A 67,309-nucleotide genomic window follows, 5' to 3' on the forward strand; every position below is an offset into this window, starting at 1 on the left:
AAGAAAAAGTCAGGACATAACACAGTTTAACATCTCAATTTCACATGCTGTCTCCATTAAAATCTCACTGGTAACATTGTGGATTGCTTACCCCACCCCTGATCACCTGTGTTCATAAATTAGTTTTCCTTCTTCTAAGCACCTATTTCTTGTAGTTTTCAAGTCGAGATGCAACTATTTCTCAAAAATGGTGAACTGCCTGTCTGTTAGGTTGAGGAAAAACGAACAGGGAGTTTAGTTTGAGAAATGGCAAATTTAGTTGGTTGGCTTTCGGAAACTACTGAATCAACGTATCACGTTGAAGCGATGAGGAACCCAGAGAAAGAGCAGTGGACATTCTCTGCAGCAAAGACGCCATTGGCCTCATCGTCAGGGATCTGGACGTAAACTGTATCCTGCTCATCGAGCGAGAGGACAGCACTACCAGACATCTGGTCAAGGAAACCCTTGTTGTACTCATCATAAGTGAACATAACAGGCTGGCCATTCTTGTACAGAGCCACCAGGGCATGAGCTCCATTGACATGAATGCTATAAGAGAAGAAGTACACTCCAGGAACCTGGCAAGTGAAAATGCCTGACTCAGGGTCATAGTGATTCTCAGCATTATACACTATGTGGTCAAATTTAATGGGGCTGCCAGCAGGAGGGTAGGGGGTGGTCAGAGCTGCAGTGAAAGCAGACATGGGGGACTTCACCATAATCTCGCTCACACCCATGCCCTTGCCCTTCTCAAATACAACCTCACCTGGAGGGCCAGGGGGACCAGGAGGGCCAGCTGGGCCAGGTTCTCCATCAGAGCCGGGCTCACCAGGTTGACCAGGAGGACCCTCAGGTCCAGTGAGACCCTTAGCAGCCAAACCAGCGGGGCCAGGAGCACCAGGGAGACCTGGGTGTCCCTTGAGGCCTGGAGCACCAGCGGGACCTTGAGGCCCAGTAGGTCCTCTTGAACCTGGTGCACCATCTGATCCAGAGGGACCTTGCTCACCTGGGCGACCAGGGTGACCTTTGGGTCCAGCAGGGCCTGGGATACCTGGGGCTCCTGGGGTACCTGGGGCACCTCCATTTCCTTTTTCACCTGTGGGTCCAGTTTCCCCTCTGGCTCCAGCAGGACCAGCTGGTCCTGGGTAACCCTGCTTACCTTGGAAACCCTGTGCTCCCTGATCTCCCTTGTTTCCCTTAGGTCCCTGAGGACCAGTTGCTCCTGTGTCACCTTTAGGGCCAACAGCACCAGGTGCACCTGTGAAACCTCTTTCACCCTGAGGTCCAGTAGGACCAGTTGGGCCAGTTGCACCAGTAGCACCAGTATATCCAGTTGGACCTTGCTCACCCTTTGAGCCTGTAGCACCAGTGCTACCTGTAGCTCCCCTTTCTCCTTTCTCTCCATTTGCACCTGGCTTTCCATATCCAGGCACTCCAGGGGCACCAGTGGATCCAGTAGGTCCCTGGTTGCCTTTAGGGCCACTTGGACCAGGCAGACCGGGGGCACCATTCTCACCTGGTTTACCTGGAATACCAACACCTGGGGCACCGGTGTGTCCTTTAGGTCCCTGAGGTCCCATGGGACCAGGGGCACCATCGCTACCTGGGCTACCTGATTTTCCTGGCTCACCTGGGGAACCTGGTTTTCCTGGCTTTCCAACTCCAGATGAACCTGTAGCTCCAGGTGGACCCATAGGCCCTTCAGGTCCTGTCTCACCCTGAGGTCCAGGTGCTCCCACCCCTCTATCACCCTTAGAACCTGGCAGTCCAGGGATACCTGGATGTCCTTTCAGACCAGGCTCTCCTCTAGGTCCCATTGCTCCAGGAAGACCTGATGGTCCAGGCTTGCCAGTAGCAGAGAGGCCAGCAGGTCCAGGGCTTCCTGGTGATCCAGGGACTCCCCTAGGTCCTTGAGGGCCAGTGGCTCCAGTATCTCCCTTCTCACCAGAGTCTCCAGGCCTGCCAGGTTTGCCAGGACCACCTGGAGATCCAGGTTTACCAGCAATGGAGCGGCCAGGAGATCCAGGGGGTCCGGGAGGTCCTTGAGGTCCAGCATAGCCTACACCATTTTCACCTGGTGGGCCAGGAGGGCCAGAAGGTCCCTCGGGGCCTGGCTCACCTGGAGGACCAGGCTCACCTGCCACTGACACCACTGTGAAGAGTTAAAGAGAAACCATCATTAGTTCCATTAGCAAACAACAAAAAAACAAAAACAAAAAACAAAAATGGACACAAAGTAACAAAGTGAAAGAAATCTCTTTGTGTATGTTCAGGATACCTTAAGTCTGTGCATAAAATTCAACCACTTATTTCAAATTAGGGTCTGCTTAGGATGTTCAGTAACTCTGACTGCATCCCATTCAAGGGACAAGTGCTGGGTCATGGATGTTCTGGCCAGCTCTCAGTGCTTAGTGTGTTTGAGTGTGCATCAGTTTTGCAGCGTTCACAAGCAATATGACTTTCAGCAATCAAATATGAGCTGAATTTTAGCTTTTAAGAAAACCTCTCTACATAATGTTCTTCATTTTTTAAAATGGCTGAAACATGATCGACTAATTATCCAGAAGGCGGGGCATGTTTAACTCTAATGAAGCAATGGTCTAACTTGCGAGATACGCCCACATACAACTCACCTATTGATGTACAGATATTATAAGATGTTACATGCATATTTTATTTTGAAGCAACCCCTTATAAACAGATGCATGTTTAGTATTATTCTAATAATTAATTTTAATACAGAAAAAGCATAACGTAAAGAAATATGGCTGCATGTAACCTGCTGAATGACTATTTTTAATACAAAGTACAGGTTTCAGATTTTAATGAGAGCCTTATGATTTGTTTAGGAGCTACTCAAGCAAAATAAGAGGGAGCTCTTTTTTATTTGCTGCCTTAATGTGGTCACATGGGTTTGAGTGTAAAAGGCTCACTCCTTGGCTTATTCTGATTTAGTTTGGATAAAGCCAAACAGATGTTTCTACTTTTGCGTTAAACAGGCGCACCCAAACAAACCACACTGCTGGGTGACTGGACTTTAATTGTCAGTGTGAAACTAAAAATAACCCCATAACAGCTACTTTCTCAAATAGAAACAGCAATGAGCTGATGCCACAAAAGCGACACTTCACATTTTGCACTGCGTTTGGGAAATACACAACCTCTCTTTTTGTGTTTGGCAAAATAATAAAAAGAAAAGAAAATCAAACGTAACTCATGTTAACAATTAAATAAATCGCTTGCTTAACAAATAGAGCGAATAACTCTGCCAGATTGTAAACAGAATTAAAGTGCCGTCCTGTGAAACGTGCGCAAAATAGAATAAAATAAAGTAATAAAACTGTTGCTAATGTGAGTAACTCGGCTCACTTAGTCATAAGGGGTCGCCACAGAGAAAAGCTCCGCCTGTTCGATTCCCTTCTTAACAGGATTTTTTTTATCTCCTCCAGGGATCTTTTGCTTGTTTGGGGAATGTTTAAACCTCTACACTACGGAGCTAGCGCTTTGGGTGAATAAAAGGATACAAATATACAGGAAATGCTACAAAAACTACAGAGGGATATTTAATCTGGTGATTTAGAGGAAAACAAAAACCTGCAAGCTCTGCTTCGTGCAAATAACCTGCAATTTCCAGCCTCACTGCGTGATTGGAGAGGCATGCAACCTGTTGTAGCCAATCAGAGAGCAACACTGGCCCAGAGCAAGGTGGAGTTCAGCTTTCAAAGTAAAGTGCAGCTGTGCCTATCATCTGCCAGGCTGCTTACGGTACCTCTATTGGTCAAAACAGCTATCCCCCTCACTGAAGGTAAGGAAATCCTGCCATACAGTGTTGCTCAAATAAGACCAACTTTATGGAAGAAGATCTCCCATAAAGTTGATAGGCTGTTCGTGAAGCTCACAAACTGATTGAACACAGGGCGAAATGATGCGTATTCTTACCATGGCTCTTCACAGGCATCACCTTCCTCACTACGTAACCCTTTCCGTGGGCTGCTGCAGAGGCCACCACAAGGAGGAGGATGGTCGCTACACGTATGTCCATCTTGCAAGGTCAAACCTGCAATGGAGGAGGAGAAGAAGAAGAAAGTCAGTACATCTGTTTTCAAGGTATAAAAAGTGCCATCAAGCTTTAGTGTTTGTATTAGTGTGAATTTTAGAGAGCCTGAAAACTTTTCTGGTACAAGAACATGCTTTAATCTTTCTTACAGAAACAATACTAGACAACAAATAAGAACAGAAAGCACAATTTTCTATTTCCACACTTCAGGCTCATGTATTACAAATGAAGGTAAGAGGCAGCAGAAGTTGCTCTATTTTTCTCCAACCAGTCACAGGAATGACTGAAGGCCCACACAAAGCCTAGATGTTGACAGCACTCCTCTAGAGATAGAGAGGAAATTTCACATACCAGCATCCAATGAGAAGAACCAAACTCCTCAGCACCAGTGAGCTCCTGGTGCTGCTGTATATCCTTAGGGTAGGAGCACAACTGAGGATATGCTGCCCTCCAGTACAATGATGTGGGTATTTATACCATATCTACCCTGCGCATCATTAAAAAAAAAAAAAAAAGCCCCCACCACTCAAGTACCTCCCTCCTCCAGCTAGGCTGTAATTAGCAGAAAGATCTGCCCAAAGCGGGCATGTCACATCAGGGTTCCTCCATGTCTTGAATATCCAGACACATGATTATCACTTATTTCTGTCTTCTCCTGAACTATAAAACAATAAAAAAGTATACTTTTGCAATGGACAAAAACAATCTCAACGAGAGCAACAAGGACACCTTTCATTTTCATCTTGGTTACATGCATATGGCATTTTACAGGAGGCATTTAAAAATCTGCTCTGGACATGTTTATGTTAAAATTCCTCTTTCTAAATATGAAAATATCTTAAGGTAGTCAAAACAGACAGCTACTGTAGGTCTGTAACGGCACCTGTATAGCTTCACAAAGCGTGCACTATATGTCTCATCTCCAAATTTACATCTTGTCCAGCCGACTGGTGAAACTTGTCTTTACCTGTGCCGTCTGTCTGGACACCTCTATGCCTGCATGATAACATAAACAAGGGAAGTGGTGGGGAAAGCTTGCCTTCATGAACGGTACAGTAGCTTTTGTGGAGTTTGACTGAAATGAACTAAAAATATTTTTTTCACTGATGTGAAGGCGTCATTTAAGAGATTCGTATATTTAGTTCAGTACATTTCCTGGGTATTATTATTTGGTCAGCTTGTTATGTGACTAATAGAGGACAAAGTAGCTTTCATTTCAGCCTCTATTTCAAGATGAACACTTTTTCTTAACTTGGATATTTTTGTATGTGTTTCACCCTCAAAACAGCTAATAAATCTATATAAAGAGCCACTGGGAAAGGCATTTGGGCTTGTTTCTGTGCAGTCTTGTAAATGCACTCTAGTGTAGCAGTGTTTGCTACACTAGAGTGCACTACTCCTGTTTAAACACCAGAGGGCAGGTTTTACTGAGGTACAGCACCTATCCCAGGAGTGAGGTGCCGCTGCTGTAGAGAAGGGGCCATGCTCCTGTGGTCACTTGTTATTTTTGGCCGCCTCAGTGCATCATCAGAGGTTTCAGTCCTATGCCTACAATAAAAGCTAGTTCCTGTCAAAATGTTGTATTTCCTCACTCCTGTCCTCCAGTATTATCCTCCCTCGCCCTCACCCTCCACCTTGTGTTGCTTACTTTGAGATGTTCCAACTGTAATTTCTCAGTTTCACCCCAGCCACATAGGAAATGCATACACCCAAATAATCACATGTTCTCAAACACACAAGTAGCCATAAACGATGTGTAGGGTAGTCCATGGCCCATCCCAAAATCTCCTTGGTGAATGGCGCAGCCAGTTATGGCACATGTTCTTCCTGTGTTCTTATAATGTATATACATACTGCTGACAACATGTGTATATTTGCAGAAATGATGATGAACTGCGTGATTGAGGGCTTCAAAATGTTTCTACATAAGGCGTCTATACTACATGTGACCGTGACTGGCATTTTCCACCACATATATAATTAAAGATTCTACAACATGGGTTGTTGGAACCCCCTTTTTAGTAAATTAGACCAAATTATCTGCAATTTTCCAAAGTGCTACCTTCACCCGGCTCATATCACTTAATCACGTTTGGCAAGTATTGTTTAAGTTCACTCTTGCTGTCAAATAAAACGTAATATAATTTGCGATCTTCATTTTCAAATATTTGAAATTTTGCTCATGAAAGAGTTGGGAGTGATAGCTCGCGGCAAAGGTGTAGACTGACTACCAGAGGCAGTAAAATGATAGAGAGAAGTTACATTGCATTTACTTGAAGTGTGTCTCAGTTGGAAGGAGCAGAGCACTTAAGCCAGTTATCACTACTGGAAGTTTTCCTTTTGAATGTGCATGTTTAGTCTTGCTTCATCAGCTTTGGAAAATCAGGTTTCTCCTGCAAATATACAGCAGAAGGTTTCTATTTTGATGAAATTACTGGTGAATGCCACACCAACGCCACATCAGTGTGCCACCAGTTTTGTTCTATGTATTTTTTTTAAGTTATGCTCTATTATTTTAAAATCTCTTTATGCTTGTGCCCTAGGAGGAGGCCGAGGCTTTCCGGCTTTAGTCAGATTTAGATGAAAGAACAGAGCAAAGGAGGGTGGAGTTAGGATTTTGTATGTTTAGGTTCAGATCATTTCAGTTTATGTTTTTTCAAACAAGGCAAAGCCAATGCGAAAGAGGCTCTCTGTTTTTAGTCTGTTGTTCTGAAAACAATGATTCATCTCTTTATGCATGAAAAAAAACTCCCATCATGCATCTGCATGTGAAGCGACAGGAAGGCTCATGCTGCGCTTTGGAACCAGAGCTCATTTTGGCTTGAGGAAGAATTGAATTGACAGTGCAATTTTGATGTTGTTTATAACCTTGCAGCATATATTTTTTTTGCTTTTCTTAACACGCCACTGCACTTATTCGAGAAGGACGCAGTGTCCTTGTGCCTTCTAGCAGCTGAATTGAAGGCTGTGAAAAGTACATGGCAGAGCTCTATCTGCTCTTCTCATTACTTCGCCGCAGCAGCTTGATGTGGCTGGCAAGCCTCATTGTAATAACCATTAGGAATTAGGTTAACGGCCTTCAAACTTGAGGTAGTGACGTCGCTTCGTGCTTATATTCCTTGTGAGCCCCCCACTGTAAAACACACACATGCTTTCAGTTTGTGTCACTTTGTACCCTTGATATGTGACATCAAATATTTTTTTTACTGAATTTAGAAAACAGAGAAAACAGCTAATTATGCACACGCCCAAAGTCACTGGGAGCAAGTGAAAGCTGAATCGCTCCTTGTTTTAAGATCGCACAGATTTTATGGCTGTTTTTCATGTAGTTTAGTGACAGCAGTCATTTAAGGAGTCATTTGAGGTACTTCTTGAGTATTTGCTTTTTTGGTGCTTCACTATCCAATAATTATTGCAGTATTTATTTCACTATATTTGTCTCACAACTCTTGTTAGTAGCTTTGCAGTTTCAGATTATTAATGGAGTCATATGTCAATGCTTTTTTATTGCATAACACAGGGATTCATATATACTTTTTTTTATTGCTGCTAGTGTCCAATCAGAAACTCTTATTTTGGAGCATAACTCTTTGCAGATTCTTCATGTGCCCCACAAAACAAACATGGGCTGAAATAAGGATAAAAACAAGCATGGGAAGCCATGACAGGGCAAAGTTTCTTGCCTGACCCTTCTGCAGAGGACATGAACTGGCATTTTGAGGCCTTGCATGTTCTTCAGGCCTTCATCCGTATCTAACAACAGCCTGTGGATTTCACTAAAATCCCCAGAGAGTAGCTGGACAGCATTACTGGCAATGCTGGTGATGTTTGTGCCTGTACTCTGCAATGATAACAGTATTTGAGGGAAAGCTTTTCGCATTTTGTTTCTCTTTCTGTGCGCTCCACTGCCTAGGAATCGATGTTTTTGGTTTCTTCGACATTCTGGCCGAGGCTCAACCCACACCCAGCAGAGGCACATAATTGGCGGTTGATGTAAGGGGGCCCGGGCCGAGCACGTGAGTTAAAGGCTAAAGATACACCATCACTGCTGGGATACAAATTTAATGTTTCAATAAACTCCACGGACCACTAAAAACTACTTTAAACTTTATGAATGGCAGCCTTGACAGGGGCCTATGTGAGTGATTGGTGGGGAAATTATAGGGTCCTGAAAACAAACAGGGACCCAAATGGTGCCGGAAGCGTAAAAGTAACTGAAAAATGGCAGCGGTAGCTTTAGAGACGAGAGCTGGTGTCTGGGAGGTCACCAGTTTGAAATTCAGAAAGGCAGAAAAACTGGGGGGGTGAATGAGAAAGCGCCTGTTGGGTGTTCTTTGACAGATGCCAGGTGTAAACGCATGTAGCTGCGTGTTAACATGAAAGCTTTCCTCAGCCAGACACCGCATGGTAATCTAACGTAAATTCTTTTGACTTTAGGGTGTTTTACCCCCGTAAACACACTACATTTGCTGTGTAATTAAGCCGATAAGTTGGAAATAGTTTGAAATTTGTGCTCACTGCCTGCTTGTGAAGGTATCGCCGTTCTGGCTGTTGAAGCTGGTGCTAGACGCACTTCTGAAAATGAGGACTTGCTTATTGCCAGTGAAGCGAGTCGAATGCTACTTGATTTGATTGCTTCTGTTTCCATAGTTCAGTATGCTGTATATTTATTTATAGAAAGGTCTGACTCAGCTGTCATTTTCGGGCAGCTTTCTTTAGTTTTGCAGAGAAAATCAGGCCTTCAGAAGTGCAGCAGCCAGAAACTAATTGAATGAGTACTCAGCCAGACAGTTTATGGGGTGCTACAGGGCACCCAATTTACTTCAAAGGTAAAAAGGTCATAAGAACATACAGATATTTTTCGCATGCTTGTTGTGTTCTCAAGCGAGGAGGCGATCTTTGCTCGTTATCGTTTTTATCATCGTTTTTATATTTTGGGGGATTGAAACAAACAAACGGTGAAACAGAGGACAGACTGCTGAGACTATCTGTTTACTGTGGGATCATTTAAAGATATCAAAGCGAAATAAAACGACCTTAATGGGATTTTCAGGGCTTAAGCATAGGTGGCAGAGTCCTGTATTTAAGGATAATGACTAATCCGCTACATCGTGCCTGTGAAAATTTAGGGTTTCACCGTCTGTATCAGTGAATGCAAGAGAATCTGTTAGAGTGTGTGTGTGTGTGTGTAGGAAAGTGCTTGTGAAAGGCAGGAGGAGCAGAGGTGGATTTATTATTTGTTCATAATCACATCTGAGTTGAACGTGTGGTGGGGGAATGACACTTTGTGTGCTTCAAATCCAGAGTGACAACCAAGAACCATGTTTACACAACACAATGTCACCTCACTTGCTGGAGCAGATTGTTAGCACTGCGCCATAATGACCGCTGGAGAGACAAGACAAGTGTTGTTTCTGTACACTATATTTGGGAAGAGCCATGTCTGTCTCAAAATAAGTGTTGGGGCTAACCTGTGAGTTAGCACCCACACAATTCACAAACCTTATATAAAGACACGGCCACAGGAAGTTAGCTAGAGTTTAATGTACAGCGTGTCCAGAACAATGCCGGGGCCGTGGCTCCATCGCTGTGGTTTTGAGGTTTGTTTTGCTGGCTGATGAACTCTGTGTGGGTTGATACTTTGACTGGGCCTGAAACAGTAACCCTAACTGTGTCTAAATGGGAACGAGTCCACATTATAAAACACTAACAAACAATAGTGTGCTGTCTACTTTCTATAAAATATAGTTGCAGTAAAAATAATAGTGCACACAGAGTTTTCTCCTTATAAGGTTTAAGTTTGTTATTTGGTTTGGTTGATTCGTGATGAAGTATTGACCTGACACAGTGTCTGCAGGGATAGGTTTCAGCCTCATGGCGAACCTGAGTGATGTATGGATGGATTCGACTGTTCCCTTTAGAGGTCGCCACAGCAGGTCATCTGCTTCCATCTCACCCTATCCCAGCATCCTCCTCTATCACACAAGCTTCTCCTGTTCCTTCACTACATCCTTGAATGTTCTCTGTTCTTCCTCTTTTCCTTCTGTCTGGCAGCTCTATCGTCCCAACATTTAAAGTTTCTATTCTCACTAACATACTCCTACCTTTCCTTCCCTCATGCTGCCTTACAACATGCCTTCCCTTCTTCTCCTCCTCTGTATTCGGCCAACAGTAGCATAGTTTCCACCATCACCGTCTTGGCCAGCAGCACCATTTATCCTTGCTTGAGACCAGGACTAGGGGGCACACTGGATAGTGATTTGCAAATGAGTTTTATATCGTGCTGTACTGTAGGCTCAAACTGGTTATTCCAGTTTTTTTATACAGTCTTTTGTAACGGCTTCACCCCCTTAGTTGCTCTGAGTCAGTGCAACATTGGATCCGAGTTATGTCATTGTGCTTTGTTTATTTTATTGAGTTTTATTGTTTGTAATTGGAAAAGAAAAAAATAAAGTCCAATCACCAAACGGAAACTGACACATCAGAAAAACCAGTAATGAAAGACACACACTAACCTCTGCAAAATATTATAAAAACGACAAATATGCAGCTGGTTTGTAAACTGAACTCAGATGTGACCAAAAATCTGAAGCGTTGCCATAAAAAACCAATGTGAAAGTATTCAGTTGGCTGGCTATTTGAAAAACAGTTATTCAGACGAATGGCTCGCTGCAGATGTTTTGGAGTTTGTTGTTGGTAATCCACAAACACAAGAACATCCCAGAATAAGTCAGGAGGAGAACACACAAGCTGGCAGTTGGCGTCTCATTGTGTTTGTTTAAGGGGGTTTTTGGGACCAGACTTTATATTTGCAGAATATTTCGAAGAGACGGGCCAAAGGTGGATCCAAAAACATTTGTATTGAGTGAGTTTGTCCAGAGCTTTACATGGGCCGGGACTGTGGAAATGGAAAGCTGTCTGACACAGCAAGGGTCCGAGGTATTTCTTCTTCAGTGTATCGTTTGATCGCCTACTATAAAGGAAAATATAGTGCATTAAACTTGCCTAACCACAGGTCATGTGAGACTGTCCCTGACATTTAGACAAAACAAATCTGTAGTGAAACTGTAAGAGAACTTGTAGCCTAAAATAGACAATTCTGACTAAATGTCCACATTTAGTCAGAATTGTATGATGTAGTGCCCGTGTCTGCAGTTCTGCATGATGCTGTGAAATTACAAGCAATTTAAACTTTTTTTCCTGACAAAAAACATGGTTTAGCACATCTTTAAAGGAGCTATTAGACCCAAATTTACATGAAATGAGCTGTTGAAACACCAAATGCTTTGCAGGTAACTTGGAGTTCAAGATGCTGTACAAGGAATATGCACGCTTAGAACTTAGAGGCATATAACATTTTTTGTGCGCTTGTACATAAAATTCTTACTTGCGTGACTAAACCTTAGGTGCCTGCTGGGAGGACTTGTAGCCGAGCTTCTGTGACATCCAGCGGATTGAAGCTAAGGAAACAGGATTTTATAATCTTCTTGGAGGGTCTAGATGATTTATTTTTCCTACAGCCAGTAATACATCCAGCATTGCAAAGCAGAACAAGGAGTTTGTCATTTTGTTGAACCATCAGTTTCGCTTTGGAGAGTCGAGTTCACTGTGAGGGCTTGTCCCCTCGCAAGCAGAGCCAAGTGGTCTTAAACACAGAAAGAGTGTGAGTCATTGTGCTCTGTAATTTAGGCACACTGCAGCTGTCTTAAGTGACCACGACTGGAGACCTGTTAACCGGCCCGATCCACATGTAAGACTTTCCTTTCCTGTTAACGTAATAATTATAATGTCACTTCCAGCTCTCTCCTTCAATTGCAGCATGTATAGCTTTAACTGCAATGACAGCTTGCTGCAGGATCTTTCTAGGACAGGCCTGATGACTATTTTGGGTTTCTGACCTTCTTTCCCGACAAAGAGCCTCTGTTAATCTCTTCTATAATTCCTGCACTGATTTTTTTTTTTCTGGATAATGCATCTACTGTAAATACTATTTTCCAAGGTTATGGGCTTTTCTCTTAAACCCTGTAAATATATGTCTTCCTCTATGGCAGTGAGTTGGAGCTGGACAGTCAAGTGGCACAAGGTGAACTGCTAACTCGGCTGAATAGGACACATAAGACTTAAAAGACTTTCCAATTTGTCTTTTTCTCAGCTATTTACGGTTCTGTATTTCAAACAAAATCTCCAAATGTGGAAGTCTGAGGTCCTGTGGTGAAGGAAGAGAGAATTACAGTCTTAATACTGCTGCGCTTTTTCTGCTACAGTGTTTACATTGGTCTAGTCACTTTCTGGTTTGCAACAGCATGTGGTTGAGTAAAACTGTGGTTGTTGCTGCCGCTGCTGTTTGAAACCCATCTTATTCCAGACAGACAGGTGGACTCTGTCTGGAAACTCTTGCAGTCGCATTTAGATGGCAACAGCTTTCTCAAGTGGCTTTCTAATAAAGGGATAGAACATTTGATCAGACATGTTTTCCTGTAAATGGAAACCCCCCTCACTAGCAGATTGTGCTGCCACGTGCATGTCACTGAGTGTGCTAAAACTGGCCATTTTTAGGTCGTAAGTACTCGGGCAGTGAATGTTTATTTTATTTTCAGCCGTCTGACTGGTTTTTATAAGGTCAATTTGTGCATTTATATAAACACAGATTACTTTCTAATAATTTGGGGTATATTGGTATATACTGTACTTAATTTCACAGGATCACCAAAGAAAGCTAGTCGCAGTGTGCATCTGTGCTGTGCTCAAGCACAGACTTTAAACATATCCTAAATAAATTAATGCCAGTAATGATTAGTAAACTTTTGCATTTTTGCATAATATACAGTGTAATATTAGCATTTTATTTAGTGCAGTGTTTCTGGCCTTACTGCTAACTCCTAAAAACTAACAGTATTTCTGCTCAATACTTTCCTGTGCTCAGGAGTTATTAGATGTCGTTGTCTGTCTGATGCAGAACAACAGTGTGAACAGCTTTTTCCAAGTTTTACAGCGTTTGTTGAAACTGGAAACAAGTCGATAAGAGTGATGTCGTCATAAAAGATGAACAAAGGCATCATGAGATCATCTGTTTGTTGGGCTTGTTGTTTTGAAGCCTTTAATTTGGCATTTTGGCCTTCACCGTTTTGATGTTTTGCAACTCGATGCCATGAGTAGGTGGTGGGTGGTGGATTTGACTGACAACCTGAGACCACTGCACGCTCATTTGGTAGTGATTTGTCAGTCATCGAGGAGCCACACCATAAAGCCTGTCCTGCTTTATTGTCTGGTTTGCTCTCAGTGGCACAATAATTTACGTATGATGCTGTATTGAAGGAGTCTTAAAACTAACAGCTGGGACCATGCAGTTACTTTCCTGTAGACTTCTATACAATCAGAATTCTTTTTAACAACTGAGGTCAATCCCTGCTGGCCATTCGGGTCATGATGATAGTATCACACACTGTTGTTGCCGATTTGTCAGCTACTCAACCATAATGAGAACATTCTACCACATCCCAAAGGTGCTCTATTGGACTGAGAACTTGTGACTGTGGAGGCCATTTAAACACACTGAGCTCATTGTTAAATTCAAGAACCCACTCTGAGATGATTTGAGCTTTGTGGCAGGCTCCAGCAGCCATCAGAAGATGGCACACTGGTCACAAAGGGATGGGCATGGTCAGTAACAATGCTCAGGTAGACCATGGTGTTTAAATGCTCATCGTTTGCCAACAATATATCCCCCACTCACACCACTGAAACTCCATTATGCTTTTGTTTTGCATTCAGAGATGCTCTTCTGCATACCTTGGTTGTAACAAGTCATTATTTGAGTTACTGCCTTCCTGTCAGCTTGAAGCAGTGTGGCCGCCCTCCTTTTATCTCTCCCATCAACATTTTTCCTGAGAACTGCAGCTCACTAGATATTTTCCTTTCTGTGGACCATTCTCTGTAAACCCTTAAGATAGTTGCATGGTCAAATCCCAGTAGATTAGTTGCTAAAAACCAGCCTGTCTAGCACCACCAACCATCCAGCATTCAAAGTCACTTAAATCACCTTTCCTCCCCGTCCTGATGCTCAGTTTGAACTTCAGTATGCCTAAATACATTATATGTTTGACATAAAAGTGAGGGGTGATTTATGAGTGACTGGAAAACGTCTGTTATCGGTGATTACATTGCATTTCTCATGACTGGATTGGCCTCTTTTGTCGCCTTGTCATGCAAAAATTGCATACATTTGCTCTTTTCCTTGCTGAAATGACAGATTAAAAGCCTAAATGAGATAGGTTTCATGTTTGTGTTCTTATTTCAAAGCCCTTCACTTTCACGTTATCACAGTGCGAAGCCCCTCTGTTGAGTTTGATCCCCTCTGTAACCTCACAGACAAGCGGTTTGCTTCATTGAAATTAGACTAATTATATTCCACACCTCTACACACGCATTTACTCTAAGCTGTACTTTCACTAGCCATTATCTCTTTAGTGTTTCATGACTGTGAAACACCCTCTTCCAAATTAAAGGTCGGAAATGTGCCAGAACCTTACATTATAAGCAGGGTTTTTTTGAGAATTAAAAGCTGCCCAGTCGCTCCAGTCTGTCAGTCTGCACCAGTTTGACATCAGCCGCCAACTGAGAGCTTAGCTTAAGCTGCAGACTATGAAAATCTGTCTTTTCCCTTCAGCTTGTGCAGAGAGAGCGGGAGAGCTGAAATGTGCTTCCACAGACATTTTGGGATTTCTGCCCTGTGATGAAATGCAGCGATAGACTCTAAATGTCAGTAATCACCTGGGGATAAAGAAAAGAGACTGTTATGTGTAGTCATACAGAGGTGCACAGACTATTTGTCAAAAATATTTTCAAATCAGGTCCTAGCTGGAAGGCGTGCTCAGCTTTTTCAAATCACAGCCACTACAGAAAACTCAGTTTGTTCATCATTCACACAAAGTATTCTTTTTAAAAGTTGGCGGTTTCGGGTTTTATTCATGATTTGAGATTTAAAAAAAGATGTATCTATTACTTTGTAATAATGTAAGCAGTGTCTTTAATTCATAATTCAATTATTAATCAGAGTTGGCACTCTGTGCATGTGCTCTATGTAAGATTAGGCGACTCAACATAAGCCATAAGAAGGAAGCTTAGACGATACAACACAGACCAGTTTGGCTTTTTTCTCGTCTAATCTAACATTCACTAAAGTTTCAAGACAAAGGGTTGAAAATATATAAAGCAGTTTTTGCCACAGGTTATAAACACAGCGTGCAAATGCACTACCCTAGATTTTATGGGCTTTAACAACAAGCCCGCTCTGGTTTACTCATACATATAATAGTGGCTGTTGCCATGGTTTTGTTGCTTCGTTAAGCAACATGTTAAGCATACACAATGTTATGTTATAGAGCTGAAAGTTGGTTTTGGTGTTTAGACAAAGGAAAGCTAGAGAGCTTTATTTAGGATGCTGTGATTCACTGTGCTTTTCCCGCAATGACGACCGCTCTTTGATTTACATCTGGACCCACGGAGTTTGAGCAGATGCTGAAAGCTATAGTGGATACATCATTCACCAAATAATCCATCACTGACAGAGGACATCGATGACCAGACGATAGACCAGAAAAAGCTGAAGGAAGTAATTAAGTAGTGTTATACTCAAGTAACTAAATCTACAAACCTTTTAAAAAGTTCACCTAAAAATGTAGTGATGAAATAAGGCATTAGTTAAGATAATTTAGCGTCTTTGCTTTTTTGAGAAAATCAAATCCCTAATCTAAAAAAATTAGGGATAAATAAATTTCTGGTATTCAAATTAATAGTGTTCCAGTTAGTTTTTGCATTATGTGGAGTAATAGATAAAATCATGGCGAAAAGAAAGGTTTTACTTGTCAGTATAGTACGTTATTTTTAAAAAATCACCTGGTCTTTACTGAGTTTTAAAATTAGGCAAATAAACATCCCAGAACGTTCGTCCCAATTTCAGACTGTGTAAGGTGAAGTTATTATGTAGAAAAGTTGGCATTTCTGTAATATTTTTTAAAAATATCTTTATTTAACACATTGGCTTTAGACTGAAATAAAACTGCTCAAGTGAAATTTGAAATTTATCTGATTTATACCACATTTTAAAAAGCATATTGCTTTCCAAGACCAATAAGCAGACTTTGATAACACAATAGAAGCTACAGTTTGCTGAAAACGTCACGTTAACAACTAAATGAAAAGGAAAATTGGACACTACAACCCAAATTAATGATAAAAAAAAACACTTTTTACGTGTGCGTTTTTTTTTTTTGGTTTTTTTTGTTTGTCTGAGTACATGTTGTACTCTTTGAGAATTCTTTGCGTTTTTTTAGATGCAAAGTGATGCTTGGTCACTCTTGAAATACTCTCAAGTATGGGTATGTGTTGGTGCATGCGACCACAAACTGCAGAGATTTTGTGCTGTTTCACATCAGCAGAGAACTGGGTCGTGAAAGACTTAATGAAAGCTTTGAAATAACCTTCTCTCGATGCCTGCGGAGATGTTCGATCTGTAGAAATAGAATTGTAATTCTATGCTTAAGTACAATATACCCCTAATTTGTCAGTGCTCTGATTGGAACTTTGATTGCTAAATATAAGTTTATGATAGGTCACTGGATTTTTTTTCTGCTGTAGCGCTGTGGAGACTTTTCAGTCGATTAAATGAGGTCTTTTGGGGTGAGTATTGTATTTCATTCTCCCCTTGGGATTTTATTGTGTGGGTTACAGTAAGTTCAGTCCTTGATAGCACAGGCAGAGTGTTTCAGACTCCAAGAGACGATATTGGGGCTGTTGGGACAATTTTAACTGCTTGGCCTATCTGTTGTGGTGAAGGGAGTGTTTATATGTAGGGGAGGATTGGTGCTAACTGTCTAATTATGTATGGCCTTACATTTCAGCGTTCCCAGGGTACAGTAACAGTAACTTGATGTAGCACGTGCTCTGTAATCAGTAATGTCAAAGACCACATAAGGCACACTCTCACAGATAAATCTTTAATTTGGTGCAGTATGCACGTCCCCTCTTTTGTTGAGGGCTTTAATTATGTTTCTTTCACACAGTAAAGGCCATTTTTGTGGGACTAAATTGATCACCTCCAGCTTGTTCAGCTTATATGTGATAAAGTTAATTTATATGACTCAGTTTTTAACAATAAAGCAGTTGGCCCAAACTGCAGTTTCTCGCCAGCTTTTAGAGTACTCAGCAGATCCTTTTGCCTCTGTTCCCAGAGCACCAAATTGGCCACACATGAAAGTTGATAGACCTGGATGTGAGACACGAGCTTCTAAATTCCACAAACCAGGTGGAAGGGCACAGCTTGACCCCATGAGCTGAGTACTTAACTCTCCACCTGAAGTTCTCTCATTAGAAAAGAGCAGTGTAAACACATGCAGCTGCCAAACAGCTTACACTTTCCAAACCCAACTCTCATTCTTCATCCAAAATTGAGCCATTAGGCTCGCAAAGTGCACATCATTAAGTTAATGCCAATTAAGTTGTTTCGGAATTTATCTATTTATGGCTGACTTCAGGTTAATGAAAGAAGTGTTTGAAAAGGCTTTCTGTTTATTTGAAAGTGGGGTGGGAAGGTGGATTGAAAGATATCTTTATGTTTTTATCTTGTCTTTGTTGATTTACATTTATGTTATAGGGGCAAAGCAGTTTAAAGCAGACCATGAAACTGATTTGCTGAAGTGTTTAACCAAATGTTTTACTCATTTATATGTTATTTTTTATTTGCAGCAATATCCACAAGCAAGGCTTCAAAGTATTATTAATAGTTTTGATGCATGAAATGACAGTTTGCACCATGAGAGCCAGACCATCCCCTCAGCAGCTGGTGGAGACCAAAACCAGAGCTTAAAGAAATTCTGGAGAATTACTTATCTCCAAGCTCTTCTTTTGATCTTATCAGTTTTCTGTCAGGATAATCCCACGGTGCTTCCATATTATTGAGGTCCAGGCTCTGGGGAGGCCAGTCCTGACTGATAATGTTCCACTGTGTGTATTCTGTCCAAGTATGTTTGTACTGCATTGGCAGTGTGCTTGGGAGCGTTGTCTGTAGAAGCTGTTGCCAATCAGACGCTTTCCATATGGTATTACATTGTGGATGAAAACCTGATGCTCCTTTTCTGCATTAATTTTCCCATCTATCTGTCAAGAAACTGGCTGAATGCAGAGCTAAACCATGACAGAGTCTCCACTGTGTTTTACAGATGGCTGTGATGCTCACTATTGCACGTGTCTGACCTCATCCGTAGATGTCGACGACAATTTGAAACAAAAATGTCAAATTTCAATTCGTCACTGCATAAGACTTGTTTCGCCCTGATTTTCAGTCCAGTTCTTATTAAATTTGTAATACCTCGGCCTTTTCACCCTCTTTCCATTCATTAAAAATGGCTTCTTGACAGCCACTCTCCAGACCATTTCTGATGAAGCTTCAGTAGGTGGATCAATTGACAAGCCAGATGTATCTCTCACATCCCGTGTCAAGAAAAGGCCTATTTCTAAGTGATGACTTTCAGACACTGTTCAGTGTCTTGAGATTTTTTAAAGTCACACTGCGTTCAATGCTGAGATAAGTTTTCGGCTAATAGCTCTTTTGGAATCACCTTGTTGCTGCAAAAACTGTTTTATGTCTATCAAACTATATTATCATTGGGATTTTTCAGACTCAACTAGAGAAATGGGAATAAAAACAAAAGAAAACAACAACAACAAAAGAAACAAATAAAAAAAAATAAAAACATTCATCTGAAAATGGTCATTGGAAACAAAATAAGAAGAAATGAGGAATGGTTCAAGACATAGTACTGCATATTTGCTCTGTATCACCTGGTTGTATAAAGAACAAAATATTTGTTTACATTTTACATGGTGGTTTGCTTTAGTTAATGGTGGGCGTATAAAAGTGGGTGAGCTTAAATTGCTTATGGACTCAAAAGTATGCATGCAGAATGCAGGTGTTTGATATATAAAACACATTCAGTTCTTCCCCATTTCCCCTAAAATAATAATTATACTGATGATAATAAACTCACTGTTCCCTCTCAATTTTTGTACCCCTGCAAAATATTGGTGCAGTCCCTTTACCAGTTGCTTATATTTTTATTTAGTTCTTAGATAAACTAATTATCTTGAGGCAAATAGCTCAGAGTTTAGCAGCAAACATGATTATTATGAAAGTTATTAACAAAATTGAGATATATCATAGCTCCCTTATAAAAATACTTAAATGCTGAGTGAGGTAAAGAGAAACAGCATGGACCTTGTAAACTCTCTATATGACACAGTATGATGCATATAACCCATGCCTTGGAGCAGCAGGGCAGGGTGGGTGCTTGTGGTCACTGTCTCTGCTCTCAGTGTCTCCAGTGGGCCCCCCTGCACATTTAACCCAGTGGCTTTCTGCCAAACCCCCAAGGTAGCACGCAATGAAAATGAGAGTGTTGCCTTAGGAGTTAAAAAAAGTTATGCTTTGATCATCCTCTTTGGCTGTTTATTCCCATGCTTGTTCAGCTATATCTACAGAATTAGTATTGCTGGTTAAAATGGGACTTTAAGTGCAATCGTTTAGGTTTTCTTCTACCTTACCATTATTGCTACCAAAAAGGTTGCAAATTGAGATTCTCCTTGTCTCTTGTCAACCACCAAGCCTGAAAAATACGTCATAAGGGACATGATACAGTAATTTGTGGTTTTGGCTATAAATATGATGCATGATACATAGAGAAACACAGTATGTTCATTTCCCCCAGAGGCTTTGTTAAGTGAGGTACCTGCTGCAATTTCATAACTTTAAATATATAATGTTCCACAGAGTCTTTTTCTAGAGGTGTTGCCAAAATGAGGAGTACACAGAGATATCGTCATAACTTTTAAGGTAATTAACAACTAAGTTTCTTAAATACTGAAGTAATTAAGAAAATAGATAGCTGGATAAACAATTCACTTCACTTCATATCAGCTTTTTATTATATAGCAACATATTACAACAACAGTTGTTTCCATCAATCCATCCATTTTATTCCACTTATCCTTCAGGGATCAACCTGTCAGCTGCCATTTCAATCATATATATTTAGTTGTATTATTTATTGTATTATTTAATTTAGTTTAGTTACTGTTCTTACTGTCTTGGAGCAACTGTGGCCACATAATTTCCTCAGGGATTAATAAAGTATTCTGATTTTGGTTCATAGGGTGCGAGACAGGGTGCACCCTAGACAGGAGGCCAATCTGACAAAGGGCTCAGTTGCCTCAAGGCGCTTTAAAGTGTAAGGTAAATGTATAACCCTACTATAATACAGAGAAATCCCCGGCAATCAGAAGACCCCCCTATGAGCAAGCACTTGGCAACAGTAGGAAGGAAAAACCCCTTAAAAGTAAGAGACCCCCAGCAGAACCAGGCTCAGCGTAGGGCAGCCAACTGCCATGACTGGTTTGGGGTGAGGGGCGGACAAGTAACTAATTTAGTATTAAGACAACAGCTTAATCTTTTTATTGTCATTTATGTAAGTTTCTACCGAGATCACTCAAAGAAATTATTAGTCTTAGGAAGCAAATACAGAACTTATCAAATAAATAGATCAGCATTTATCACGGCATACAGAGATAAATGCAGAAGTAATGCTTCTATGTTCCAATGCCAAACTGCAATGCAGTTCAGCACGATAAAAGGCTAAACTCTTTTCTAGTCATGTTAGCAGAGCTTAAAACTGATCATGTGTTTGGCTAGTTGAGTGTCTGGAGCATCAGCCTAGTGGATAATCAAAACGCCCCCCAAAAAGTACTTTATTCTGAAACGATGGATTTCATACTCCTACAAGGTTACACAGCAGCAAAGTTTGGCTCCTACCAAAAAAGAACAAAGTGGGAGGCCCCGCTGCACAAATGAGACAGAGGGTAAGTAAATCAGTCTCTAGGTCGAGACAGAGATGCCTCACAGGTCCTTAACTGGCAGTTTCATTAAATGGTACCCATTATGGCACAATTGTGTTGGTGTGCAGAGTGGTTGATATTGTTGTGTGAAAACCTTTGGCAGTTTCCCCTTCTTTTGAGGTACATTGAGTCTATGATTAAACTCAAACAGAATGGTGCACCAGATGCTCCGCTAGCAGAATTTATTGCGTCTTTAATCAGCAGTTTTCGGCGTGACGACTTCTGAAAATGGGCCTGTGTATGTCTGCGCAAATTCTTAAATGGTTTATGAAGAACGATCTCTTTAATTACTGTCAGTTTCAACATTTCTGATTAATATTTATGTCATATTCTACATTTTTTGCGTGACCTCAAACTTCGTGTGTGAGGACAGACATTTTTTAAAGGGTTTTTTTGTCACCTTAACATAGGATTCTCATATAGCAAGGGGACAAAACAATGTCAAGTATATTTTTAATTTGCTAAAAACAGTGTTGGAGAGAAAAAGTCCAAAACAATGTACACAGCTACATGCAAAAATCCAGACATCAGACAGTTCTTTTCCTCCTTAAATTTAGAAAAGCAAAAGCAGAAAATGTTCCTGTTTTCCTCTCTCGTGCTGACTTTGTGGTGACATGGATATTTATAATGGGAGACCAACGTCTGGATGCCTACCACTCTTTCCTCCATAACTGCTGATGTTTGCATCCAATCCATTCCTCTTTTATGTAAAATGATCATCAGTGCCATCCTGGATGATCCAGGCTTGCACCAAATTGGAAATATTACAATAATTTAACTCATTTTAATGCACAAAATGTTCTTTCTGCAGCCTTAGTTTATGTGGAAGAAGACGTATTCATACTTGTACCTGTGTATTTTTACCTTGTGGTTACTTATGGCTATTGGTCAACACAATCAAAGTGGGAAAAACATTTTTTGAGGTACAGCATCACCACAAGTGCTCAAAACAGCATTAACGGTCCCTGAGGATATCCGTGAGAAGGAAAGAAGTGGACGTAATCACGGGCCCAGATCCACCCAGTGGTTACTGGTCATCAGCACAACCCAAAGATCAGCCAATGACATGGAAGCAGCCCTCCCTGTCTGTCTATATAAGCTGAGAGGAACAAGTAAGAATCAAGGGAGGGGGGACACTCATATCTTTCAGCTGTCCATCCAAGATTGCTTATGATATAAAACTAAATGCGTAGATTGTTAAAATTATAAGGAGCCGATAGAGGAGATGTGGCAATTTTCCTGCATCCACATGAAAGCAAGAAGTTAAAAATACAGTTTTTTGGGGTCTTGTGAGTCACATCATTTTTATAAGAGCCTGAAGTTAAATATATCCATCCAGGGTGACACTTTTCAAGTTAAAGCTTAAGTCAAGTGTATTATTCGTGTAGCCTTTAATCCTAGCTACGCTCCCAAAACGCTTCTTAAGACCAACATTGTGGAACATCAAATGAACTTTAAGACCTGCAGTGAGAACAACGAAATCCCCCCCCCCCCCCCCCCCATTTATCTGTACTACAATTAGTCACTCAGCTCCAGCTGAAACCTTAAGCAGTCCAACCACATGCCCGAGTTAGTGCTGCTGCTTTAGGCGTCTCCTGAGCGCTTATCTCAAAATGCATCAGAATAAAGAAATTGCTATGGTTAGCCTTAATGACAAAATTACAGCACAAACAGACAAATACTTTATGACTTTAATGATATATGTTTAAGTGTTCAGATGATTTCCATGCTGTACATGTGGACGCACTGGAGTTTGTGTGATAGTTTTTGGAAGCTCTCTAATGATACAGGAATGATGCTGGGGAAAAAATATTCTATAGATGGTGCAGACATGTCATTTGCTTGCTCGTAAAATTAGTTTATTAAATTAAAGTGACTCAAAACTTTGACCACAGTGTTTACGTTCCAGTTTTAAACCTGCAATTGTGATTTCTATTTCAGGGTGTAATAAACGTTTATTAATGCTTGTGCTGAATAAAAAAAGTCTCTCACGTGCAGCCTCTCGGTTGTTGACTGTCTATTTCCAGCTCTGTGTACACAAATATACACAGTGGAAACCATGATGGCAGGGATGTATATATACAGCAGTGGAGGACGGCCATATTCCTTCTGGTCATCAGGGTGACCACAGGTGGTTTCCATGTAAAATACCACTGTCTGATCAGTGAATATACACCCCTGAGGGTTTTTCTCAACTGACTTTATTGCTCTTGATGTCTACAATCTGTCTAAAAATGGTTGCCTGCAAAAACTGCATTGCTTGTTCTTTTCCAGTTTGAATCCCTTTGTTTAAACATTTTTTTTTTAAAATCTTAGTAGCAAAGTTGTCCTTGACTTTGATTCTGGTAGAGTCTGGCTCTATGATCAGACCAATCATCAGGTTGGAAGCAGAAATGTAAAAAATGAAGGAGATTCTTAAAAGTCCAGTGAGAAAAAAAAGTCTGTTGTTATAATGCAGAGTAGCCCATGCAGCTTATGTGCACCACCTCACCTCGCAGGTTACGAACAAAGTGTGGTTCTGTAAGTTCTCTCTGGCAAACTCTACATTTCTGCTCCTTGTCCACTCTGAACTTTGTTTTTGAGACCTGCATCTGCAGACGAGAGAGTAAAAGTGCAACAGGGCTCATAAAGAAAAAGGAGAAATTCAGTGTTCACTGCAGTAAAAATGTGAACTGTATCATTAAACTCACCCAAGTGACCTTGTGCCTCAGGAGCTCCGCCTGGGCCAAAGCCTGTTGCAATCTCACCATCTGCCTCTGGTGGAAGGTTTCCCTGAGGGATACGACTAAAAACTGAGAGACCAGTTGAACAGACCAGGACTCAGGAAGGAGCTGGAGTACCTTCTCCAGTGCAAAAACATGAGGTTGGCTGTTAAGAAGATCCACAGCTGCGCCTGTGAGATCCTTGGAGCTCAGGTAGATTTGGAGAAGAGTGAGCAGGAGGACCTCCCTGAATTGTGAGTCCTGGTCCTGGGCTGCCCTGCAGCAGTAGGCCTCTGCAGCCTGGAGGTCTTTCTCCTCATGTACAAGCATCTGCAGTGCTTGGTAGTGTTCACCAGACCTACCAAGGAGAATGGCCTTTTCTGGGTGTAGGGTTGTTGACTTTACTCTGTCTGCAATGAGTTAAAAATCATGACGTTTACTTTAACTTGCTGCTAATTCCACAATGATTTATTTTAATACGCAAACTAATTCACACACCATGCACTGTGGAGATGTTATAGAATTTGGACTCCCATAGCAGCTGCTGCAGCTTCCCTCTGGTCACCCTCACTCTTTCATCTTCCTTTTGCAGCATCTGAGTAACATATGCCAGGGCCAGACGGTTGTGATGGCTCTCTTCCTGGGGGCAGATTACATCAATCATGTCTGCGCATTTAATTTAGGTTATTAGATTAAGGAGCTGTTGGTGTACCCACCTCGCTATTTAAATCATGGATTAAGTACTCAAGATAGAAAATCAATGCCAGTGGAAACGTCTCCAAGAATGTGAGGACATCTTGTGTTTCAAATTGACCATCTGGTGGGCGCTTGATGAAAATCTGCACACCTGTCTTTATCAAATAAAGTAAAATGTATTTAATCACTACAAATTGGTTTATAAGGCAATTTCTACAAAAAAGGTGGTGCCATTTAGAGCTGTTGACGTATACAGTTGCAGATACATTTATATTCCAATAATCTTATGGGATTTATCGGCATTTAAAACAAGAATTTAAACGTAAAAAAACCTCTGGCTCTGCCACTGACTTTATGTTTGACAAATTGCTGCCATATGAGCACAAAGTGGCCCTTGGTTTTTCAATCATATCTGCCACACCCTCATCAACTTCAGTTTCATTAAAACAAGACGATGACAGCCAAAATGATCAGCTCAAGGCTTCAAAATAGGAGTACATAAATCACTGGTTGATGTCCACATATACAGTATATGGTTTATGTAGGCCAGAGACAGATTAAAGGAAAAAAACACCTCACTGTTTCTTAGTAAAGCATGGGAGTGGGACCATGAATCACTTTAGCAGCTTTAATGCACTTTACCATTTATTTATTTAGCATTTCTCAGACTCTGATGGAGGGATGGAATATGATTCTTTCTAAAGATAACCCCTCATTTGGTGTTTTGATGATAGTGGTTCAATGCACTACCAAACCTTAAAGGTCACTGCAGGTGATTCAGACAGTTTCATATGTATTTAACCATTGAGTGACTCTACTGCAGATGAGGGTATCAACGTCCTGGAAGAAGCCATTCCACCAATCAGACAAAGCAATTCAGATTTTCCTTTAATTTGTCACTTTTCTATGTCTGCAATACATAGTTGTATTGTACAACTCTGCCCTCTGCAGTTTGGTAGTGAGTGTGAAAAATGAAAAAGGCACCTCTTGGTTTCTTTGTAAAGTCCAATCTGCAAATGCCCACACGGTGTCTTTGTCTCTGAGCTGACTGAGAGTCGCCACGATGTGTCCATATACATCTGAGCAGGAAGAATCTTTACACAAGCCATCTGTAATCTTCACCCAAGTCTGGAAGAATACAACCAGTTAAAATACACTGTGTGAACATATGTGATGTTTTTTTGGATTGGGGGGGTGTACCTTTACTGCATCAGTGTGCAGCCCGTGGCTTTCGTAGAGGGAACCTAAAGCAAAAAATCTGTAAAAAAAAAAAAAGAAAAAAAGAAAAGAGGTCAAAACGATTCTCAAAAAGTAAATTATCTGAAATAAATAATCTAAAATCAAAAGCATGGTTGTGTCCTAAGCAAAATATTCAGATTTATAGGTGTGATTTCAGATCATTTGTATAACTAATAATGATTCATTTTCACCTGTGGTGTTGCTCCAGAACAGGGACACAGAGGTCCAGACTGCACTTACTGGGAAAAGCAACAAGCTGTTGGAGTTTTTCATCATCGTTCATTTCTACATACAGCCTCAGGAGGGTGCTGTCCACTTCCTTACTGCACTTCAGGCCTCTCTCTGTCCCCCTTACTGCTCTGAGAAAATCTCCCAGGAAGGCCAGGTAATGATGAAATTTGTTTCTGTCCTCCTTCTTGAGCACCTGGAGATCTCTGCCCTTGTTTATTTGATCAAGATGAGATTGAAAGTCCTCGCTGAGACACATATCCGGGTAGAGGCGGATGATTTCTCTCGGGTCCAGCTCACCTTTACTGTTCAAGTGGGTAATAAGTATACATTTTTACATATGGAAGAAGCAGAAAGTACACATCTTTAAAGCAGTGTTCTGAGATTTATTTAGCATGTATTTTGGAGTGTTTTGTTATGGGAGAGGGAGTTTGGTCTCACATGAATAGATCTTTGGCTTGGGAAAAACCCTCCTGGTAAAAATGAGCAAATCCAGCCAGGCAAGTGATGGCCTTCTGTAGCTCCTGCGAGGGGAAAATAGTCTTATTTTTAAACCAGGCACATATTGTATGAGCATATTTAACGCACCAATATGTGAACTGAAATAACTGAGGCAGAAGACACTGTGACTCTCTTGAGGCTAAAACGTTACACTTCAAGAAAAACAAGTAGCAGAAAAATGGGAAATGTCTATGATTCATGATTGTGTTAATTAGCCTCTTCATCTTTAACCTGTAAGCTGAGATGTGGCACAGATTACGCTAAAAGTCAAACGGCATCTGCTGCCTTCAGTTGCATTCATCAATATCGAATATACCTGCGTATACTCTCTGTAAGGTAACAAGTCTATGCTTTGACAGTCCGATCAATGGTAAATTCAAACCATGTTATGCATTTCCAGTTGGGTTTGTAATGCATGAATCTGAAAGTCAATATGATTGTACAAAGCAGCCGGAGCTACAGCAGCACACAAGCAGGCAGCAAAAGTAAAAGATTTGGAGGCTACCTGATAACGCCAAAGCTATATTTTAAAATCAGTGTGATGTGAGTTTGCATCCTTCAGTGTGCCTATAAATTCTGTTTCACCTTGTATGAGTCAAGTGGATGACGGCTTTGAGCCCCTTCCAGCAGCAATAAGGCCTCCTCAACCCTTTGGTGCCTTACAAGTGCCTGGATCTGCTCTTCGAATGGCACCAGGCTCAGGCTGAAAATGTCTCTCTCTGTGAACACTAACACACCATCTGAGGGGACATTTGCTTTTGGTTTTTAGAAACTCTCAGAAGGCGCAAGAACGACTGACTATATCTGAGCAAACTGAGACAAGCATGACTACGTCTTTTAAAAACAAAAGCAGGCTCTTTGCGATCAATCTGACCTGGATCAGATGAGAAACTGATGTCGCTGGATTTACCTGAAGTGGAAAGTAGACCCCTTGCTCCAGTGAGACTCACAGTCTGTTTGCGTTGCTGATCCAACATGCTGTAAACAGACAACAGTTCGGGCTGCAGGCTTAGGACGTAAGGGAAACATGCCCCGGCTGCCAGCACCTCCTGAGGCCACTGAAGGGGAGGGCGCTGGCATATCCCTGTCTTCATCACAAACATGCCTGAGGGATGAGAATGGAGAAATGATATCTTGGCAAAATAAATATCCTCTGGCTAGATGGATTAATGACTTATGAGTGATATGAAATGAGCTGTTTTAGAAGCTAAGCATAATGGCACATGAATGTAAAGCCTGTTGGATATTTTGGCAGCTCTTACCTAAAAATTCGGGCCCATTCAAGAGGAATTCTCCTTCTCCCAGTGAGGTAACGATAACATGCTGCCTGCTGTGATTATGAGGAAAGAGCTCCTCACAGCTGCCAGTCTGAATATCACAGAGGAGGTACCTGTCACTGGTGGCAAGACACAGAGTTGCACCATCCACCGCCAAGGCCACAGGGTCTTGGAGCACAGAGACTTCCTTTACAACCTCCCACCTGTCCACTCCCACCACATGGATCCGGAGCACTTTCCTGCGGCTGGAAGACGTCACCATCTGCACACACGTCCCCTCCGATGCGAGCAATGAGTCGCACACCTCAAACAAAGACACATGCTGGATCTTCTTCAGAGCAGGAACAGGCTCTAAGGAAAACATGTTGAGGGCAGTAACGCTCCGGTCCCACAGGACCAGCAGATGGTTGAAAAGTGGGACTGCCCTCAGTTGATTTACAGAGTTGCTTGAGCCTAGTTTTCTTGCTCTACCTTCTCTGATTTTGGTCAGGCCAGGGCTCTTGTCTCCATTTGTGCTGCTTGTCAGAATGAGGTGTTGGACTGTTGCATCTTTAGTCCCTATGTAAACATTTTGGTCATAGCACTCAAGGCACTGGATGCAGGATTTGTCCTCTTTCGAGACTGCTCGTTTTTCATATATGTGAGCTTGTCTGAAGGCACTAAAAGCCATTGCAAAAAAGTATTAATGTTGAATAATGGGATGCAGTTCAAGCAGAAGAAAAAGGAGTTCTTTCAAAAGTCACTGATATATGCTTAAATCAAAGCTAAACACAGTAAGATGTTCCTACCTCTCTGTTGTCCAACCTTCCTCTAATTCCTCTACAAGTTTATGAAGTGTAAAAAAGTTACAACTCCCCCCATGTGACTATATCCTGACAGGAAATCTATGTCAGCATTTTTTACCGCTCATCCTGCCATGTGAGGACACTTACACAACTCATCCAACAGCCTCACCAAGAAAACCAACTTTTACAAGTTCATGGTGAAGAAGATGGATATTTTTGAGGTGGCCACAGTTACGGCTTCTTGTGTTCTTGGTATGCGCGTAGGGCTGAAGCGGTCACTTTGGTCAGTGGATAATGGACAAGCAGAAGCGATCTGCTGATCGTGGTTTGTTTGAGTTTGTTTACAACGTCCGTGAGATGGGTGTGATGAGGTCAAGAGGCAACAGAAACACAGCAAGGGGGATTGTTTTATAGCGATGATTGCCCCAAGGATGACTGAGAGAAGACACTGTGGTCATAAAAACAGAAAAAAAAACCTACCACCGCAGCTACATCTGTTACAGTGAACTTTGTGCCCTCTGTCCTCACTATGGAATTTGAGTTAAATATACAAAAGGCCCGGAGCAGATTAAGTTATGATGAGATGAACAAAAGCAGTACTAAAAAGATCTATATGGCAAGACATATTTCACCTGAGGCAAATCCAAAAATCATGCATCATTTATTGTTTCTTTAGTGTGGATACGTTTATATCTAGGCACAACAGATGTACAATAAACTGCATCAGACAGCTAATGATTGCTTTGTCATCAAGAAAAACATACATGCCAGATTAACTTTAAAATCTGTGTGTGGGTGTGTGTGAGTGACATACAAGAGATAATGTCTTCTTTTTAAAAAAAAACAAACACACTAAAATAATGACACTTGAAGGCTTTTTATGTGCAAGGCATTCTTGTGCGAGACTTTCGTAGATCCACAGTATTTCTATCAGACAGCAGGCGTTGTTGTCATTTGGGTAGAGCTGTGATCCTGGCATGTAAAGGTCATTTGTCCCTCCCGCAGTCAGTGCACAAAATGTTGTCACGCTGGGTGAGGAAGCCACGCCCCACCAGTGACACAGAGCACTGCATGCAGGTGAAACACTCACTGTGCCACTGGCGTTCCTCAAAGGAGATGTACTTGGCTCCTGCCAGACCTGCATGCATCAGAGAGCCATGCATTTATGTCAATGTAAAATCATCACCTTGTGTTGCTAACACTCCCTCGACAACACAAACTTAAAAGCTTAAATGTGAGTAGAATGAAAACTCACTAGTAATGGGCTTGGTGCAGCCCACACACTTCTTTGCGTATAGGTTGCTGAAGCACTCCAGGCAGTAGGGGTAATTTTCTCTAGTGGTGAAGCGCTGGCCTGACAGCTGCTTTCTGCATCCAATGCACAGAAAACACTCGCGGTGCCAGGGCTTCTCTTGGTAGGTCACCCCACCTGTTGTGATGGCCTAGAAGAAGCACAAGCAAGAGAAATAGAGCGCTTAGCAAAAAGAGACATACAGTGCTATTCCCATTTCTTCCCTTTATTCTCCTCCCTGCAGTGTGACTAACACAAAAATGCCAGAGTCAGGGGGATTTACTGTAGCACTCAATACACGTAATCCACTCAGCTGTAACCCTACCTTCTTACAAGCGGAGCACTGGTATGCAAACTGCTTCTCGAAGCAGGCCACACAGAAGTAACCGGTGTCTTTAGGGATGAAGGACTTGGTTCCTATTGGCTGCTGGCAGCGGTGACACAGGAAGCAGGTCTCATGCCAGCTGTTCCCCTTGTATTCCATTTTGCGGGAACCTGGCACACGGGACGAGAGCAGCTTAGTCAGCATATGGTCCCTCTATGACAGAAACACACCGCGGCCCAAAGCTGGCCTGCTTTGTCTGCAGGGAGGGGATGATGCAACTGAAATAATCTTGGAAAGAATTTTAGGCAAAGGAAGAAATTCTAGTCTTTTGAACTCTTTTTTTTCCCCAATAAGAAATAAATGTGTGTAATAAAAAGAAATAAATGTGTGTAATAAATGTGTGTAATAAAAACTTGTTGAATTTAGATTTTCCCAGGCATATCTTTTTGTTCATTGTAGCTTCAAAGTCGATACTTTAAGAGGTTTCACCAATTCATTGCTGCCTTATCCTTAAATTTTAGCCATAACCTCTGAATATATATTTAACACTATATTATGATCTAGCTTTCAGGTGACATTATCCAGTACCATCATCACTGCATGTACCTGGCATGATGGTTTTCTTGCAGGTGGTACACTTGGAGGAGTAATCCTGTGCATGGCACTCAGTGCAGAGCAACAAATCATCCTTGGCGGCAAAGGCCTTTTCCACTAGAGAGCGGCTGCACTTGCCACACTTGAAGCACTGCTCGTGCCAGTGACGATCCTTATAGGAGAGATCCTGCAAATATTTTGCATGTGATTATTATTGATGTTCTGTAAGGCTAATGGTTCATTTAACAGCTCTAAAACTGAAATCCTTCCACATTTCTCATCTACAGACTCAAACCACTAACCTCACATTCTCATCTCGCACTACACTATTCTCACTGTCTACACTGTTGCTTCCTTACCTTGCAGTTACAGCCGATTGGTAAGGAGCACGCCTCGCAGTTGTTAGCGAACAAGTTCTCGTAGCACTTAGTGCAGTACTGCGTGTCATCTTTCATTATGTACTTCTTCCCCAGCAGGGAGTCTTTGCAGTAATGGCAGTCTAAACGCTCGCTGGTGGGCATCTTATTTGCTTTTCTTAGCTGCAGGTCAAAGAGAGCAGAAGGAGAAAAAAATGAACAATAAGGAAGAACAGGAGAGATAGGGAAAAGTAATAAAAGTCCAGGCAATTTATCCTCTTTCTCATCAAGCAAGTAAAGAGGACAAGCAATTTCCCCTTCTTTCAAAAATAATTTAAAGGGGAAAAAAACAACAGTGTTGTATTAAAGAGTTCTCTACCTCAGTTGATTCAGGGTGAGGATGAGACTGAAGCCAGAGACTGCAGAGGCACAGGGATGGGGCAGGGATGAAAAGGGGTCAGGCAGGATTATGGGGTATCCACTAGGGGGGCTCTTCTATAAATACAGGCCCTCTTATTAGCAGTGATCTCCGGGGAGAATGGACATACTTCACTGCATCGTTCTGCACCTTTTAAGGGAGTTGATGGTGTGCTGATCTCTAAGCCTTTGGACTGATTTATTCTTTGTTGTCTCATCCCCCAAATGCAAAAAAGCAGAGAGATTTGCAACTTTAGCACAAGAAGATTACTGTTGGGAAACATGACTGACCACCATATAAATAATGTAAGGCTTCCAAATCAGTTTCACATGTATACAGACAGTACATTAAAAGAGAAGATTTGAGCTTGAAAATGTTAAATCTTTTCGACACACTATTATCAGCTTGGACAGTGGTACCACAGCAGAGATAGTTAGTCATTTGGATGCTGTAACATGTCTGGACACACTTGTGGCCTTTGTCAGTGCCTCCTACACACACAAGCAGTTGCAGATGGCTTATGAGAAGTAGGTGCCAGCAGCTTTGTGACTGCCAGGTACTGAACTATATTGCCAGGACCTCTCAGTGGCTATTGAGAGCACCTTGGCAGCACTTCAGAAGGGTGAAGCTGCGTGCTTGTGGGCCTTCAATCCATCCCCAGCAAAATAAGAGAGGAGGAGCAGTAATGACAGTTTAAATGGTGACCATCCTGCTAATAGCGATACTCTTGTTACTCCTCTCGTTCTTTCCTACCCGTTTAAACATTTAAATTCACCTACGTCTTTGATTGACGGTTGACTAATTGCATTTGAATCATGGAACATATGCTCCGATCAGTTTTCCAAAGGATCAGGGGAGCAGACATCTTCATAAAAATAGCCTGGGAAGACCACCAGCCCGACCCACTGGTTTAATCCCTCACACACACACACACACACACACACACACACACACACAGGAAGGTCAGTGACAGTGATGAGGCTGACAGGAATGCAGTTTTGTGTAGATGAACTCTATTCCCCTTTGTCTTCTCCCTACATTAACTCCAGTAGCACTCCTTGTGAAGAAATTCATCTAGAATTACACTCTGGTACTAAATCCATTTTGGGATCAGCAGATGATGCTGGTACATGGTTTTGCAGTGTATGTAGGCGGTATCTACAAACCTCTGAGGGATAATGTAACACCATGCTATTTTTTTTTTACCTACGCTATATGTGTTATGTTAGGCTTTAAGCACAAAATAACAATTTCATGTCAGTAATTCAGGCAGGCTTTTTGTAATACATTTAAATATGTATATATATTTCTGATTTCAAGTCATAGCATCCTTCAGGTTCGTCTTAATTCTAAGCAGATCCACTGGATTACACCAAATTGTCTGGTGCTCTGGATTAAGTTATCACTGTATTGAATCCTTGTCTCCCACTGCTCTTCATAGCAGTGGCTGCAAATTAAAAAGCCACACAAAATATAAACAAACCAAGCAACCCAACTGTAGGACCAGTGCAGTCACTGCCTTGCGAAAGCTTCTAATCTTTGTTGCATTGCTTCTCTGTATGTCTGTCGTCATGTGACACGCAGGCAGGGAGGAGGTGACCTATATTCTCCACCAAACAAAAACTCTTACTCCTCTCCCTGAGTGTGTTGCCATAATACGAAAACCATGAGAAATAAATTGCATGTCAACCGCCAGTGTTATTCATTGGATATTAAAGCGGAGATTATTGTTTATTGCAGCTCTATCTGATAATCTGTGCAGGCATGGTTGTGATTTTATTATCGTGGCTTTGATTTGTATCTGATGGGAAGCAGGTGCTGGTTGTTGTCTCTTGGATTATTAACTTCTAGAGCACACAGCGCCAACTCTGCCAAGCAAAGAGCTTGCTGATCTTGCATATTCCTTTTTGCCCCCATAATCCTCTGAAGTCAGCAAGTGGGCAACTGCCAACAGATTTCTTATGTGGCCTGTCAAGCCCCAATAAATAGGCCTTTATTTGACCTGGACTCAGGTGTCCTCTTATCTTAATGTATTCAGGCTTTACAATAATCAAATGATCGCAGAGAAGAAGAGAAGCATTTACTTTGGTGGCTCCTTTGAGGTGGTGACTTGTTGTAGACTGAGACAGATCAACACGACACAGTTGCATCTCTCTGAAGCACAAAAGCCTCACTGCACCAAAGCTGACAGCTGGTTGGCATGGTGATGACAGCATAAGTGGGATCCATTAGATTGAGATGAGGAGCTGCCCCAGTAGTTAATAAGTGGACTCACAGAAAGCTGCCCTTTGAGCAGGCCTCTGTGCTTTTCTGCCATGTGGAGAGTCTGCTTTCAACACAATATTTCTAACTGAACAGGATAGCCACACTGGGGGGTCGCTGGGGGGAGGAAGATACAATCTACTAAGTCTACAATCTCACAAAACATTACACCCCTTCTGGGAGGCCCCGTGAATGCCGGGGTAATGCCTTCACCAACTCTGCTCCTCAATCCACACTCTAGTTCTCACCAAAGTGAGTCATGGTATGAGCAAGTGACAAGATGTGCTACAGAGCCAGAAATCTGATCGCATTACTAAAGAGGAGACAGAATTGTCACCTCTTAGGCATGTAGAGCCGGAGACTTTGTAGAAGAAGGACTTTGCTACAACCCACTGAAATGTTCTCTGGTGACTTGCCTTATTTTGTGGTATTTGGATCAGCTGTAGGTAAAGTTAGCGTTTCACTTCGAATGACAGTGTAGCGCTGAATGTTAGAATTTTTGTAGGCATTTGGAAGTATTTAAATTCTAACATGCCTTCTAGAAAGCTTCTCTTCTTTCTTCTGTGTTCGGCAACACCGTCCTGTAATGGTAGCTTCATGCTTACTGAAAGACAAGCAGTGAAGTATAAATAAACAAGTGTAATGTAAACATGCTTCAGATTCTTAGACAATTATAAAAAAAAAAAACCCACACACTCATTAGTGTGGTAGGAATTTAAATGTTTAAAAAAATAGCTGGTGGGAAATTTTGGAACTAATTAGGTTAATTGGCAACACATCAGTGTTGGTTTTGGGTGTTGGTATTGGGTATCTTAGAGAGGCATAGTTTTTCAAAAGTGGGCAGAGGTTCACCAGTCTACAAAAAACTACATCTAACATAACAGTTATCGTCTAGACTGCATAATATCATCAAAATATTCTGGGAGAATCTTATGGAGAAATTCTCAGATTAAACATTTTCAGTTTTCCGTGTTTTATACAGTGAAAAATGTGGATTTGTGAGATTTCCTAATCACTATATTCTGTTTTTATTTACAGTTTAGGCAGCTTCCTTTTTTGGAAATGGGGTTGTTAAAAAAAAAAAAAACTAGGATAGAAGCTAGAAGGAAGATGAAAGGAAATGCAAAGTGCAAAGTGAGTGATAATTACCTCCAGGTTCATCGGTACAAGTCATCTCTGATATGACCATTGTGAAATGTTCTGTATTGTGTGCAACAGAGCAAATGTGAAATCTACAGTTAGGGACAGTGACCCTTGTCTGTGGCACGGACAATCTCCCAACCACCGTCTGAACTTTCACATTAATCCCCAATTGACATGGATGGATTATTTCTGCCACTGATCTCAGCAACACCCATGTTGACCTGTGGCGTTGAGTGGAGGTACTTGACAAAACTGTGTCATCTCTGCGTGGTGTATTGGATGACTGGAAATACCAAAGTACCAGTGAGGATATGGGGTAACTAACAACAGCCGGAAGATTGATTTGTAACCACCACAACACTCTCTTGTCCCTCTCATCAATCAGTTATCAAGGCTTTTGGATGGCTATTTATACTGCCGCCTGCATTACATGGTAATGTAGAACAGTGTGGGCATTGAGTGTGGAAATGACATTTGATATAGATGCAAGAATGCACATTAGGTAGCATCCTGCAAAATATTTCAAGCCAATTCTCATTTTTAACTTGAAAAATGAGAATGTTGACATAATATTTATAAGACAAATTTAAAGGAATAGTTAGGAAATAAGCTTATTTGCTTTCCTGCCAAAATGCAACTGATACAAATGTCATGTCTGTGTAAACGCTATGACACTACGGCAGCAGCTGTTTAGCCTAGCTTAGCTTAGCTTAGCATAGTTACAGGGGAAACAGCTGTATGGGGATTAAACAGGTATTTGTTTAACCCCATTTAAAATGGTTGTGCTGCTTTTATAGAGCTCAGCTTCACTACAAGAGTTTGTTTGTTTTCAATTTTTATGCTAAGTTATGCTGGCTAGCTGGGTTTATAATAATAATAATAATAATAATAATAATAATGTATACTTTATTAATCCCCTAGGGAAATTATTCCTCTGCATTTAACCCATTCACTCAGTGAAGCAGTGGGCAGCCACCAATCCAGCGCCCAGGGAGCAGTATGTAGGTACCTTGCTCATATAGAAGTGGATTTCCAAATGTGTAAAAGCAAGCATTATGTTTTTTTCCAGATCGTTTTAGCATAATCCAGCCATCCTTTGTCATGTAATACATTATGAACGAGCATCATTGGAAAAAAGAAGAAAAAATCATTAGTTTGTCCAAATCTTTATTTTCTTTTTGACACTATCAGCCATATACAGTAAAACACAGCAGCTGGCAAGATACAACGATGGCGAAAAAAAATTAACTGACTTCTAATGGATTATTTCAGTGAACTGGCCTCAAATGGTACCTTCTGGAGAAACAACATCCCACCTAACCCCTAAAACTACAGTGTTTTGTTTTAGGGAAACCAGGTCATATAGCATCTAGAGAATTACTCTCCGGTGCAGCAGCGATCCACGAACAAATTTAAACAGGAGGATAGACAAGCTAAAGCTCCTTTTCTTTGTTTTTGTGCAAAAAAAAAAAAAAAAAAAGCAAAGAGAGAGAACATGAAGGAGACAGAAGACACCCAAAAAACTGTTAAAAAACCAATTCCTGTTTCAGTTCACTATATTGTTTGAATGCAGGGTCCACTATGACATTTGGAACCATACTCCATAAGAAAACAACTGTTTTTATTCTATTTTGCATCAGTGGACACATCAAGGATGAGGTGTAACGCTATATTTTAAATAAATAAATAAATAAAATAATCGAGAATCACATTTTCCATATGCAGACACTTACCGGTACTCCCAAACAACACTGTGGTATGATGATTATACAACAACATAGATAACCTTGCAGCAAGCATGAAAACAGATCACATCTTTCACTGTTTTCTTCAAATGGGAGCCAATTTCATTAGATCTTAGTTAATACTATACCCATATGTCAAAGTCTGCCCGAAACCATGAAACAATATCAGTCTATATATCTGAAGACAGAAAGTGGGATGAGAGTGCATCACTCAAATAAATAGCCTAATCAAGTCGATATACTATGTGCTCATTAAATGCTCTTTCTGCTTAATGCAGTCAGTCAGAAATGACAAATTTGTGTGGGAGTTTCATATTGCAGTACAATGGCTCTGTGCTGTGCTATCATCATCATCCACATGGTATCCAAAACACTGTGACAAAAATACAAGAGACAATAAACAATTCACAGCAATATTAATTAGCAACCTCCCTCTCACATAACAGTGACACCTTCTGTCAGATACCACCAGGGTAAAGATCTCCAATTCAAATCTACAAATGCATAATGACCATCTGTCTGATGGTGCGTGCCTGGAGAGGTTGGAAATCCGAATTTTAGAGTTCCCAGTCGGAATTTGAATCTGGAACACCTCCTCAAGTGGAATTTCCCTCTCAGATAGTTGGAGCAGCCCGTGTAGACCGAAACTAAGGGTCCATGATGGTTGCATTAAATGTACACAGTAGTAAAATTTTAAACTTTTAATCTGTACTGCCACTATTGTATATTTGCGACTTACTAAATAAGCCATGAATGTCTTTTTTAAGCACAAAAAGCAATTATTATGTTATATTGCCTGTGATACCTGAATGACTCTACCTTGCTATGGACAAAAACAAATGCTGTTTTTCGTACACACTAACTTGGGAGTGAAGTCACTCCTGATTTCACAGTTTGATTAGCATTGCAAATGAAAACTACATATTTTCAAAAAGACTCAGTAAGTACATGACCCTATTAAACCCCTTTCAGATTGGACTTTTGTAAACAATGCATAGGTGAATTCATCATTAGTACACACTAGCTCTGCCTTCAACAATATAACAAGGTCCACGTAGACCTTCAAATCTCTGGTTACCCCAGTACCACTTATCAAGGCTATTGAATGCCTTGTATTCTTTGTGCCTTTGCAAGTAATCACAAGCCAGGCATGTGTGCTCTGCCCCAAAATAGGCCTTCTTTACTTTAAAGTGTCGCCGCCACTCAAAGTACCTGAGGTACATTTCCTCATTTTTGTCCAGGAGCAGCAGGTAATCAGCCAATTCCTTGGGCGAGCTGAAGTCGTCAACATGAATGAAGGAGTCTCGTGGTTCTCATAGTTCTCATAGTTCTTCCTGGGTGGGCCAAACACCACTGGCACTGTCCCCACATTGAGTGGGTTGTAAAGTTTCTATGTAATATAATCTTTGTGGATGGAGTTCTCAAACGCCAGATAGAATTTGCAACTGGTGATGGTGGGGAAGTAGTCTTGGTCAGAGATGTATTTCCCGAAGGCCTGTCCATATGCATGAACCTCAATGTGTTTGTAGAGTTCATTATAATATTTCACCCGCACGTGATCCTGGTTCCAGTTGCTTACAATCCAGCAAATCAGCTTGTTTTTGCTGGGTGGTACAAAACCCTCTTCCCCTTCTGCTGCTACGATGGACCCATAAGGCACTTCAATGTCAGCATCCTGACAGTAATTGAGAGTCAGATTAAACAGGTTCTCTATCCCAGGCAGCTGGGACGAATGTGTCCGTGACTCAAAGTTCATCCATATCCACTTCTGGAACGACGGTCGCTTGAACGGTGGCAGATTGGACAGGTCAGGGCTAATGTCACAGTGATGGATGACGACCCCATCAGACTTTATGTAGTGCTTCCTGTCTGCTGTGATGAAGAATGTGATGAACAATGTTAAAGAGAGAGCTGCAGAGGCTTGGGTCGTACGTTTGTCCGAAGGGCCAGAGCCAGATCAGCACAGTGGTCACGTTTTTATCGCTCTTGGTGGAGAAGAAGTTCTTGACCCAGTCTGTGGATACTGTTGACTCTACAGGACCTGATAACCAGCTTGTAGAGGGTTTACCATACATCCAAAAAAACAGAGTCACAAAGCATCCCAGTATAAAAGTACCAAGCAGAAGGAATTGCAGGATTCTGTAAAAAGTTGTAGATGCCATATTATGTCCTAAAAAGAGAAAACCAAAGAGAAAGAACATGATCTCATAGACAGCAGGACACAACATCAAGATTAACCATCATATCATATTAAGGTTTTACATATTACCTTACTTAGACTTAGATTTAGATCCTCCCGTGCCGATCGGCGCATCGGGCGACAAGAGAACGCCATTGAACTCGATCTATCACGGCAGTTGTTGTCCCATGACAGTTCGACTGAACGTAAATCTTCAAGGAAAGTCCTCCTCCATGTTATTTTAGGTCTTCCTCGCCGTCTCTTTCCATTCTTCGGGTTCCACAGAACTGCAACACGGGCAGGTCTCGGGTCCGGTAGCCGAAGGATGTGACCAGCAAATCTGAACCGACGCTTGGTGACTTGGACATGGAGCGGCTCTACTCCCGCACGGCAATATACTTCTTCATTGGTAACGCGATCCCGATATGTGATCTTGAGACATTATTACATATTACCAACATGTAATAATGTCTGCTGGACCTCTGACTCTGAACAGAATCGATGGCTTTAAACACTTAGTGGTATGAATATCATAAATAAAAATGTGAAGCCTTTTATGCACTATCACAATACAAACCTGGTGGACACAAAGCACTTTGATGACTCTTCCCACACTGCGTAATCTCACCTTATTTGGCTACAGGTATGCTATCAACCCTGTTTGACAGATACGCTATCGAACTGGTTTCCCAGTTTCTTGGATTCCTCCTTTTTTTCTCTTGGGATGTATCTACTTTCCACAATAAACACGCCCGTTTCACTTAGTTGTAGAGTGCCTCTAAGTGAGCGCACTTTCTTCACACAAGGTTTGATTTCTCTAGCTTCCAAAAGTTTTGATAGCATTTTATGGTGAAATATTGTCAATAGTAGAAATATAATTGACCTGACTTATGACTTATGTAGTGACCTTCCACCCTGTTTTCACTGCAAATCCAAAACTAGCCCATTCTTTTCATTAGTGATGTGTGGATCGATCCTGAAATATCGATTCCTCCAATACCAGTCATTTATGTTCTAGAATCGATTCTCACATTAAAATATCGATATTTTAGTAATTTAGGGTAAATCTGTAGTTTATCATTAACAGGAACACAGTGGAAAGGAACTATAACATTCGGATTGTCTACATTCGAAGGAACTACTTCCTCTTCCGCCTTTCATAGTCATGTGCGAAATACGGCTGTATAAATGTGTGGCAGCCCTTGGCGTGCACACTCATAACAATGGCTGAGCATAATTGGAGTCATGTGCAGACGTATTTTACCTCCACAAACAGCTGAGACGTGGTTTGCGATACATGTGGCAAAAAAGTGAGGTGTTGCCGCAACACCACTGACCTTGTCAAACACCTCAGAGTAAATCATATCACAGAATATGACGAGCGTATGTTGAGGCGAACTGAAGAGGAGGAGAGGGACAGGTGCTGCTAGGGCGAGACAGACGTCTCTCACGGAGTCCTTTAGTGCTGCAGGCAGGCAACGTGTTCAAATAGCACACAACTTCAGGTTTTTTATTTCTATATGATGAACTCTGCATTATTAAGTGATAAGAACAAGTAATCTGATGTCCTGTAATCATTATGATGCTATAATTTGAGATACCATAAATAAAAGTTTTTGTACAGAGTATCGGTATCGGATCAGTATCGTCGATACCACCCTGAATTTTATTTGGTATCAAATGGGAAAGGAAATCAGTGGTATCGCACATCACTACTTTTCATTCATTCATTTCATGTGTTAATGCTAAACAAGACTTTGTTCATGAAATAAGAGAAATGTGGAAACAATGTGCTTTAGGGCATAGTGTCTGCAGATAATTCCTCAATAATATAGCTGATGGTTGATTCAAACTCAAAATAATTGCAATCACACTTTAACTTTTCCCCACTGGATTAATTATACATGATTTTTCTGATCTTTTTATGATTTCTGAACTGTCAGAATTAGTGTCAAGACAACTACTGTTTGTGATACTTTTTATGAATTGTATGAGTAATGTGTTTATTTATTAATTTATTTATCGTCAATCTTAGGAAAGCAGGGAAGGGCCTCAGCCAGTTGTTGCATTTTAAAATGCAATGTGTTAACTGTCTAAACTGTCAGAATGTGCTGTTTTTGCACTTATAAAGATATTTATATAATACATACAGTACATACATATATAGACACATTTATATATCCATAACTACTGCGGTATTAATTTAGTGACTGAAAGATTGGGCCCTTTTTGTGCAGCAAATATATGTTGTTGTGTTTGGAGTATACCTTTTAAAGCATATAAGTATTAAAATGTATCACACTGAGGTGATACACTAATATTAGTGGCAGACAACTGCATCGAATCTCTAAAGCAAGCATGTTGACTGTGACTGATGCTGCTAGGACTTTTAATATATTTGGAAAGCCAGTGTGTAATTGGCATGAGAGGATTGCAGGTGCAAGTGCAAAGCTCTGGTTCTCTCTACTATAATGCCTCACCTCACCCCAGATTTATTTTTAGACTTTAGAGGTTTTATTTGATTTAGTGCTTAGTTCTGATAAAATAATTACAGGGTGTGATTTTAATATCCATTTAGATGCTGAAAATGACAGCCTCAACTCTGCATTTAATCTGTTATTAGATGAATTGGCTTCTCTTTATCTGATCATTTTTATTAACATCTAAATTTTACAATAATAGATTGCACTAAGGTGAGAAATAAATTTCATTAGTAGATGTCGTTCTGAAAGTGCTGTGACTAAGTTGAAGGATATAATTCCTCCACTTTTATCTTCTTCAATGCCATGTGCCAACACAGTGCAGAGCAGCTACCTAAACTCTCGAAAGTCACTGTACTCCCTGGTTTAACTCTCAAAGGTTCACCTTAAAGTAGATAAGCTGGAGTCAAATTGGCATCTCAGTAGTTTAGAAGACCTGGAAAAGAGCTTTTTGCCCCTTTTTTTTTTTTTAAAAGGGAAAAAAAACTCTAGTTCTCTTTTCAGCACTGACAAAAATTCAGAGCTCTATGAATTTATTCACAAATAAAAATTCAACCATTAGAGAAAAATTACTAGTAACCATCTCACAGACTCATCATTACGTACAGCTGCTTTAAACACTATTAATACTTTTTGGACTCTTGCACTCTGATTAATTCTTCTGAGTTAACTTCAATAACTACAAATGCTTTAATCCCAAATGTCACCTATCTCTAATAATAGGCTACATCCATTAAGGTGCCAGTAATTAAACCATTATGTGTATATATGTATGTATGTATGTATGTGCATATATGTATATATTGTACTATTCTTAGTTAGTGTATTGTCTGTCTTGTCTTAATGTTGGTTTGAAAATGGAGCACTGTAACAAAAAATAATTTCCCCTAGGGATTAATAAAGTATTCTGATTCTGATTCTGATTACTTAAAAAGCCATCACAACCCACCTGCATGGACTGCTCTTTAAACTTCCCTTTTCTCTAACATTCCTGAAAGAATAGTTATTAAACAGCTAACTGATCATTTTCAGAGGAACGGTTTATTTGTTTTCTCTGTAATATTGGAGGATCTTTACGTCACAATAAAAAGCCCCTTGAGGCACCTTGCGGTTGTGTTTTGACGCTGTATGAATTGAAATCTTATTAAAATTTTAGAACAGACCCCCCACATATTTCTTTTATATTTATTTAGAACAGAATACAAACACATACATTATTGGTGCGCAGTTTGAGTGCTCTTTTTCTCACTTGCCCTTGTGTCACATCTAAAATACACCTGTCACTGACAATTCAAGTTTAAATTTTGACTACACTTTTTGTATAGAAACATGTGAAGTTAAATAGTGAAGTTAAATAGTGGGCATTAAGGCCAGTTTTGAGATCCTTTCCCAGGCCCCTTAACGCCCACTCACATCCTGGGCCATTTGACCTCAGGAAATCACATGATAGGGTGGGGCCATGTTTCACTGCGGGTTCACCCGAAACCTTGGCTGTATCCCAATTCAGGGTCTGCAGCCTTAAAGTACGCAGCCTTAACGATCCTCAAGGGCCGCGTACTCAAAGACCGCTAAGGCCGGAAGTGCGAGGCTTGTGAAATGGGACGGTCTAGCCTCCGTTGCGCTGCCCAGGTTGCCTAGCAACCATGATACTAACAGCTGATAACGTGTCATACAGCTTTGTTTGACAGAAATGAAGGAGAAAATCTTTTGTTTGTTTGTTTGTTTGTTTCTACATGAGCTTTGATCATTCTCTGTAAGATTAAGCTCAGCTATTGAACGGCGTATATTTTAAAGTAAAGACTTTAAAATCAAGTTAGTACAAACGTCACTAATGTCACATAACTTTGCCGACATGTGGCCAACAGTAATGTTTAATGTTCTTCGTTATTAAACATTTGCACATAAATAAGTGACATGATATTCAGTACTTACTTACAGTTTACTCTTCGGCGCCCCTCATCCGCCGTTTTTTTTCGGCAAAATTATCCACACCTGCCGCCGCGCTATGCATTCTGGGATATGTTGGGCCACGAAGTCTACACTGCCACAGCCTTAAAATTCAGGGAAATGTAGGACACATTTCAGGGCCGCATTTCGAGCAGCCTTTGAATTGGGACAGCCTTCGGCGCGCCGCTGTGACATAATCGGCCTTGAAATGAGTACTTTAAGGCTGCAGACCCTGAATTGGGATACAGCCATAGGCTGATTGTGGCCTACACCTGTTTTCACACCTGGGCTCGTCTGATTAACGTAGAGGATCAACAGGGGGTTCTTGACTGACTTGGGGGACACTCCCCTAGGACTTAAATCTGGGACTGTCCACCATTTGACCTTAGAACTGAAGAAGCTTTTTGGATGAGAGGTGAAACATCTTCAAGCAACTTAAAGAAGTCCAGATGCTTTTCTTTCCAAAAACTCGTTAGACATCACTTTTTGTCTTCTGCTGTATGTCGCTTGTTCAGTGTGTACAACCTCTAAATTGTATGCTGCCAATTAGCCTATATCAGTGTTTTGAATTATAGAACCCTTTAACATAGAATGGATTAATAAGCAGTGTAGAAAGATGTAAATGAATGAGCTTCCATTGTCACTACCTCTACTGGTGTATACATAAGATATTAGCACTGGTTTTCCTCAGTGCTGTTTAGGGGCATTAACACTTGTGGTGGCTTTATACATATCACAGGCAGGGGATCTCATTGGTCAAGAACCAGCCGAGGATCCGCCAAGGATCCACCATGGTGTTGTCAAGATCAGCTCACCATTTTAAGTAACTGTATTTGTATGTCAATCAGAGATATCCTGTGTTCTCACTGGTAGTCAAAAAAATTTATCTCGGATCCCACACAGTGATCATTTCACTCATAGTCACTGAATATCCTTGACTTTCTGTGGGTTCTGGTTGCCACATTGCAGTAAATTGCTTCCAGTGTGGACATACGCTCCTAGAAATATCAAGTGTGCAGAAAGGATAACTGACAGTACTAGTAGAGGTAAGATAAAAACTTTTTAATAAGTCTACTGTGTCTTTCAATCTACAAGGTTTAATGTGACCCTTTTTGATATTTTGGCTGTTTCATTATTTGGCTAAAACTGGAACTTTTAGTAGATTGCAAAATAATATATGTATATGTGGGAGGTTTAGCTGCAGTGATCAGATCAAGCCTGTTAAGTTATAATGTGTGGCTCCACTGTGATTATCATAAGAGGGAGCACTTTTTTTGCATTTTATTTTGATCTGCCTTTTTATCTCTAAACCACCAAACTGTGACTACATGTAGCTCATTAACATTTTAGAATTAAAATATTGAATGCATTGTGATGTATTTTGGACACAGAAAGAGCGATGCATGAATAGTCTTCCATTTCACTCCATCTCTGGTAAGAATTACTTTCCAGCTACTGAAAGTCATTTCAAAATGTGATGCTATAGTAGAGCCACTCATTAAAATGGTTGCCTTTGACACTGCATTGAAGTTGATCTAAAGGAACCCCTTTATTGCCCCTTTACTGTAATAGGAAATAATTTTTTTTGCTATCCTGCAATTAAAGAATTATGCAACTGATACCAATGTGATTTCTGTCCAAAAAAATGAACCTACAGTCAGCAGCTGTTTAGCTTACATTAGCTTGGCTTAGTTTAGTTTAGCTTAGCTTAGCTTAGCTTAGCTTAGCTTAGCTTAGCTTAGCTTAGCTTAGCTTAGCTTAGCTTAGCTCAGCTTAGCATAGCATAGTTACAGGGGAAACCAATGTATGGTTATTAAACAGCCATTTTAAAATGGCTGTTCTGCTTTTTGTACAGCTCAGCTCAGAGTTGTCCTGTTTTCAGCCATTATGCTAAGCTATGTTGGCTAGCCAAGTTTATATATAAATCCACTTATATATAAACTTGTTTAAAATGTTTAAAAGCAAGCATCATACATGTTTTTTTCAGACAGTTTCAGCATAATCCAGCCTATGTCATGTAATACACATCAGGCATCTCTTTAAAAAACAAAAATAAAGAAATACTACAGTACACTTTACAAATGTTTGCTCATTTGTCCATATCTTTATTTTCATTTTGACACTATCAGACATATACAGTAAAACACAACATTTGGCAAAATACAATGATTTGGCAAAAAAAAGTATTGATTGACTAACAGATTATTTCAGTGAACTGGCATCAAAATCAAATTTTTTTGGGATACCCAGTCATATAGCATCCAGAGAATCACTTCTGGGTGCATCAGTGAACCTCTCACAGATTCAAACTGGACAACAGAGAAGCCGCAGCTCCTTTTCTTTGTTTTTGTGCAAAAAAAAGGAGAGAAGATAAAGAAGACTTATGCTGCCCAAAAAGATAAAATGAAAAAAAAATTTTTTTCTTAAAGTCACCAACCACATTGGACAAGAAAGCTTTGTTTTCATACATGAGATTGGACTGTACAATATGAAACCATGACTGGCAGCTTCATAGTTATCCTGTGGGACGTGCCAAGGTCTTGGAGGACAGTTTATAAACTCACAATAGCTTCATCTAAGACGACAACTGGCACAGTGAGTCACACTACTCGAAATGAATAAAAGTGCTGTATTTCTGCTGCATTTTGGCACAACTTTTTCAATTAGGTCATGCCAACAGGATTGCCACCAAATATAAACAAAGAAAAAAAAATCACTCCTCAAATGTAAAAGTGCCTCCCTTGATGAAAATGTCCACCTCAAAACCGTTAAAAGCATCATTTCAGATGCTCTTAATTCTTTTTCAAGTGTCTCTCCCTTTAACTTAATTCACAGCCACTCAAAGCACCGGGCATTACTTACAAATGTACAGTGCAGTCACAGTCACTTCCAGACAACAACTGCATGATATAAAGAGATTTACCATGAAAAATATATACAATGCTGCTGGAGTTCCCACTGTCTGCTAGACATGAATGATAGATCATAGATCATCATCATAGATCATAGATCATAGATCATAGAATGATCTGTGTTTTGGGCTGGTTTGATCCAATTCCTGCTTCAGTTCACTACAGTGTTTATATACAGAGTCCACTATGGCATTTGGAACCGTACTCCATAAGAAAAATAATTGGTTTCATCCTATTTTACATCAATGGTCCCTTTGAAATTGAAGAAATGTTAACCTCACTGTTTTTATACTTTGACACAGAAGCTCATCTTGCATAAAATGTTGACAAGAATTTGTACAGTACTTTCTGTAAAAAACATAAATCTCTGTTAATAGCTGCTGAGTGCTGTTGCAATGCATTGTTCAGTGAATTAGCCGTTCCAACAACATCTGAATGTGATGCAATATCTGCGATATATGCAGATACCGAGCTGTCTTTTTGTAGTGTGGTCTCAAGGGTGTGGTGCAGTGCTAAAACAATCAGAATCACATGGAAACACTCGCTCCCAGACAACACTGAGGTATGATGATTCATACAAAAATACGGGTAACCTTGCAGCAGCCATAAAGATCACATCTTTCACATCTTAAGTTATAATGTGTGATGAGAGTACAGCACCTAAGTGAAGAGCTTAAGCAAATGCTTGTACTACGTGCTCATTTTGTGCTCTTTCTGCTTAATGCAGTCAGTCAAAAATGACAGACTTTCCAAATTAAGATGCAATGTGAGGAGGTGTGTGTGGGAGTTTCATATTGCAGTACAATGGCTCTGTGCTGTTCTATCATCATCATCCACATGGAATCCAAAACACCGTGACAAAATTACAAAAGACAATGAACAATTCACAGCAATATTAATTAGCAACCTCCCTCTCACATAACAGTGACATCTTCTGTCGGATACCAAGGTAAAGATCGCCAAATCCAATCTACAAATACATTGACCATCTGCCTTAGTGTAAGTATGTGAAAATAACAGTTTGATTAGCAGTGCAAATGCAAACTTATAAAAATATGGGAAAAAAATTACAGCTACATAATTCCAAAAATACACAATATGTACATGACCCTATTGAACCATTTTCACATTGGAGTTTAGTAAACAATGCATAGGTGAATTCATCACTAGCACAGATGAGATTGTTTTTTATCATATAATGCCTCATTTGAATAAATATTACATAAATATTTTCACTTTTATGTCAGCCCCTCTTCTCCAGCTAACACTTTCCCCAATGTCAGCTTGTGCCACTTCATAAGCAGGGGATAATAAAAAACAAAAACAAAACTTGCATCATGAATGTTATCAGAACATTTATACAATCATGCAATCACACTAAAAAATAGGACAAAATCATTTAAAAAAAATAGCAGCAGATGTGGTTATGTTAAGTAAAACATGGTCAGAAATAATTTTAAAAAAAACTGTGCACTTGTAAATCATAAAAAATAAATAAAAAATTATAAATTAAAAACTCAAAAGGCAAAGTAAGGCTTAACTAAAATTCAAAGGACAAAAAAAGAACAAGCTAGATGTGTCACTGGGCCTCTGAACCAATAGAAAGACACCATTCAGCTGCTCACGACAGAACAGCAACGGACCTTTGTGTTAACTGAAGGACAAAAATCTTACAGTACTGCCTTCAACAACATAACAAAAATCACACAGTGTGATGGCATCAGCCACACATGGGTAAATCAGTCCATTTGTTCACTTTATTAGTTTGTTTTGCAGTTTTCTTCATTAATATAATTCATTAATCATTTGGTTAAACCTAACACTGATATTATGAGGCGCGCACATAATAGCGTTGTGTGGTTTTTCTAAAAATGTTTTCTGTTATATTAATTATGTTTTTGTTTTTTTTGAGTTACCTGGGTTTGGGCGGTGGCTGTTTCCTGTCTGGGAAAAAGGGACCTTCTTCTTCTAAATTTTTATTGTTGGTTGGCAAACAACTGAAAGGTGCATTACCGCCACCAACTGGTATGGAGTGGGGGGGCAAAAGGCATGGCTGAGGACTCTGAGAACAATAGGCCTGCTCAGAAGGACCAACCATGTGCTCATCAGGAACAGGGATGTTTTAGGTTTACTTAGGTTATTCTGTGCTTAGTTAATATTAGAGTGTGTTTTTGTTTTACCCCTATTGTGTGTAAATGGCCAAACCACTATAAAAGCTACTCTCTTGTGTCTTTGTAATTAGGGTGGTTTGTGAGTTAAGTTATGTCCACTTTGTTTGTTTAAGCTTGTGAAAATTACTTTTTGTAGAGTTACATTTAGTTGACCTCTTTTATGGGCTTGCTACTTATGTTTTTGAATTTAGTCTTTTTTGAACTTTTTGAGGGTTAAAATAAAGAAAACCCTTTTTGAAGAAATTTTTTACCTGTGTTCTTGGCTGCTTAGCCCCTCACACACAGCCCTTCAAATCTCTAACCGCCCCAGTACCACTTATCAAGGCTATTGAATGCCTTGTATTCCTTGTGCCTTCGCAAGTAATCACAAGCCAGGCATGTGTGCTCTGCCCAAAAATAAGCCTTCTTTACTTTAAAGTGTCGCCGCCACTCAAAGTACCTTAGGTACATTTCCTCATTTTTGTCCAGGAGCAGCAGGTAATCAGCCAATTCCTTGGGCGAGCTGAAGTCGTCAACATGAATGAAGGAGTCTCCCTGGATAAAGTTCTCGTAATTCTGCCTGGGTGGGCCGAGAACCACTGGCACTGTCCCCACTGAGAGTGGGTTGTACAGTTTCTCAGTAATGTAATCTTTGTGGATGGAGTTCTCAAACGCCAGATAGAACTTGCAGCTGGCGATGGTGGGGAAGTAGTCTTGGTCAGAGATGTACTCCCCAAAGGCCTGTCCATATGCATGAACCTCAATGTGTTTGTAGAGTTCATTATAATATTTCACCCGCACGTGATCCTGGTTCCAGTTGCTTACAATCCAGCAAATCAGCTTGTTTTTGCTGGGTGGTACAAAATCCTCTTCCCCTTCTGCTGCTACGATGGACCCATAAGGCACTTCAATGTCAGCATCCTGACGGTAATTGAGAGTCAGATTAAACAGGTTCTCTATCCCAGGCAGCTGGGACGAATGGGATGGCGACTCAAAGTTCATCCATATCCACTTCTGGAACGACGGTCGCTGCAGCGGCGGCAGATTGGACAGGTCAGTGCTGATGTCCCGGTGATGGATGACGACTCCATCAGACTTATTGTAGAAGTTCCTGTCTGCTGTGATGAAGCAGCCATCAATGTTAAAGAGAGAGCTGCAGACGCTCAGGTCGTACGTTTGTCCGAAGGGCCAGAGCCAGATCAGCAGAGTGGTCACGTTTTTATCGCTCTTGGTGGAGAAGAGGTTCTTGACCCGGTCTGTGGATACTGTTGACTCTACAGGACCTGATAACCAGCTTGTAGATGGTTTAAAATACATCAAAAACAGAGTCACAAAGCATCCCAGTATAAAAGTACCAAGCAGAAGGGGTCGCAGAATTCTGTGAAAAGGTGCAGATGGCATACTCTGTCCTAAAAAGGGCAAACCAAAGAGAAAAATACCACACAGTCAGCAGGACACAACATCAGGACTGATCATCTTATCGGGCTTTACATACTACCAACATGTAATAATGTCTACTGGATCATTGACTCTGAACAGAATCTGTGCCTTTAAATACTTAGTGGTATGAATATATACTGTGTGGTGTGTAAGGCAATAGTTTGCATCGGTGCTCAAATAAAACTGCTAAATAAAACTGTGATGCCTCCTACAACATATTGCAATACAAACCTGGCGGATTTTACTGAATGCTGAAATCCAAGCAAGAGTAGAGGTTGTGGGAATTTGAGGGAACAGCTCCTACATCGGATCGAAGCTTGGATTAACCTCCTCTGTGATTCGGTGCTCATAGGAAAACAAATTGCAGGATGGAGCTAGAAGATGCTTCTTTGCTCTTAGGCTGAATAATAACGATCCTTAATGACTGAATGAAGTGTGTTTGATCTTGAATTTACTGGTCTTCTTAATGATGCCTCCTTTATACAAGCAAAAACAGAAAATGAGAGAGAATCTATTAAGCCAGGAAAAGAGACAAAAAGCAAGCACTTTGATGACCCCTCCCATTTTGCCTACTCTCTCCATACTTGACCACAGGTATGCTATGATCAGTCTTGGCATAACAAATTAGTTTAGTGGCTTTTTTCCTAGTTAGTAGTGATATGAATTTATTTTGGACTTTCCTGTTAGTTGGCTCCTATGAAAGTTTATTTTTTATCAGTAGTGTAAAAAAAATCTTTCTCGGGGATACACACAGGTTTTAAGCTTGGACAGAGAGAGCTTCGTTAGCCAATTCTTGTTAGCTCATGAACTTTGAGTTCATTAGTGCAGTGGTGGTTCTTGAACTCACTTACTAGGTTTAAGACACTAGGTTATGTGTAGGGAATCCACTGAGTCACCTGTTACATTAATGTGGGTAGAGATATATGCTTGGGAACACCTCAGTGGTTTTGATGGGATCACTGGTTTAACCAGTTGCCACTCACTTAACCCCTACTTTTAACTGCCTAAAGGCTAGGGTTAAGTTAGATGGTTTTGGTTGCGAGAGTAGGAGGACTGTTCTCCAGCTTCCTTGGCTTGTCCCTGACTTGTAATCGGCTCCTTCATTAGAGTCACTGAATCAGTGCCCAAAGGCTTTTGTCTTATAAACTGTAGAACACTTTGTTAGTAACTTGTTGTGGTGTAGGACCTTAATATTGCGACAACATATCGCGTTTGGTTAGGATTATTTGTTGCTGCTTTTGGTTGTAACTTGGGTTTTGGCTGTTATGCTCTTTTGTTCTGGATATCTTACTATTGTCTGTGTCCAGTATAGAAACTTTGTCATCCTTAAGCTGTGTACACACTGGAACTGATTCTCCTGTTGCGTGTCGCTTTAAAGCTGGCAGCTGGTGGCTTGCGGATGTTTCAAATTCTGGTTGCCATATTTACCACCAGATCATATGTTAATTAGTGATATCCTGCATTCTCATTAGTAGTCACTTCAGTCAGTTGCCTGGGATTTGAAAAATGTTTACCCCAGGCTCCACTAACTTCATGCAGTGATAATTTCACCCATAGTCACTGAATGTCCTTGACTTTTCGCCATGTTGCACTTCCGGTTTGAAAATAGCTTTTTTCACATGTGGAACCATATGGAGGTCTGGGATATGACTGTCCAGTTAAGCTACCTAGCATGTCACTGTTTGCTTTCTAGTTATTCCTCCTCTGTCTTGGTCTGTTCTGTTCTCTTAAAAATGCTCCTAGAAGTATCAAGACTGTAGAAAGAGTAGCTGACAGTACTAGCAGAGTTGATATAAAACTTTTTAATAGGCCTATAGTATTTGTCAGTCTATAATCTTTAACATGGCAAGTGCCAGAGCAATGGCTTTTTGTAAAAAAGAAGCATATCTGTCATCGCTTGGCTAACTGTCAAATACCTGCATCCACACACTCACCATGACTGAGCTAGGCATTGTACAGTTCTTAATTCAATTGTGGTTCTTTCAAACTCCATTACTTTGTGGGTTTCCCTATGTTCTGTGCCCACTGAGCTACTTCATAGCGCCACAGAGAAAGCTTGTATTTCCAGCATGCATGCAGAGATGAGCTTAATCTCTACAAACAAGTGTATAAGGCAAAACAAAAGTTCTCACACAAATAGTCAGGTAGTCCTAGATAGTCCTAGATATCTTTTAAAAGTTTCCAGTTAGGCATGGATGTAGGTTGTTATTTTGGGTATCCACTGTGTGTTGTAAGAGAATGCTGCCATCTTAAGGCTGAGAAGAATAAAAGAGCTCTCTGGGGCTCAGCACACCTGCATTTGGCACAGAGGCCACACAAGCCTGACATGCCAAGTGCAGAATCAAAGCTTGAGAGACGATTTTTCTTCCATGCATCCCTGAAGCATATCTGAATCAGTAAAATCAAAGGAAAGGGTAACATGCATCCATGCTTCATCCAAATCTTTGACTTTGTTACACAGATATGCACCCAGCGGACACACAAGTCAGAGATGGATTGAGATAAGAGCCAAATGAGTGCCACTCGTTTTAAAGGCTTATGGTATCAATACATTTTCATGTAGGGACAATCCTCTTACAGCACTCAACCATGCCTCCTGTGAGCTGCAGTGATAAGCTCTGTGGTTAACAGGATGCATCCCATGCATGCCATGATGTGCTGGTGTCAATTATATAAAACACCCCATAGGATGGAGGTTGACCTGTATTGCAGTGATCAGGTCAGGCCTTTGAAGTTCCAGTGTCTCCAATGTGATTATTTAAAGAAGGTGCACAATGTTTTATTTATTTATTTAGATATGTCTTTCTATCTCTAAACCACCAAAATGAGACTAAGGGGAGACTCCTGCAGCTCATTCACATTTTTTAAAAAAAGCATAGCTGTGATTTTGTTAAATGCATTGTGATGTATTTGGGACACAGAAAGAGCACCGCATGGGTGAGTAGTCTGCAGCGAGGCCACGTTTGAAGTGGCTGGAGAGCAGTAAGGGGAGGAAAAAAACGCAGTCACACATTTTCTGTGGCAATATCAGTCACAGAAATCTCAAATCCCAAACAGCGTTTTGTAACGGGTATGCAAAGGCTAAAGCTGCACATGTACACCAAAATTGTTGTCTTTAGATTGCAACTCATAATTTCTGGAAGGAGCCCCGTACTGGCTGAAAACGGACACTCCATCTCAGGTGAGAATTAATTTCCAGCCACCGAGCACTGAAGGTCATTTCAAAACGTGACGCTGTAGTGGAGCCACTCTTTAAAATGGTTGTCTTTTGGCGTGACACTGCATTGAAGTTGATGGGAATAATAAAGATACACTGGAATATTTTCCAGTGCTGACTAACAGAACCTAGATAATAGCGCGCGGTGGGCATAATATTTGCAGCTATGAGGGCAAGGTTTGAAATACAAGTCACATTCACGGGAGAAAAACATCCATGTCCCCTGCAGTGTGTGAACTGTCTAGTGCATTAAACATTTAAGAATGCAGTGTACAATCAAACACCCCGGGGAAAACGAGAAGCGGTCTATATTTGTGACATTTGTTTTGCGCATTTTCTTTTTGGCGTTTGCAATTAGCTACAGATGATTTGCCTTTAAAATCAGGTAGAAGATCAGACATAGGATGCAAGAATGGGGGGGAGAAAGACTCAGCCAAGCATTTTACTCACCATCGCGACAGGCGTGAGTCAAAATAAAGCTTTCTTCTCATTTCCTCCTCCTCACTTTCAAAGACACATAGAAACATACGGAAGATGTGGATGCGTTTGGAATAAAAAATCGAGCCCGCACGCCGTGTTTGCAGCAATAGAGCCCGCATCCATCGTCTTGATCCCGAAAAAATGATGATACCTACTGTAGTAATGTGCGCTGAATCTTCTCCGCTACTGCACACCGACGCAGAGAATGATGGCTGCAAGTGAAAAAAAGGGGGGAAGAAAGAAAGAAAGAAAGAGGGGGAAATCGCGACTACCTCGTTCGCTTGCACACTAAATTCATATCTCGGTGTGCGAGGGCGCCATGTATGCTCAGGGATGTGATGCGATGTGGAATAATTCCCTGCTGGCTGCCCATGCGCTACCTTGCTCTGTTTACCGTGGATGCAGCTGCAGGCTGTGGCGGAGCGCTAGTTTGAGTGGGATGCTGCGATTCCGCTTTAGTACCATATTACACTTTAATCGTTTGTTTAAGGTTCTCATTTGAATAAACAGGTCAGTCATCTCTGCTGAGAGGAAGCACGGGATCAGGATTCACCTCAATTGGTCTGTACAAATTAATCTTTCAGTGATGTAAAAGCTGAAGTCTGATTGCCAGTTAGCGAGGATAATGCACCACAGCCACCTTCAGAGGCCCAAAAACACAATTCTGTTCATTTTCAGCGAGTTTATTTAATATTTTTCGCATTCTTAAATCACATGCAAAAACAACTTACAAAAAAAGTAGGTTCAATTATCTATACAGAGGCTCACAGATGCAGTTTGCCCCATTAAACCTTGAGCATGCCCTGTGATTTCTTTTAGCCAGTCAATTAATCATTTACGGGGTTGCTCTAGTGGTTTAATGTTGTAATTCAAAACAGTTGGAGTCATCATCACAGGGTTCATTTCAAAATTAACGACTAAATTTCAGAAGTGCATCAACACGATTTTGCATGGGTCAAACTCCAAAAAACTTTTCTTACACAGCGTCGGATTAAAGGCAGCCTTGCACAACAGCAAGGCAAGAGGACATGAAGACAAGATCTTTGAGTTTGACTTCAGTAGGCAAAGCAACACCCGGATGAGCCAGAGCCAATTGGAAAACAAGTGCTGTGTGCAGGTGAAGCTCATTTGGCTTTTTTTGGCCACAATCACCAAAGGTACAGTTTAAGAAAAACTAGTAAAAAGCATTTAATTGAAAAATAAAGCAAACACACACACACACACATAACTTGCCAACTTTTAAGCATGAAAGCTGTTGCAGTAATATTCTGATTTGGGAGCGTCGGGAAAATTGCCTGGATCGAGGCAAAAATAAATTCCAATAAAAGTCAGCAAATTCTGGATGCAAATGTTCCGCAGCCAGCCAAGGACGTACAACTGAGAAGATGCTGGGTTGTACAATTAGACAGTGATCTATAGCAGTCCTTAAAACTTGCTGTGAACTGCTCCAGGAATCCAAGCTGAAGCTGAATGGCTTTCACAGCCATGCTTGCTTATAAACCTGTGGGTAAACATGCTGTATGGCTGCGGAAGCCGAAACACCACCAACAAAAATTCTCACAAGTTCAAGTGATCTGGAAGAAGGACTGGGCTGAAAATTAAGAGACAAGAATAAAAAGACCACTGTATGTTTTCAGTGGAGAGATGGCTTTGCTGCGGGGGCAGTTTTAACATAATGCGTGATTTGTGCAGATGCAGCCAAACAGCTGTGGCCACGCAGCTGTATGCAGCTGTATGTATAGCACGTCTAGTAAGAGAAGTATCTGTTAGACTTGTACTGTACCATGGCAACAGCTCATAAATAAGAAGGCAATCTACTGCACATATAAAAACCAATCTTGATATTGCCCTCCATTCCCTCAGCTACAAATCTGTTTCAACAACTGAACTGCTATCCTTCCATCCCGCCGCTGTTTGCATCATTATGACTCATCTCAGATTTTAAACTGGCATGTCTTTGAAATGTCAAAATCTATGTTGGAGGGTTTTTTTATTTTCTTGTACTGTATTTTGGGCTGAAGCCGAGTTGAAAGCAGAATGAGGCAACAGCTTTATTCCACCAGACTGCTTTGTTTACTCGTGTCTCTGCCTCGTTCCAGAGTGCACTTTATTTCTATTCGGGTCTAATATAGTCACAGATCACAGAACTGCAAAACATGCCTATGCTGTTTCGGCTGATGAAAATCCAGGAATAGCAAAAATGCACAAGGGTGTGCAAACAAGCGTTAATAAGACATCAGTTAAATTCACAATAATTCGTTCAAGTGCAACAAAACGACATACATCAGCGCAGCCAAAATTAGGATAATTAAGTGGTTCACTTGCCTACGGCTTTGCAAATCATTTGGCTTTTCTCATAAAGTTGGTCTTCATTTGCATTTTGCTCTGCGTTCAGCAAGCAGAACTCCATTTAGCTTTCATTTTGTTTATACCCCCATGAATAAACATCTGCTATGGCTTTTAGTCATTTTCATTCCTGCCACTTTCGTCTCTCACCACCAAATATCGCCGCCCATTTGCGAGTTATTTCCAGGTAGATTGATGGCTTGTTGGGCAGATAGTCCAGATACACCGTCTGGCTTGTTTTTGGAATTGCCATTTCAATCTGAGTCCCCTCGTGCCACTCGTTAAAGGATGTGATAGAGATAAAATCAGGCCTGGCTTCCAGTGCTGCACTCAGCGAGGTTTCGTAGTATTTGCCATTGATGCGGTTTCGAGTGTTTTGGAAATTCCAGGGTCGAATGCTCGTGTCGATATATCCCGGGCCTACACTTGGAATGAACATCAGGTTGTTATCTTCACAGAAAGCTTTTATAGAGGCCCAGTTACGCTGCGTGGAACCGTAGGAAAAACCATTAGTGGCAAAGTAGGTGTAAACGCCGTCGAACCCTGCTGTCAGGATATCTCTCTTGTCTTTCTCCTCCACCAGCAGCGCGATGAAGATGGCGTCATACGGGGTATCCCTGATGCTGTTGGTCTCCGTGTGCTTTAGCAGCTTGGCCCACTGCTCCGAGTTCAACAGATATGAGTCATACACATAGAAGAGCGGAAGAAGTTTGCCAGTGTTTGTCAAGTACTTGAAAAAAGCCGGGTGCTCTCCGTATCTGTGGAGGATGGGATGGGAAAAACAACCAGATGTCAAAGGAATAGAAAGATGAATCTAAATATGCAGATAACATTAATGATGACATCTGAATGACTCTGTGGACGAAATCACTACTCACTTCTCAATGATGTATTTAACATTAGTGAACATGTTGACTTCATCCCTTCCTTTGTATGGCTCAATGTGAAAAGCTACCTATAACACACAAATAATGACAAAGATAACACACACACACACACCGGGGATCACAATCACAAATCCTTTCATTAGGAATATAATGACGTTTCATTCAAGCAACTGCTGCAGTCTCTACACACACACCTTAATGTGGTATTTATGAGCCACCTCAAACAGCAAAGGCACAATGTCGTCTGTTGAGTCCCCGTTGTCATCCTTCATATTGGGAGGATACCAGGAAACAGCAATGACACCTTAAAATAAACAGTATCAATATGAAATCTAAAAGAAAAACACCCAGATGGACATTCATAAAGATAACTGGATTCATTTAATGTAAATGTGTAATAAATCTGTATTAAATGTTTGCCTGGAGCAATATTATTAGGCTTTCCTTGTATCAGTGTGTCACCATTATCATAGCTGCCGACACAATTCAATGAGAAGAGTTTTTGTTTGATAGTTGGGAACAATATGTTTATTTTGTGTGAAAAACTAAACACTAACCTATAAATGTCTGCAGCTCACTACATAGATTCAGAATGATCCAAAGAACAGGCAACATGTCATTCCTGTTTGAGCTTAACTGCATTGATTTATTTGGCCTCCTGGTCTCTGAGGTCATCCTCCATCAGCTTATCTCAGCGCCACCTTTTCGCCTAAAAGCCGAAGGCGAACAGGCTTTTCCAGCTGTTACTGCCACCAGGGCAACAACAGCTGGAATTTTCCGTGAACCCACATAAGCACATGTCTAACTGACAATAAACCACTTCTAAAGACATACAGTGTGGTGAAAAAGTATTGGCTCCCTTATATGCTTCAGACTTCAAATACATTTCCACACCAGGATAAATGCAAAAATCAGTTTTTTAAAAAATGATTTCATTTATTAAAAGGGTGAAATAATAATAAAAGAAGCTATCCAAACCTAACTGGCCCTGTGTGAAAAATGTTATTATCTCCTAATTCTAATAACTGGTTGTGCCAACCTTGGCAGCAATAACTGCAATCAAGCTTTTGCAATAACTAGGAATGAGTCTTTCACATCCCTGTGGAGGAATTTGGCACACTCTTCTTTGCATTTTTTAAAAAAAATTCAGACACATTAGAGGGTTTTCCCGCATGGACGGCCTGTTTAAGGATTTGACTAGACCACTTCAAAACCTTCATTTTGTTTTTGTTTCATTCAGAGGTGGACTTGCTGATGTGTTTAAGATTATTTTCCAGCTGCAAAACCCAAGGTTCTTTGAGCTTCAGGGAAAAAAAGGATGGCCAGGCATTTTGCTTTAGGATTTTCTAGTAGAGAGCAGAGTTCATGGTTTCGACAATTACAGCAAGTCATCCAGCCGCCCGAGACCACCACACTACCACCGCCGTGTTTGACTGTTGGCATGATTTTTTTTAAAATAAAATAATGTGTTAGTTTCATGCCAGATGTAACTGGACTCAAACCTTCCAAAAAGTTCAGTCCACAGAATATTTTCCTGAAGGTTTTGGGGATCAAGATGTTTTCTACAGTGTGAAAAAAATTAAGACATCAGGAAGGGAGCAATATTTTTTATACAGCACTGTATATATTTTCACTAGCTTTTAGTCAAGTACGCATTTAAATTTTTCTTACTGGTCTTTTATTTCTAGTGTTATTTCTATTGTTATACTTTATTTATGACTTCTTTTTATTCATATTTTGCCATCATTGCATTGCCTGCCTGGAAAGCACTCTGGCTCAGCTCCCGTTGTTTTAAATGTGGTATATAATTAAAAGTGACTTGATGTCTTACCGATGGCTGCTGTACGCAGCTGCTGCATATGAGCCTCTATAACAGAGGGGTCTCTAGAACTGTAAACCCCTAAAGCAGGGTAAAAGTTGGCTCCAATGTCATCAGGTGGGCTGTGTCTCCCTTGTGGATATCCCTGAGCTACCTTAACGTCCCAGTGTGGCAGCTGTGGATGGTCCCAGTGTATGTATTTTCCATCAATCTTTGGGTTTCCATACCACGTGTAGTAGAAGGCATGGAGGTAGTAATTTGGAGGAGGGAACTTCCTCAGTGTCGCTTCCAGTTCTGCATCCTTGTCTGACTGAGCTGCGCTGCTCATTTTGATCTCCTCTGGTTTTTTGTTGCGGTTTTCCTGGCTCTCTGGTTTGGGAAACCCCTTTATATCGGCTGGGCTGCTGAATGGAGAGTCCCGTGATATTAGCTCACTTAAGAACACAGTTATGGCGAGTATAAGCAACACCAGAGCAATTAATGTGATACAAGGCTTGCGCTTAAATCTTGCCATTCTTCAGTTAGTGCTTGAGGCTTTCCATAGTTCATTGTTGAGACACCAGTGAGTGACTGTGGTTGGATGGGGAGCCAGTAAAGCTCAGCCGGAGAGTGTTTACCCAGCCTAGAAATTGAATGATATAAGAGATGTGAGTACATCTGTTGATCTTCCCAGAAGTGCCCAGTCATTAAATAATAGACAAAATTGCAGCTTTAGTTATTTTTGCAATAATGTAAAGCTAAGTAATTTCCCATCTATTAATTAATAAAGCAAATAAAAAAGTGGAAATACCAAGTTTTATTTACACTATAAATACAATAGCTGGTTACAGTACGTCCATTACTGCAGCTTAGCACCACACAGTTAAAAAGCTAGCAGCATTAGCCACATGAACTCTACCTGCACTGAACTTCAGACTTGTCAACACCACACAGGCACCACAGGGCTGACACGACATCCGTTTTATTCGTCTACAGCCTAACAGTTAGCTTCTTCTTGCACTAAAACTATAACATTTTCATATCTCACATGAAACACACCCAGTCCAATGGCTCGACCCAGTCCTCATAAATTATTTTCGCTGCTGGGATGCAGAGGACGAGACACAACCTGCACTTCTGGTTTATTGCCTGTCCTGGAAAACGTCACAGATCTACAAACACACTGACCTGAGACTGCTACTGCACTGTTACCCATCCATGCGGTATAGGAAGCTGCCTCCTCTTTAGCTAACAACAGTCATAGAGGCGGTTTAACTGAATGACAATGAGTGACAGCGCCCCCATCGCCGTGGAGGGTTCATTACAGAAAATAATAAAATTAATACCACAGGAATGAATGATAAGATAAGATAAGATAAGATAAGATAAGATAAGATAAGATAAGATAAGATAAGATAAGATAAGATAAGATAAGATAAGATAGAACTTTATTAATCCCTCGGGTGGGTTCCTCTGGGAAATTCGATTTCCAAAAAGCACAGCACCGACAGAAGTTACAGATTACAGAATATTATATATATATATATACACAACACACACACACATATATAAATACAGAGTATATTATCTAATATATTTAAATATATATATTATTATAAAGTATATATATATATGGATAATATAAAACAGAAATATTAATTAGATATTATATATATATATATACACACACACATACACACTATATAAATACAGAGACAATATAAATAAAATATACGAAGGGGATAAATAGAATAAATAGGAATAAAAATAAAAATACAAGTGAATTGCACATTTCAAGTATTGAGGTCTATTGCACTGTTGACTATTTACAAAAAGTATTGCACAAGGTATTGCACAGTGAGGTGAAGAGGCACTACAGCTTAGTTGTTCCCCCCTCCTTTGTCCTCCTGTTTCCCCTCCCTCTCCCCTCCAGAGAGGAGTTAAACAGTTTGATGGCGTTGGAAAGGTTTTAAGTCTGTTAGTTCTTGTCTTGGGGAGAAGCAACCTGTCACTGAACAGACTCTTCTGGTTGTTATGGCCGTGTGCAGAGGATGCCCAGCATTGTCATAATGTCCAGCAGTTTCTTTAAGTGTCCTTTTCTCTGCCACTGTCACCAGAGTGTCCAGCTTCATGCCGACCACAGAGCTAGCCTTCCTGATCAGTTTCTCCAGCCTGGATGAGTCCTTCTTTGCTGTGCTGCTCCCCCAGCACACCACAGCATAGAAAAGTACTCCAGCAACCACCGACTGGTAAAACATCCTCAGGAGCTTCCTGCAGATGTTAAAAGACCTCAGCCTCCTGAGGAAGTACAGTCGGCTTTGGGCTTTTTTATACAGGTGCTCTGTGTTGCATGACCAGTCCAGTTTATTGTCCACCCACAGCCCGAGGTACTTGTACTTGTTGACCACCTCCACCTCCTCCCCCTCTATCTGAACCGGCAGTGGACCTTCTCTGGACCTCCCGAAGTCCACAACCAGTTCCTTAGTCTTTGAGGTGTTGAGTTGCAGGTGGTTTGTGTGACTCCATGCGACAAAGTTCCTCACCAGACTTCTGTACTCCTCTTCCTGATCATCCCAGATACACCCCATGATGGCTGCTGTCTACAAACCAAACATCACAGCAGGTCTATCGTCTTGTCTTCATCCACACCGCGCTGCCTGCACTCCCTTAGTCCTCATGTGTACTGTCCATTGCTTTAGATGGTTGACAGGTTTAAACTCATTTACCTTCACTGACTCCACTCCTTGCATATTCATTGTTAATTATATATCATATTGTAATGTTGTGTAAATCAAAGCATTTCTGTGAATGCAACATCACTATTCAAACCAACAAACCTCATTTGAAACAGTGGTTTAACTTCAAAGATCAGATTTGTGTCAGTGAATAAGCTTAACATTTAATATGTACAATAATTAGTTTGGAGTGATTATTCAATCAAATGTTATTCCAGAATTATCTGGGTAGTGACATTTTGAATGGAAAAACCAGTGACACAACCAAAGGAGAAACAGAGGACTCCTCCTTATCTGACCTTCTCCTATGTGAAGTCTGTGGACAGTGAATATATCCAGTGATGATGATAGCCTCCAGCAGTGTTTCCACAGGTTATGAAAGAAGATTATTTTGTGCACATGTTTACAAATAAATAAAAACCCCATTGCTATTTCTTTATTGTTCTGAAAGTGGTACTATGGCTCATTGTTGCTTGGCTCTCATCTCATCTCCACTTGGACCCTCACTGTTTTCTCTGTCACTGACCTCATTGTGTTCAGGCCTTTTTTTCCAGAGGGCTCTGAAATGGGCTTAGAGTTGTTTTGGCATTTTTAGCTGCCTAAACTGCCACACTGGTTCACTTCTGCTGCATACAAAAGGATGGAGATGGAAATGTATGAATGAGTGAAGAGGGTGTGTTGAAAATATGAAAGGAGTAGAGCACTTTGAAGAGCTGTTGAATGAGGGAAATGAGAGTGAGAGGAGGACAAATTAAGGAAAGTTAGTTAGTGCATAGGATGAGTGAAGGGAAGCGAGGCCAGCTATGAAGAAGATGAAGAGTAGGAATGATGGTTGATTCAGATGACATACTTGTGGAGGTATGAAGATGTCTTGGAGAGACTTGGAGAGAGAGCCGTGGACTTTTTTTCCAGATTGTTTTTTGTTTGGGATGGAGAAGTGTGTTAGCACTGACTTTCAAGAAGAAGCACAATGTTCAGACCTGTAGTAACTACAGAGGGATGATAAGCTATATCATGAAGCCATGGGAAAGAGTTGATGAAGCTTTGTTAAGCAGAGGTGGTGATCAATGAGCAGTAGCATGGCTTCATGCTGAGAAAGAGCACCACAGATGTGATGTTTACTATGATAGTGCTGATGGAGAAATACAGAGAAGCTCAGAAGGAGTTGCACTGTGTATTTTTGTAGATCTAGAGAAAGCATTTGATAGGGTGCCAATAGGAATTCGGGAGTGGCAGTGAAGTATCTGAGGGTGGTGGAGCACAGTGAGACAGGGGTGAGGTATGTGGAAGGCGTGACCTTTGAGTTCAAAGTAGGGTTGGGATGACATCTGGGATTGGCTCTGGAGGTTTTCTGGTTTGCAGCAGTGATGGATAGGCTGAAAGATGAGGTCAGGCAAGAGTGGACAAATATTATGTTTGCATACAACATTGTGATCTGCAGTGAGAGGAGAGAGTAGGTCTAAGAGAGACTAGAGAGGTGAAGGTATGCTCTGGAGAAGAGAAAGGAAAGTCAGTAGATGCAAAACAGACTACGTGTGTGAATGACAAGGAGGCAGGTGTAACAATATAGATACAAAGAGCAGAGGTAGTGAAGGTGGACGAGTTTAAATACTTGGGGGTCAAATGTCCAAAGCAATAGATATTAGACCAGAGAAGTGAAATACAGTGCAGCTAAGGTGGAGTGGGTAGAGATGAGTGCCAGGGGTGATTGGTGACAGAAGGATAGCAGCAGGAGTAAGAGGAAAGGTTTACAAGAGGGTAGTGAGGCCTGCTATGATGCATGGTTTGGAAACAGTCCCCTTGACAAAAAAAAAAAAGATATACTGCACAAAGGATGTTGAATATTGACCTGCCAGGCAGGAGGAGTAAAAGAGGAAGGGCACAGACAAGATTCATGGATGTAGTGAAGGAGGGCATGAGAGGGTTGGTGTGACAGAGGATATTAGATATAGGGTGATGGAGGAGGAGACAAAATGACCACGCAAATGTGGACCCTCTCTTATTTAAGCCAGGAGAATATAAAACTTTAACTATATATTGTGACAAATAAGTGTACAGTGTGTAAAAGCTGCCCACACATTACAGTCAATAATTTAAAAACAGCGTTTAGGTTCCATCCATTTTATTGAATTTAAAGACTTTCAAACAAACTTGTACAAATTGCAAAACAGATTTTGGTAACACCTCATTTTATTCTTATTATCATTATTAGGAAATAAATTAAGTGAAATGAAAGTAAACAATGTGAACAGACAACATAAAAATACAACAAAGAGCAAAACAAAGTAGAAAGAATGAAAGAAAAGAGGCAACTGTTTTTCACAAAATTTCAACTGCACCTCATGTGCAGCACACTAAAGCTGACTCACCAACCAAGCTTATTGCTGGCCAGTGTCTAAGTACCTTCTTGTAGCAAAGGACACCCCATGTGTGGACTGCTAATATGATAAAGCTCCATCCTGAAGTGTCTAATTTGAAATCATATCATTTTTTTAACTGTAGTACTGTATTTACACACCAGGTGGCAACACAATCGTACAGTGATGCTAAAACTGCCTGCTCCGCCACCCACTCCCAACTCTATCAGTTTATCCTGGACGGCTGGCATTTTCCCACAAAGCTTCTAAAAAGCTTTGTGTTTGTTTTCACTGTGCTACATGCACGTTGAACTAAACACTTGTAATATTGTGGGGCATTTTGTCAAGCTTTTTTTTATTTTTTTTATCTTTATTCTCTCCATACAAAGATCCAGCTTTGCAGAGCACAATCTCCTTATATTAGCTGCTCCCATTTAAAACCCACCACTGTCATAAATGCTTCTGCAAGAACTTAACCCACCACAGACATTCAAACATTCAAAAAGTCTCTCTCGCTCACATTTCACTATAAATCAAGATCTTTTTTTTTTTTTTTTTAAATGAAGGCAAATTATCCTAATCAGAACAAATGTTAAATACACCAAAGAAAAGGTTAATGCCAGCTTTCTGTGGAGAGCGGCATGTTTTTGTGTGGGAGTGGAGCTGTGGCGCAGGGAGGCATTAACAGAGTGGAGAAATCGATGCCCAGAGGGCGTTGTTTTCGGGTAGAGCGTGTCACTGCCAGCAGCATCTGATTTAGCCTCTATATTTCATTCAAGTCGGTCTGTTCACATTCTCTGCTACTCATTGGGAGTTGCGCTTTCTAATTGGTTAAATATATAAAATGGGCTTGTGCACAACAACCACAAAGTGCACTGCACATGCTGTAACGAGTTTAAGATGTTAAACTGGATTAAAAGAAATGTTATTTGTGTCTAGGGAACTATCATTGCACAGAAACCGCAGTCTGAACTGAAACACACGGAAAAGATTCTCTCGGCTTTTTCAGAGGTCAAGGCAAAATAACGTTGAACCTTCATTTTGTTTTGAAAAAGATTTATGGTGACTTGGTCATGTTGCCGCTCTAAACAGAGTAGCCATTCCTTTACACAACACAGAAGCCCAGAAAACCAGAGAAGAAAGAAAACAAAAGAAAAAGCATTAGAAATAAAACCACCAAAAAAGATTATTTGTTAATAATATCAAAAATACCAACAAACAGGCAAAAAAAGAGAAAAAGATTGGTCACAGCAAATTTATGTACACGTACACATTAAGAAAAGAGCTGTCAGTGGAGTTGACGGGGGGTTGGTTGAGTGGGGAAGGAGGAGAAAAAAAGATTCGGGCAATTAGATAAGCCCTGTATCTTCACTATACAGGGGAGTTACAGAGGGGTGCCATGATGGCAGACGGGGGTTGTATGAGGTGAGAAGGAGGAGGGAGAGCCACGGTTGTATGTTCACCTCTTCTTGGGGGCTTGGGTGGTGCGGGGTGGGGTGACGGGCCGGCCAGAATTTACACCACCGTACTGATACTTGGCCTTCTTCTCTGAGGGCTTTAGGATCTTTAAAACACAAACACAGAGAAATGTGTCACTGTCAGTTCACACACACACACACACAAACACCCGAAAAAGGCAAATGGTTTTCACACTACCTGGAAGGAGCACATGAGGGATTCATCAACACTCATCATACCGCCTGCATTATCAAACTCCCCGCAGTAGTTTGGAGCAGAGAAAAGTGTGACCAGTTGGCGTTTGGCAAAGAACTCGTATCCATCCTCCACAACCTGTTAAAAGAAAGATGACATTATTCCAGCGCCTACAAAAAAATCAATACCAAGAAACAGGTCTTCAGCTAGTTTCACAATCCAAGTTTGCTATCAAGGTTGAGTGTACGTAACCACCTACATCTGAAATCAATAAGAAAAACCAAATGCAGAGCTGAAATAACCGTGGGTAACTTAGGAACCAGTCTCCTGATTGTTCAGTTGTATGATCAGTCCTTTGAGAAAGTCTTATTTGTGACAATCAACAGGCAACAGTTTCATAAGTGGATGACTCTTTATACTACAAGTGTTGCTCCTGTTTACCTTTCTCCATGCACTCCACTCCACTGGTAGGAGATCAAGTTAAGCAAGAGACATCTATTCTATCTCCAGGCCGTAAATGAATAAAGTGCCTCGTCATAGTTTGCATAATAATATTTTAAACAAGAAAAAATATTATAAACTGAGTGCCTGTATGTACAATACATGGGAGGAATACAGAGAACGAATGGGAGCAGGAAATTAGAAAGCTTCTATTAATAGATGTTTTCTGCTCTGTTTTCTGTGTCCTCTCATCAACAACATTAATTAAAATTGAGGATGGACATAACTGAAGCAAATGGATAAACAATTTTAAATCACAGAAAAAAAGAAAAAAAAAAGGCTAATCAATATCCTAGCTTTGTGCCTACAGGAACTTTCACTTCACAATCAGACTCATACCCAATTCCACTCCCAATTACCTGGTGGGCTCTGCAGATGAGGTCCAGGTCATGCCGGTTTAGGAACTTACTGACCACATCTGCTCCGAAGGTGAAGGAGACCCCGCGGTCGTTCTCTCCCCAGCCTTGTACATCCTTGTCTGGATCTGACCACAACAGGTCACACAGCAGACCTGGGATACACACAGGTAGAAGATAGATGGACCCGAGGAACACAAAGCGGGGAAAAAAGTGGAAAGGAGAGAATAAACAGACAAATGGAAAAATCTGCTAAAACCTTGGCTGATGTAACAAAGATGATCTACTGATGAAACAGTCATACACTCAGGAAGAGAGAGGCTGTTTTTTCCATTTAAAAATAAACTTAAATTCCTGGGAGGAATCCAGAGGAAGTGAACATGTTCAGTGTCAAGTACGAGCATACATCTAAGAACATGCAGGTACACACAGTACCTGTGTCGGGCACGTCTGTGGGCCTCATGATCCTGCGGATTTGCTCCATCGACTGCAAGTCCGGTGACAGCCCTGGAACAAAAAGGCAAAAAGATTCCTTTTGATTAAAGACACTATAGAGCTATTTCAAACACGGGTTAATAAAAAGCTGCAGTTCAGATTCAGGGCAGCGAGTGTCGACGGTAGCTCCCTCACCTCCATGGCAGCAGAAGATTTTCTCATCAATAATAGCAGCAATGGGGAGGCAGTTAAAGCAGTCAGTGAAAGTCTTCCACAACTTGATGTTGAACCTGCGCTTGCCTGGTGAAAGAAATCAAAAGATATTCTCAGAACTGAACTGCGCCTGTGTAAAGCCTCAGTTTATTAGTACTTACACTCGTCGTAGAACCCATAGATGCGGTTGATGGAAGCACACTCATGGTTGCCCCTGAGCAGGAAAAAGTTCTCTGGGTATTTGATCTTGTAGGCAAGCAGAAGGCAAATGGTTTCCAGGGATTGTTTCCCTCTGTCCACATAATCACCCAGGAAAAGGTAATTTGCCTCTGGAGGGAAGCCACCATATTCAAACAGCCTCAATAGGTCTGTGTACTGCCCATGAATATCACCTGAAACAGAGGTAAAAGGGATGAGGGGACAGGCAAGTAAGGGTGTTAATTTGACAGTTTAAAGGCAGGATGTTGTAGTTCTGCCTAGAGGGAAAAAAAGTGTAGAAATATTTTTAATGCTGTGTTTTTCTACCTCCTGGCTCCTACATGCACAACTCACTGAAGTCGTTTGGATTTTAAGATAAGATCTGCAAGACATGTAGTTTGGTTGGGACATAAGACTGAGCCTATATTAGGACTGCGTGAGCGAGCCAAACAACACACACACACACACACACACACACAC

At 40.9% G+C, this 67,309-nt stretch overlaps 6 protein-coding genes and 1 pseudogene across 8 annotated transcripts in view; all 7 read right to left on the minus strand.

Annotated features, from left to right (window-relative positions):
• Positions 1 to 4,505, minus strand: part of col10a1a (collagen, type X, alpha 1a) — a 4,856-nt gene extending 351 nt beyond the window's left edge. The window contains exons 1-3 of the mRNA XM_005934292.2: positions 4,391 to 4,505; positions 3,922 to 4,039; positions 1 to 2,134 (exon numbers count right to left, since the gene is read on the minus strand). The exon at positions 1 to 2,134 is cut by the window's left edge and continues 351 nt beyond it. Of these exons, the coding sequence (XP_005934354.1) occupies positions 294 to 2,134; positions 3,922 to 4,024 (1,944 nt within the window). The 5' untranslated portion in view covers positions 4,025 to 4,039; positions 4,391 to 4,505 and the 3' untranslated portion in view covers positions 1 to 293. The remainder of the gene's footprint in view (positions 2,135 to 3,921; positions 4,040 to 4,390) is intronic.
• Positions 4,506 to 22,482: 17,977 nt separating this feature from the next.
• si:ch211-266g18.9 (transforming growth factor-beta receptor-associated protein 1) lies at positions 22,483 to 29,164 on the minus strand. The gene is made up of 11 exons (XM_005934291.3): positions 27,612 to 29,164; positions 27,260 to 27,454; positions 26,935 to 27,089; positions 26,290 to 26,372; positions 25,812 to 26,153; positions 25,582 to 25,639; positions 25,366 to 25,509; positions 24,402 to 24,536; positions 24,184 to 24,325; positions 23,674 to 24,095; positions 22,483 to 23,574 (listed from the first exon to the last, which is right to left on the minus strand). The coding sequence occupies exons 1-11, from the start codon at positions 28,294 to 28,296 to the stop codon at positions 23,431 to 23,433; spliced, it is 2,505 nt and encodes an 834-aa protein (XP_005934353.1). The 5' UTR covers positions 28,297 to 29,164; the 3' UTR covers positions 22,483 to 23,430.
• A 108-nt stretch (positions 29,165 to 29,272) lies between these two features.
• Positions 29,273 to 31,468, minus strand: fhl5 (four and a half LIM domains 5). The gene is made up of 6 exons (XM_005934290.2): positions 31,357 to 31,468; positions 30,981 to 31,160; positions 30,634 to 30,808; positions 30,028 to 30,197; positions 29,667 to 29,853; positions 29,273 to 29,549 (listed from the first exon to the last, which is right to left on the minus strand). The coding sequence occupies exons 2-6, from the start codon at positions 31,140 to 31,142 to the stop codon at positions 29,398 to 29,400; spliced, it is 846 nt and encodes a 281-aa protein (XP_005934352.1). The 5' UTR covers positions 31,143 to 31,160; positions 31,357 to 31,468; the 3' UTR covers positions 29,273 to 29,397.
• A 6,087-nt stretch (positions 31,469 to 37,555) lies between these two features.
• Positions 37,556 to 38,672, minus strand: LOC102305308 (annotated as a pseudogene).
• Positions 38,673 to 48,248: 9,576 nt separating this feature from the next.
• fut9a (fucosyltransferase 9a) lies at positions 48,249 to 53,901 on the minus strand. Its single transcript, XM_005934289.3, has 3 exons — positions 53,321 to 53,901; positions 49,885 to 50,129; positions 48,249 to 49,622 (listed from the first exon to the last, which is right to left on the minus strand). Exon 3 carries the CDS (start codon positions 49,612 to 49,614, stop codon positions 48,532 to 48,534), a length of 1,083 nt encoding a protein of 360 aa, XP_005934351.1. The 5' UTR covers positions 49,615 to 49,622; positions 49,885 to 50,129; positions 53,321 to 53,901; the 3' UTR covers positions 48,249 to 48,531.
• Positions 53,902 to 54,017: 116 nt separating this feature from the next.
• On the minus strand, positions 54,018 to 59,578 carry manea (mannosidase, endo-alpha). Of its 3 annotated transcripts, none has more exons than XM_005934286.2 (5): positions 59,441 to 59,578; positions 58,415 to 59,024; positions 56,778 to 56,887; positions 56,575 to 56,651; positions 54,018 to 56,454 (listed from the first exon to the last, which is right to left on the minus strand). In XM_005934286.2, the coding sequence occupies exons 2-5, from the start codon at positions 58,914 to 58,916 to the stop codon at positions 55,821 to 55,823; spliced, it is 1,323 nt and encodes a 440-aa protein (XP_005934348.1). In that variant the 5' UTR covers positions 58,917 to 59,024; positions 59,441 to 59,578; the 3' UTR covers positions 54,018 to 55,820. The 3 variants fall into 3 exon arrangements, with proteins under 3 accessions (XP_005934348.1, XP_005934349.1, XP_005934347.1); XM_005934287.2 differs by having other exon boundaries at positions 59,430 to 59,578; XM_005934285.2 differs by having other exon boundaries at positions 59,301 to 59,576.
• A 3,643-nt stretch (positions 59,579 to 63,221) lies between these two features.
• LOC102303164 (serine/threonine-protein phosphatase PP1-beta catalytic subunit) overlaps positions 63,222 to 67,309 on the minus strand; it is a 12,937-nt gene continuing 8,849 nt past the window's right edge. The window contains exons 3-8 of the mRNA XM_005934280.3: positions 66,793 to 67,023; positions 66,614 to 66,718; positions 66,419 to 66,490; positions 65,987 to 66,138; positions 65,130 to 65,264; positions 63,222 to 65,037 (exon numbers count right to left, since the gene is read on the minus strand). Of these exons, the coding sequence (XP_005934342.1) occupies positions 64,933 to 65,037; positions 65,130 to 65,264; positions 65,987 to 66,138; positions 66,419 to 66,490; positions 66,614 to 66,718; positions 66,793 to 67,023 (800 nt within the window). The 3' untranslated portion in view covers positions 63,222 to 64,932. The remainder of the gene's footprint in view (positions 65,038 to 65,129; positions 65,265 to 65,986; positions 66,139 to 66,418; positions 66,491 to 66,613; positions 66,719 to 66,792; positions 67,024 to 67,309) is intronic.

This window comes from Haplochromis burtoni, unplaced genomic scaffold, assembly GCF_018398535.1.
Source record: "Haplochromis burtoni strain Fernald_Lab_line unplaced genomic scaffold, NCSU_Asbu1 Contig_89, whole genome shotgun sequence".
Lineage (NCBI taxonomy): Eukaryota > Metazoa > Chordata > Actinopteri > Cichliformes > Cichlidae > Haplochromis > Haplochromis burtoni.

Coding starts and splice junctions, on each gene's coding strand:
- si:ch211-266g18.9 (XM_005934291.3), bottom strand. CDS start 28,296: ATGGCTTTTAGTGCCTTCAGACAAGCTCACATATATGAAAAACGAGCA. Junction 25,510..25,581: donor TGCACACTGATGCAGTAAAG/GTACACCCCCCC, acceptor GTATTCTTCCAG/ACTTGGGTGAAGATTACAGA. Junction 23,575..23,673: donor TGAGGCACAAGGTCACTTGG/GTGAGTTTAATG, acceptor TCTCGTCTGCAG/ATGCAGGTCTCAAAAACAAA.
- fhl5 (XM_005934290.2), bottom strand. CDS start 31,142: ATGCCCACCAGCGAGCGTTTAGACTGCCATTACTGCAAAGACTCCCTG. Junction 30,198..30,633: donor CAAGAAAACCATCATGCCAG/GTACATGCAGTG, acceptor CCCGTGTGCCAG/GTTCCCGCAAAATGGAATAC. Junction 29,854..30,027: donor AGTGCTCCGCTTGTAAGAAG/GTAGGGTTACAG, acceptor TGCTTCTTCTAG/GCCATCACAACAGGTGGGGT.
- fut9a (XM_005934289.3), bottom strand. CDS start 49,614: ATGCCATCTGCACCTTTTCACAGAATTCTGCGACCCCTTCTGCTTGGT.
- manea (XM_005934286.2), bottom strand. CDS start 58,916: ATGGCAAGATTTAAGCGCAAGCCTTGTATCACATTAATTGCTCTGGTG. Junction 56,888..58,414: donor GCTGCGTACAGCAGCCATCG/GTAAGACATCAA, acceptor GTTTATTTTAAG/GTGTCATTGCTGTTTCCTGG. Junction 56,455..56,574: donor GTTAAATACATCATTGAGAA/GTGAGTAGTGAT, acceptor CATCCTCCACAG/ATACGGAGAGCACCCGGCTT.